The sequence below is a fragment of the Desmodus rotundus genome, chromosome 11 (genome assembly GCF_022682495.2).
Source record: "Desmodus rotundus isolate HL8 chromosome 11, HLdesRot8A.1, whole genome shotgun sequence".
Classification (NCBI taxonomy): Eukaryota; Metazoa; Chordata; class Mammalia; order Chiroptera; family Phyllostomidae; genus Desmodus; species Desmodus rotundus.
This window is the reverse complement of record NC_071397.1, coordinates 14,982,729-15,033,366: the sequence shown is the minus strand read 5'-3', so window position 1 is coordinate 15,033,366 and position 50,638 is coordinate 14,982,729. Positions and strand designations below refer to the sequence as shown.

At 36.9% G+C, this 50,638-nt stretch overlaps 2 protein-coding genes and 1 pseudogene across 4 annotated transcripts; all 3 read left to right on the top strand.

Annotated features, from left to right (window-relative positions):
* The first annotated feature begins 2,512 nt into the window (after positions 1-2,512).
* LOC112302061 (cysteine-rich secretory protein 3) lies at positions 2,513-25,232 on the top strand. 3 transcript variants are annotated; one of them, XM_024557595.4, is made up of 8 exons: positions 2,513-2,645; positions 12,556-12,626; positions 15,755-15,883; positions 17,386-17,473; positions 19,158-19,306; positions 19,723-19,817; positions 21,897-21,985; positions 23,992-25,232. In XM_024557595.4, exons 2-8 carry the CDS (start codon positions 12,558-12,560, stop codon positions 24,117-24,119), a joined length of 747 nt encoding a protein of 248 aa, XP_024413363.2. In that variant the 5' UTR covers positions 2,513-2,645; positions 12,556-12,557; the 3' UTR covers positions 24,120-25,232. The 3 variants fall into 3 exon arrangements, with proteins under 3 accessions (XP_024413363.2, XP_053769947.1, XP_071075812.1); XM_071219711.1 differs by having other exon boundaries at positions 2,517-2,608; XM_053913972.2 differs by lacking the exon at positions 15,755-15,883.
* Positions 25,233-30,619: 5,387 nt separating this feature from the next.
* CRISP2 (cysteine rich secretory protein 2) lies at positions 30,620-45,833 on the top strand. Its single transcript, XM_053913994.2, has 8 exons — positions 30,620-30,725; positions 34,999-35,076; positions 36,228-36,344; positions 37,338-37,425; positions 40,804-40,949; positions 41,373-41,470; positions 43,358-43,446; positions 45,503-45,833. Exons 2-8 carry the CDS (start codon positions 35,008-35,010, stop codon positions 45,628-45,630), a joined length of 735 nt encoding a protein of 244 aa, XP_053769969.1. The 5' UTR covers positions 30,620-30,725; positions 34,999-35,007; the 3' UTR covers positions 45,631-45,833.
* LOC112302260 (protein FAM177A1 pseudogene) lies at positions 31,236-31,940 on the top strand (annotated as a pseudogene).
* Positions 45,834-50,638: the final 4,805 nt, after the last annotated feature.

Here is a 50,638-nt window from a genome sequence, read left to right as displayed (position 1 = left end):
AGTTTTGGGAAAAGTCAGAAGTTGCAGGGTGCTGAATGTGCTCTATAGAGGGGCTGAGTCACCTGGGTGATTTGATGTTTTGACAAAAAAAACTCGGTGTGAGTCCTGATGCATGAGCAGTGCATGGGCGTGATGAAGCTGCCAGTCACCAGTTGCCCGTAGCTGCAGCCTTCTGAATCATTAAAATAGTTTCCACAGAGAAATGTTCAAGCTTAATGCAAAATTTTATGCAGATCCCTTGCTCTACTTATTCAGTCATTTTGAATGCGATGGCCACGCAGTACACATGCTCATTCAGTAGACAGTGTCTACTGCCCCCACTGATTAATACAGCGAAGTTGTCATTGTTCATGCATGTGCATTCCAGTCCACTCTCCTTGGCTGCCAGGTTATGTTGATGTCATGCAAACCATTCTCGTTACCTTAACAATAGCTGGACTTTTTCTGGAAAGGCCTCATATATACAGAAACAGACAAATTGATATCATGGGAGGTGAAGGAACAAAGCTGGTTTCAAACAACAATTTTTAAAGATTAAGGTCAATATGTCAATCCAATATGTGTGTGGTATTTTGTAATCCTCAAGGGCCACATATTTTTATATTGGTTTTTCTTAATGATAAGCATGCTAATATTTGACATGCAACATACCTGTATGGCATGGTATGTGTAATGATCATTTAGTCATAACTGTGGATATACAATTAGAGAAAATCTAGTAAGTGCTAATGATAAGTCAAAAATGTATTTCCCTTCTTTATACTTTTCTATCCATTTCTCTCATAGGACTACTTAATCATACCACCTCTCATAAAATTCAGTTGTGATGTCTTAGCTTACCAGGGTTAGAGACAGACTTGTCCAGGCACAAGAAAAGTGCCTACAATGGGAGAGAGTTAACCCTTACTACATACCTGGAAACTTACACATATGGCTCATTTTATCTCAATGAAGAAAAATAATATCACTCCCATTTGTAGATGTAAAAACTTATGGACAGAAAAATAATTTTCCAGTACACATTGGTACATAAATGTAATCTGCATTCATTAGACCATGAATCCCAAACTCTTAATATTTCCCGTTGTTAAGTAGAGAGTAGAATAGGCTCTGGGTGCTTCTGGACCTAGTGTAGCCCATGAAACACATCCTCCCTTAGAAAAATGGTTGCATAGGCAACAAGTCCAAGGTGATTTTATTCTAGTGGCTGATTCAATTATTACAAACTCCCACATCTAATATAATGGGGTAAAATGCATTTTAGGGATTAACTATATGGGAGCCAAATAGTTAAAGTTTTTTTAATTTTTATTTTGTGGTAAAATCTCCCTGGAGTTCTAAATAACATTTAAAGTAATAGTCAAGCTATAATTAAGTTGTGTTGCTGTCATATCATAGGCACTCACCTTCTTTACTGCATTTTGGCTATGTAACTCAATAGAGCCAGTGTAAACCCAAAATGAACAGAAGTTATTAAATTACACACTGCATTGTGCAATGTGTATGCTGACACGAGCACCCGGAAATGCCTGACAGTGCTGTGTGTGTGCTACTTGTGACTTATTAGTTTACACTCCATTTGTAAGAACACAGTATTTAAAATCATCACATTCTAGAAGCAGAGAGAACCTGAAATCATTAGTCCACCCCCTTCATTTTTGATATATGGCAACAAACCTGCAATGATTAGATAAAGCCTTTCATAGATTAACAGAATTAAATGATAATAATTTAGTATGTAATGTAGATCAATGGTATGTTAAATTCCATACAACCAGAGAACAACTTTTAATATCAAGAGAACTTAAAGCTTAGAAATATCAATAGTTATGAGATCTATTGTCAGTATGTTCTGAAGGGCACTGTGACCTTACATTTACAAAGATAAAATATTAAATTATTCTCCAAAACAATGAGGTCCAACAGAATCCTAGTGAATATTTAGATCTCTGTAAGGAAATGCTGTATTCTCCCATCATGAAAATCTGAGTTCATGCAAATGAGAAGCTTAGCTTTACTCATACAGAAGTAATCTTGGAAACTTCAATGGTATAATGAGAGTGATTAAGAATTATCAAAATATTGATTGGCAAAAATGTGGATAAATTATAATAGTATGCGAGCTCCAAGGAATAAAAGTTTGAAATACCCTATTTTTTGGACTGTAAGACGCACTGGACCATACGATGCACCTAGGTTTTAGAAGAGGAAAATAGGAAAAAAAAATTTGAAGCAAAAAATGTGGTCCTGCTCCTGCCTCCTCTGACCACGCTCTACCGCCGCTCCCCCCGCAGCCCCAGCAAGCTAGGTAAGCTACATTTGGACTATAAGATGCAACCCCCCCAGCCGTTTCTTTCCAAATTTGGGGGGGGAAAGTGCATCTTATTGTCTGAAAAATACGGTAAATGTTTGAGAATCACAAGATGCTGCCAAAACTTCAGTTAGACAACCAGCAATGACATTTGAGACTATTGCTGTGACAAATCCTGTTTCAGACCTGTTGACTTAGATTTACTTGCACACACAGTATTTGCTAAAGACAGGAAACAGGTGCAATATATTTGGATACCTCTCTAACCTTCTCTTTCCACTTTCCTTCCTCCTGCAGGTAAAGCCAATACGTTTCCTTGCTCTGAGAACCAACAGTAAGTGATATTTCTTTATTTTGAGGTGAATATTGTATTATGCCAATATATTTATGCCTTCCCATTGGTAAAATGATAGATAGTAAATTAATCTATGATTTTCAAAACTCTGTTGATAACTGTTTTTGAGAATAATGAATTTGTGATTATCTTCTTTTTCATCTAAGAAAGTAACATAAAGCTTTGATATCCCAAAAGCACCTAATCAAAGTTAACATCTAACTGAATTTTTTACGTTTAATTCTAAAAATAAGCAATATAACTCATTCCCATGTCTATGACTTTTAGAAACAATTATAGTAAAACTTCCTTTAATAGAAAAATTTAAAAATATGGTTAGATATGTGTGCATACTTCCAAATATTAATAACTTTACTAATATCCACATATATGAATTTGTGTTAATATAGACATTATTAAAATAAGGATGGGAAGCTATTGTTAATAGTTTTAAATCCATCAAAACCAAAGTATAGTATGACCTTGAGATAAAAAATACTCTATTAAAGATTATCAGTATGAGATACAATTTCCCTCATGAAATGTACTCAAACTAAAAAAAAAGAAAGAGACCTTTAGAAGTGTTCCAATAAAAGGTCAATCTACTTAGGCAGCTAAATTTGTATAAATAATTTAAAGATAGTATCTGTTTTATATATTTTGTATCAGGAAGCAATTTCCAGATAGAGCTTTTCCTAACAATAAGTGATTCTGGATAAACAGATGCTAAAAGACCACAGAACTACCTAAGGACAATCTGTAAGGAGTTATTTACTTCATAGAGAAAAGATTTTACTTTCAAAATATTTTATTAATGCTTGTTCCCTCTGTAGCTGAATGCTAGGCAGGGAGCTTAGGGATGACTTACTCTGTTGCCAGAGAAGTTCTGGAGTTGCCTCTTTCGCTGGTTAAAACCAAAACCAACGTCTGCCTGGATGAGAAACTCTCTGGAGGAGAATCAAAGGAAATTCACTTGGTGACATGTCTCAAGCCCAGAGTTACTTCTGATGATGTGTTGTGAGGTCAGTCGGGGCCCTTGAACTGAGCTCAGATTTGATGAAGTAAATCAGGAGGAAGAGTGTCAGAACTCTCAAGTAGTACATAAATCCCATGCTGCTAAGGATTCCAGTGATGTTTAGTAAGTTCAAGCAAAGGAGAGATAATTCATCCTTGAAAAGGAAAGTAGACACTGCTTCTCAGGAACTGTCAAGGTAGTTATCATCACTTAGAAATGTTTACAGATTTTCTACACAATAAAATCTAGAAATTTTGTTAACTGCGTATAGTTCTGGGCTGCTTTCTATTCAACAGAGAAATGGTGAAATGAAAGAAAGTGATCAGAATGAAGGTTAAATATTACCCCCAGAGTTTGAAAATGCTGCTTCAGATACTTTCCTGTACTGCGAGTTGTATACAAGCGTGTCTATACCCGCAATGCACACATCACACACACATACGTTAATGCTTTCAATGGCCTGCTACCTGGTCTGTGTTGTTTAAACCATTTCCATCCCCCTCTGCCAGCTAAGAGGGCTATGAGGTCAAACTGTCTGTGTTTATCCCCCAGTCCTTCTGCTTGCAAGTTTATGGCATTGAATTATTAAATCTCTGATCCAGGTACTGCCTATCTTAAACTGGGGTACTGAGTACAGCATCTAATGCCTAGATTGTTGAGTTTTAAATGAGCCCAAACAGAATGCCCTTGTTACCTGTGACTCCCTTAGGGCAAAGCAGCTGGCCCTGAAAGTTGTATGTAAACTTTTATCTATTTAGAAATGTAATCCCTCTACATTCACCTTTATAGGTGATGCTTAGGAAGGATCTGATTTTATTTTTCTCCATATAGTGCGCTGATTTTTCTAACACTATATGCAAGATAACCTGCTCTTCCTCTTAAATGAATTTTTATACCTTTTCGGTCTGTGTCTTCAATTTCTATTCACCTCCCTTAGTCCACTTGTCTGTTCCTACAATAATATCAAATTTTTGTCAATGTAAGTTTAAAGTCTATCTCAATAACTAAATATAAAAAGATACCCAATTAGTTCTGATTATAAATGTTTGCTTAATTATTCATATGCTGATCAGAGTTTTATTAGAATTTTAAGGAATGTCATATTAGTTTCATTCAAATTGACATCTTTGTTAACACATACAATTTAAGAGCATGGAAATATCTCAATTTATGAAAATATTTTTTTCATTTTTTAATTGTTTTCCTCACCCAAAGACATCTTTTCATTGCTTGTAGAGAGAGGGAAGGGAGAGAGAGAAACATCAATCCATCATCTCCCGTTTGCTCCTGGAACCAGGATCATACAGGACCTGGGATCGTACCCGCCCATCCCAGGGATTGAACTTGCAACCCAGGCATGCTCCCTGACTGGGTATCGTACCTGCAGCCCTTAGGGTATGGGACAGTGCTCCAACCAAGTGAGCTACACTGGCCAGGGGAGTTTGTGCAGACCTTTTAGTGCTTTTACTAGGGGTTTAAAGTTTTCTCCAGAAAGGATTTCTTTATTCTCAGTTATATCATAGATGCTTTACAGTTTTTGTTACTTCTTTTTCAAGAAATAAGATCTTTCTTGAAATCTTATTTTCTAGCTGAGTGTGGCTGGTATATGGTTACAGTATTTTTTGTAGGTTGATTGCATCTGGCAAACTCTCTGATTATGATGTATTCTCTAGATAGATGACCATATCACTTGAAAATAATAAAATATTATCTCTGCCCTTACAAGACCAATGAATATATTTTTTCTTTGTTATGGCTTTGATCAGAAACTCTCCCCTTTGATGTTGAACAATGGCAGTGACATCAAACATTTTTTCCTTGTTCCCAATATTAAAAGCAATGCACCCAGGTTCTCGAGTAACTACAACATTTGTTGTAGATATTTAATATAATGCCATTACCAAATTAATGACCTCCTCTATTTCCCTGTGTTCTTTTTTTAGCAATAACTAGGGATTGAATTTAGTAAAATATTTTTGCCACAGGATTTTTTAGTCAATTCCTGTGATTAGACCAATGAACTTTTTCATTTTGAAATAATCTCCTAGTCCTGATACAAACTTTAGTTGATCACAATATTTTAAATGTATTTTTGAAATTGGTGAGTTGATATTTTGTGAGGAATGTTGCATGTCCTTTGTGAAATGAGCCTATATATTATGTACCATTATCCTCATCTGTTTGGCGAACCAGTGTCAGAATCATTTCCATTCACCGCCACTCCTCAGGTTACTCTTTGAGGAAAAACAGGCATGGGAGGAAGTAGTCACACGATTTTATACTCACGTGACCCTAGGCGGTAGCAACGTAGGATAGTCCACACGTTATTATTTTCATTAGTTCTTGACACTTGCTGGAGGTTTTGTGCTTCCATGATGCTGTCCTGCAGAGAATTTCACAATCAGGGGGAAACAGTGACTGTTACAAGGTAACAGCAAGATCGTTACTGAAACTACATGGTCAGATCAGTCACTGTCCCAGGATGCAACACCTTCTCCCACTTCATACTCAAAACACACAAATATCTCCCCATACATGCATATTAGAGGTCCTGAGAGACTTAAGTCTCCCCTGCTTTTCTCGCTGTCTTTTTGATTCTTTCTTGGAAGCTAGGTTTCCCTTTTGTTTCTCTCATCCCTTCGGAGTTCATGTTGGGGTGATAACCAGAAGCCTGCCTGTGTTGACATCCTGACTGCAATTGAAGGCCAAAAGCTTACTTTTTAAATGGACCATTTTGTGAATTCTCTTCTTAAGAACTAAGCAAACTTTCCCTAGTTTCTCATTTCAATTTCCTTATACACACAAAATGGACTATTAAGGCAAGTTGTGCTGGCATAACATTTGTAAACACATAGTTTTTAATCAGTTAATAAGCAATGATAGGTCATTATTTTCTTTTTCATGTGAGTGTTTCAAATATTGTGGTGGTCCTATCATCAGTGTGACAAAGGAATAGTATATTACAGTTTAATTGTATCATTTATGTTTATGCTTCAAAAAGACACAGCTTGCATTGCATTCTGCTGTCTGTAATTGGGTAGTAATAAAGCATTGACACTTGGAACTCTACATCTTCAAAATCTTTGGATCTGGCTTCTCTCTAATCATAGTTAAGAGGAATTACAAATCTCTTTGAAAAAGGAAAATTCCAAATGGCAGAGTGGAAAACTATAGAAAAGGAGAGACTTGGTGACCAGCATGTGGCAAAATAAGTCTTTTAAGGGAAATGATTTTAAAAGAATCTAAAGTTGGTCCCTAAGTAATAAGCAGAGGAAATGTGTAACTACACACATTTGGAAATTGTCTACATGCAAGCAGATGACAGGAAGAAGCAGTTAGTAACCTAATGTTTTCTAATGCTTTCTGTGGGACTGGACTCAATGAAAGTAAAATAAACAGTATTCTATCAGTACCTTGTAGGAGACCGTTCTGCGTGGTGTGGGCCCTGCTCCCACTCAGAAAGGCCAGTGGAAAGTGAGGTCCAACACACAGGACTCAAGCCCATGGATGGGTTCTCCCAGGGGAGTCAGCCTGCATTGTACCTAGGCCTCTTTGAGACTTGCTTTTTGCTAAATCTCCCTCACCCTGAATTGACACAGCAAAGGTTTAGTGCATATCTTTAAAGTGACTTCCTAAAATCTATGCTAAACCTCCCAAGGACAAGTGTAACCAGTTCAACCACTTTTCCCATTACATCTGCAAATATCCTTCTTTTTTGATGTAATTAGCAACATCCTCTCCTTTGTTTTCTGTAAAAGGTAAGCACTTAAAGTGAACCTGTGCATAGTAAATAAGGACCATCCTCAATGTAATGTTCCCAGAAAAGCAATAAAAGCCTGTCAAGGCGAGGGTCAGGGCACTCTCCCCTTGAGAGTGGCCATGCCATCCCATTTCATCCACAGGACTCATCACCTCTGAGCCATAATGCTGCAGACGCTGCAGGCCAGTGTCCACATCAGTACTTGGCAAAAGAGGTTGTTGGAGCTAAATGCCTTGGTCTTCCAGCTGGTGCTAGATCTTAATAGTATTTACCTCACCTGTAATACTTCCTGAGACCTGTGTTATGTAGATCTTCCCCCATCCTTTTTCAAAAGCATCACTATTGATCAGAGCAAAAGAAAAAAAAAAAAAACCTTTAGCCTCCACTTTTGCACACATGGGAAAGGCCAACTACTTCCCACTCTAGGTAGTTGAATGATGGGCTCCCTTAATGGGGTGCTAAGGCTCTGAGGATGCACAGGAACCATATCTTGTTTAGTTGATCACGTTCAGCAGTATCTAGCACACTCTCCCAGACATAGTGTGTAAAATATGATGAATGTCTGTTACAGAAAGAACAATATCTGATGTCATTAACTTGAAAAAAAAAAAAGTAGAATCTGTTTTCCTCTGTTGCTCTCAAATTCCTCAGGAAGCCCGCTTGTGGCCATAGCCAGAGAGACGGGCATGCACAAGGACATCAGCCTAACAGAGTCCTCTGGAGACTTTGAAAGCTTCTGCAGCTCCCACCACTGAGCAAGCACTGTCTAGCTAAAAGGCATTTAAAAGAAAGTGATGATGGTATTCTGCCTTTTCTAAACACACAGTCTAGCTATGGGAAAACATCTAATGTACATGAAGGAGTTGAGAGAAATTAGATCCTCCACATAATCAGAAGAAGTTTACTGGCTGGGCTTTATTTTTTTTTTTTAAGAATTTAATTTATTTTTAGAGAGGGGGGAGGGAGGGGTAAAGAGAGGGAGAGAAACATGGATCAGTTGCTTCTCATAGCAGCAACCCAGGAATGTGCCCAGACAGGGAATTGAACCAGTGACTTTTCGCTTTGTGGGGTGACATCCAACCATCTGAGCCACACCAGTCAGGGCTGGGTGGGCTTTAAACGCTCCTATCCAGGGGTAACATCTGTGTGTTTGGAGTGAGCCTGTGAATTTCGCTGTAGAGAGAGACTTTGAAATGTTCCTGAAGGAAGTGGCTAGAATCCAGGTTTGAGGATTAGCATGATCAAAGGTATAAAGGGCATATGTTCAGAGGAAAGGATAATGGAAGTATATATAGGGAACCTATCCTGATTAAAGTAAGGGAGTGAAGATTACCTAATGAGTGATGTCACAGGTAGGGTTCCCCAGGTAATGTTCAGAAATATGAGACACAAGAAGTTTATTAAGGAATGTACTTGGGATTAATTCCCTAGGAGGGGAGTGGAAGGAAGCAAGATTGGACAAAGGTAAGAAATCAAGCTGTGTTGGAGTCTCATTGTAGGTTTCAGCCAATCAACTACTTCAGAGTGGTTCTTAAGCTGAGATGATGTTTCAGCATTGTCTGTGGTCGGAGTGAAGAGGTGAGGCCTTTACACCCCATATCTGACAGACAGAGGATGAGGGCACCCTGGGAAGAGAGCATGACATGTCTTCACCAGATGCAGTCCCTGAGTTTTATACTGACAACACTCCCAGCTAAAGGAGCAAGCATCCCAAATGATAATAAAAATAGTAATGTTAATGTTAGGGCTTGTATGTGCATGGTGATTTTTTAATGCTTTCAAAATTCTTTAATATTATCTGTATCTTTAAACCTCACAACAACCCTATGAGGTGACTCTATGTCTCTGTATTTTATTTGATGAATGAAAATTGTCAGCTTCATATGCTTAAAGATGAGCCAGGTAAAAGCGCCCCAATGACAAAATAACAACAACTCAGGCTTCCTAACACTTGCTTTCTTCTCTTGATCACGATACAGGTGCCAAAGTTCGGGTTTGCTTAATAGGGAGCCAGGCATCTCTGGGAAATAAAATGGCTCTTTTTGACATTCAATTTATGTTTGTTATACAGAAGTAAGTTCATTGTTCTTTCCATGTTTTCCTTCTTTTCTCTTCAAATTTTCATTTTTCTTCACCTCTTCCTCTGTTCCACCTAAAAGCTACAATATACATACAAATCAAACTTTTCCTATTGTCATGAATGAAATTTTAATTGTATAGAAGAGCTTAAATTTAAAAAATATTAGAGAAGCACCTATATAATATAAAAATATTATAGAAACACCTATATAGGAATATGTTATCAATTTTGTGATTTCTGTTTCAACACTTTCCCTTCCCTTTCTAGTTAATTCAATGGGCATAATCACTTTATTAACATGCCAACAAAGTCTTTCATTAGTTCAACAAAGTAACATGAATAAAAATTATCATAATGGGTTATGTTTTCAATTCAAAATAAACATCCTAAGAAAATATTATTTGAGCTCTCAAAGTCTTAGGAATTTTATCTTATAGTTGAAGGTCAAGATTTGACTTAATTGTTAGTATTTTGTTCAATTTTTTCTAATTTTCTCAAACGTGTTGAGCAATCTGCCAGCTATTTATCAGCTGCCAAAAGATTTGCAGTGATATATGACTATTTTTTTCAAGGCAAAATATTCATTATTTGAAACCTCATGCCCACCAAAAGTATACTACAGTTTAGTGGGAAATGAATATTGAGGTTAAAGAAATCTTGGGTTCTGTCTCGGCTACACACCAACTAGCAACGAGGCTGCCAGGAGGTCACTTAACACCTCTAGGGCTCTGCTTTTCTCTTGCTTGGGCATCATGATGCCCAACCTGTTAGCTACACCAGGCTGCCATGAAGTACCTGAGATCATCGGATTGACAAAGTCAGAGGCACTCTTCCAAAAGTTAACAATTGCTTTGGAATAAAGATCTTTCTCAACAGAAGAAAAAGGGAACAAAATATAACCAGAGTCACTGAAGTTAAGAACAATCTAACAATAGGCAGGGGGGAGTGGGGAGGGGACAGTGAGGAGAGGGGATTACAGGAACTACTATAAAGGACACATGGACAAAAGCAAGGGGGAGGGTGGAGGTAGGAAATGGAGGTGGGTTCAGCTGGGGTCGGGTGGAGGGATGGGGAGAAAAGGCAAACAAATGTAATTGAATAACAATAAAAATTTTTTAAAAATCTTTCCTTTTTGTAATTACTGTAATGTAGACATTATAGGAAATAAAAAAAAAGAATGTCTTATCACATGAACATAAACTCATTCTCTTGTATTTCTGTTTAATCTTGCTTGTTCTTTGCCTGGCCTTTTGTCTGAGCATTAGTTTTCTGGGAGAAGGGGATGAGGTCCTATTCTGTTACTGCCCTTCAGAAGAACTGTAAGGTACTTATTTCCAGATCTCCCTACTCATCTACATCATCAATACCCCTATGGAATATTTTTTTTCTGTTACCTTATCTTAAAATTGGCCCCAAATCCCTATGCCATAGAGGTTCTGTCATATCCCCATAAGGGGAGCACAGCTGCCTTGAGACATGGATGCTGGGTGGTAGTCAGAGGTAGCCTAAAATCTCTGTGCCTTGCTCACACAGGCACACTGGAATGAAGACCTGTTTCTCCAGAAGATTTCAAATTGCTCCATGTGATGGACCTTGTAACACTCTTGAAAAGGAACATAGCCCTCAGATGTTAAATATGAGAATGAATAAGAGTCTGCCTGGGCTGCCATGAGAAATTATTGCAGAATGGGTGACTTGAACAACAAATATTTATTTTCTCACAGGTCTAGAGGGTAGAAGTTTGAGACCAAGTAACCAGAATGGTGTTTCCACTGAGATTTCTCTTCTCTGTGTGTGGGGAGGGGGGAGGGAGAGAGGGAGAGAGAGAGAGACAGCACAGGTGAAAATGCACTCCCTGGTGTCTCAGGTCCTATCAGATCAGGGCTCATCTTTACATGCTCATTTAACCTTAAGTATCTTTTAAGGGCTAAAATACAAATAGCCTCACAGCACGTTAGAACTTCAACATATCGATTTTGGGAGGGCACGAACTTTTATTTATAACAAGAGACTAAGGATACTATTTGGTGGTTTGTTAGTTTGTTTTTACTTAATATTGAAGCATAAGCATTTCTTTCTTACAAAACCATCATAAACATAACTTTATGTCTAATATATGCTAATAAGAGGATGTACTCTAATTTATTTAGACATCTTATCTCCCTGTTAGTGAACATGTAATTAATTGTTTTACACTTATAAATATGAATGTACTAAAAAATTTATGGCTGAAGTTTTCCTAGTATATGCGATTTCCTCAGGATTCTAAAACGTTGACTAGGTGAAGCAAAAATTGTGAGCATATGAAGGATATTCATACAGATTGTGTTGGTAAACTCTTAAAAGTGGTTTTCTGGTTTTAGATCCAAAAGGAGAGTAGTATCATTTTTGGAATTTAAAGTAATGTAATTAAAAAAAATGTTTGCAGTGGAAATGAATGATGCACGGACAGAGCTATAGAGAGTGGTTGAAAGATTTTTGTTTTTTGTTTCCTTAAATCTCTTCTTCTTAGTGAATTTACCTAGGGTTCTGGGAGTGGCTAGTATATGAGGCAGAAGAAAAGGCCCACGCTAACTGGTAAGTTGAAGAGATGTTAATGAGGGGATATTTATAAAGATAAGCAGCATTAAGGAAGCCAGCAAGGACTAGTGTAGCAGTATCCCCGTAATCAAAACAGTTGAGAGCTATTTTTACTCCTAAACGCACAACGTGAAGAAACCATTTCTAGAATGTGAAAAAGTAGACATAAAATTTTGCGTAGACAAAACTGTGGAAATAAGGTGGAACTGGGTGGTGTACCTTCAATATGTACAGAGGACAACTTCAAGAGCTCAGTCAAGTACATCCGTTTGTTCTTTATCATCCCCATTACAAAAGCTTGCTTGTGGGGCTGAATCCACTAGAATCCCAGTGACACCCTGTGACAAATCCGCTCCTGTTATGTTACTAATGAATTTGGGACAACTGATGTTACGTGGTTCCTTTTTTTCCCTCATGTGTTCTTCAGAAGTTTAGTACTAAAATACCAATGCAGGTCTTTGTTCTGTTTTCCCAGCAATGGTGTTATTCCCCGAGTTGCTGGTTCTGGCTGCTGTGTTGCTTCCATTCTTCCCTGCAAATGGACGGGTATGATCGACATTGAAAATATTTTCAGAACAATTCAAGCAACCTTGAAGGACAGCAGGATACTAGATCAATTTTCAAAAGTAAAAAGAGCTAGAGTATCTAGTATATCACAAAGTATGGTAGTACCTAAGCACAGGAAGGTATTGAACACAGACATATGGATAGTCAGAATTGAGATATGCGTAAATATAATGCATAGCAGACTTTAAAGACTTAGTTTAAAAAGGGAGGTAAAATTTCTCATTAATAATTTTACTATGGATTGCATGATGGAAGCTATATTTAATATGCTTTTAAATATATTATATTTAAATCGAAAATATATATAAATTTAAATATGTAATATACTTATATATACATTTAAATATATTTATATAAATATATGATAAACATATTATACACTTAAATATATTATAAATATAAATATATTATAAATTTAAAATATAAATATAATTTAGTCTGTTTATTTTTTTATAAAGTGGTCACCCAAAAATAAAAATTACATGTGATGCTTTAATTATTTCTCTGATGACACCACTGGTCTCTGGGTTCAAAAGCTGACCAAACTCCGCCTATCCCAAGCTCTTGTCTAATTTTCTGTTATTTAACCCATTGGAATGTGGCCCCCACCGGAAATTGAGTCTGTTTATCTATCTCAAATTAAGACAGGTTCCTCACAGACGTCACCACATTTCATTTTTATACTGTGTGAGAATAGTTATACATGCTTTTTAATTAAAAAAGAGAAGGTTTACTAGGGATATTAAGCGTTTGGATATTTTCATAAGGTTTATAATTAATTTGTGGATAAGATGCTCTAATTATTTCCAGTACGCTGCTTCACTTTACCAATCCCAAGAGCAGCATCAGTTTTTCTTCTCACCTGGTGCGCAGGCTTTTCTGGTCAGAAAACCTCTGAATGGGCGGAGCTTTGGTCCTTGCTCTCTGTTCCCGCCCCTTCCTTGGCTTTGGGCAGGTAAGATTAGCCGAGACCCCTGAGACCAGAGAACTCTGACACTGGGTCAAACCTCATCTGGCATTCAGACACGAAGTCATCGTTAATCAAATTTTCTATCTGAAGACAATATATTCATCACTAAGGGCTTCATTTAAGTAGTTCTGTCTTCCCAGTTTCATTCCTAAAGAATTCCTTTCAAGGCCATTTCTGATCCCCTGTTATCTTTCTTGTCCATCTCCTGATTTTCACTCATAACGTTATTTAAAATGGAGATATAATTGGATCTTCCACATGACTAAGTGTTTGCTGGTGCTCTACATTCCCCGTGTCCAGTGTGGTTTTCTGGGTTCTCTCACTGTGCTCTCTTCTGTGCCCTAGAAAACACCACTCAGCTCTCCAACTCCCAGCCAGACCACTTTTTGGGAAGCCTTTCCCGAACCCAATGAAGAAAAATTGATCCCTTCTTTCTCTACATCTAGCAGACCCTGCCGATTATTTTATTTGTCATGTGGCATTAGACTCATTTATGCCATATTGTCTTTCCAGTACAAATTCTTTAAGTATAGCAGATACCATATTTTATTCACCCATTTTATTCTCAACACTTTTCGCATTCCCATCACCTGATAAAAGCTTTATTAATACTTATTTAAAAAGAAACAAAGACATGTCTTCAGTAGAATTTTTACCTGCAAAAGAAACTGGGGTAAGAAGCACAAAATAATTACTTCTTCTTTCTCAGGGGACAAGTTTGATATGCTTTGAAATGAAACTATTTTAAGGAGGATTTTGAGGCCAAATGGGACAAGAGATGTTATTTTGTTCTGTGATCAGTCACTGCTAATATTTCACTTGTGTACCCCTTCCAATTTAGCAATAAGTAGCTGAGAATGAGCCAGATCTGTGGACACACTGGTGTTCTTTCTCGGTCTCTGTCTTTAGGAACATACCAGCAGGTGGGAGAAACGGGCACATAAGTAGATAGTGGCAATAGAATATGGTCAGACCTATGTTCTCGGTATTTGGAAATGTTTGCAAAAACTGAGTATTGTGGGAGGAGAGGAGAACTTATTCCAGAGGCCCTGTTTAGACTTTTACCTTCAAATCTTGCTCATGCTCTTATAATGTCACATTCTTGTGTCAATTTAGGTCATCAAATCGTGTCAACCTTATGCAATAATCACACACCTTACTCCACCTCTAGGCTTAGACACCCCCAACCCCCCGCAAAGATACACCAGAAATATAAGCATGTGATTTAATATCTGAATTATATTTCTATTTCTAAAATTAACAGTCAGCAATAATCCATTAATTGGCTGCCTTTGCTCCCTCCACATTGCCTTGGAGATATGTTTAATATTATAAAACTGTCTTTTGAATAACTCCATAAAATCTGCTACATAATAGGTAGAATCATTTACTAGAATATTGAATGCACTTGGACTGGGCCTACACATTTTTTCTTTAAATACAGACACCATGTCGGATCAAAGTTCCCCTTAAAGTCTAGATGAGCCAGCTGTCTCTCCTCTTAGCACTCCTTTGCTGTAGCCTGATTGTGAAAGAGAATGCCTTTACAGTTCCCATCTTAAAATACTGTCATTACATCATCACTCATATGTCTAGAAAAATCACATTAAGACATCTTTTAACACTAGAAAGTGGTATTTGTGGCCTCAGAGGTGTTTTTAATTGTCATGACATGAACTACATACACACTCAAAATTTAACACTATTTCTTTCCTATTCAAAAGGTCATAGCTTTGGTTCAGATTCATTGGTAATGTATAACAATTAATATTGGTTTGAACGGAGCTCTTTTTCCTTATCTTCACCTGAGATCATGCCTTTTGATTTTAGAAAGAGGGGAAAGGAGGGAGAAAGAGAGGGAGGAGAGGGAGAGAAACACCAATGGGAGAGAGAAACATTGGTCCTTTGCCTCTCACACGTCCCTACCAGGAACAAACCAAAACCCATGCATGTGCCCTGTCCTGGAATTGAACCAGCGACTTTGCGCTTTGTGGGACAACTCCCAACCAACTAAGGCACACCAGCCAGGGCTAAATTGAATATCTTTTAATTAATCTTTGTTTTCTTGAATTAACTTATTCACAAGGTTGCAATTTTTTAAACTTTTAAAAATAACTCTAATTTGGTTTTCCTTTAGGACCTATATTTTGATGCTTTGTCAAACACCCCCCAAAAAGTCCGAAGTGAGATTCGAAAGGAGATTGTAGATAAACACAATGACCTAAGGAGAATAGTCAGTCCACCTGCCAGCAACATGCTGAAGATGGTAAGAGGCGGTAACAAAAGGAAAGTGGATTGTGGATCTGTGATAAGCACAGACTCCTAGTAAATAAGCTTGCATAAGATGTTTGTGACAGGAAGTTCTGTCTTCGTTATTTTAATAAAGCTTTGTTATTGACAATGCATAAATACCTTTTTTTCATTCCACATACTATTTTTGCTTATAAATTGTGTATCATCCTACCATTACATGTTCTGTTCACTAGAATAATACAATCTGGAAGAATTGATTCACTATCATGTCCATTTCAGAGTTGCCCATCTTTTCAGTGAAATATCTCTTCCCAGAAAAAAAATGCATATATGGAATGTACGGTATATAATATGTAACAATCTATTTCTGTATTAGTGTATATAATTTGCACACAATTTTAGGGTACTTACAGAGCCCTGCAGCTCATTCTGAAACCTTCCCCAATGTTAGTGTGTGCCTTCTGACCTTGATAAATTGACTTTTGGACACTTTTACCAGGCATTTTCTGTTCATTTTGATCCAAACCAATTTTCCAGTAAGTTCTCTGACTGCAGGCAGCTCTCTGTCCAGTCCCTCTCTGTATAGTGAGTCGACCTACATGTGATTATTGACATCATCCTTATCATTAGTGTCCACTCTACCCAGGTTTCACCTTACTCCGTCGACCTTTCCTCTAAGACACGTTTTTAGTCAGGGAAATTCAACTCTTGCTGATTTGAAATCTGAAGGAACCCTCTTTAAGGAAGAGTACACAACTATCTTACCACTGCAAATTTTATAAAAAATGACCATGCGTATTCTGTGGGCCCCTTGCATAGCCTTAGAAGAACCTATGCAAGGGAGAGATGCAAAGCTTAAGCTTAATTAGCTCCATGGGACCGAGAAGAAATTCTTAATTGTACTTCATAATGGTTAAATAACCTGTCCATTTTACAGCACTATTTAACTTTAGAGGCAGAATTAAAACCAAATCTGTTGACATCCAATAAGGGGCCATTATGCTTTTCTGATCACTATTGCTCTTGAGGTAGAATCAGGAAGGCCTTTCCCTTTAGGATCAATGTAATTCAGGGTAAATAACAGATGATTCTGGGTGCATTGCTAAAAGCCACATCTCCCAAATGCATTCCATGGTGGGGGCAATGGAAGGAACTAGGAATGAAGTAGGCCATTTTAGTATTATAGGAAAAATAATCTCAATAGATCTGCATGTTTACTAATATTTAGTTAAGAACCACAGCTAAGAGTCTGTAGGTGTTCCCACCATGCCATCATACATAGATTATTAACTATCTTAGGTTTTATAGTTCCTCAGGGTAGCCATACTATCTAATCTCTTTAAGAAACAGAAAGACACATCAGAAATATGTCTTTGATTATAAGGATAATAAGAATATGCATGTACAGAAAAATGTATAATGATATGAATCAACTACACTTCTCATTACAAAGCTTATGTTCCTCTGTGGTTTGAGTCATTAAGCGCCTATCTTTTTCTCCCTCTTTCTTTTTAGAAATGGTCCAAGAGGGCAGCAGCAAATGCCCAGAATTGGGCAAACATGTGCATTTACCGACACAGTGAACCACAGAGTCGAACAGTCGGTATGTAAACTGGTAAATTTTTATTGAGTAGATGAAAAAGTGAAATAATAAGGGAACACCTGTTTTGATGTAGCATTAAGAAACCTGGAGGATAAATGTTGCTTCGAATGCTAACTTTTCCAAGTATAACTATCTCTGTGAGAGAAAACTCTCGATGAAGTACCACCCTGTGCTTATGCTTTTATCTTTACAAAAACTGTCTCACACAGTATCACATTTGTACCTCTTAGCCATCTGTTAACAGGAAAGAAAATTATTTTCCCATTAACCACCATTAGCAGGGAAATAATTGCTAAGAAGTGTCATATCTGGGAAATTTAAAATTAGAATTTCATACATCTAACCCAGTGTCATTTTCATATTATAGAGTCTGTGTTTTAAAAAGTATTTATTTTTGGATTTATAAAATGTGTTGAATTTTGTCAAACTGTTTCTGAATTTTACTCAAAAATATTTAGCATTAGCATCTTTTTAATCTTCAGTGACAGGAAGGCAAATCTTTTGCACATTCTGGATGCCCCTTGCAATGCACGTGGTACTATGTTACACTCAAAGTAGCCTCAGAGACATGGTCTCCACACAAAGGGACCTAAAAGCAACTAGAGATCATCTGTACGAACAAGTAAGCAAAATATTTACTTAAATTCTTAAGTGACAGATGTAGACAAGCCCGATTTGAAAGTAGTAAATAATTCACCTGTTTTGAAGTAGAACTGCCATTGGTATTTGTATTTTCAATATAATGATTCAATGAAATTATGAAGAGGGATGACTATTTTCAGTAGAAGACTGAAACAAAAGGTTTTGAAGATTCCAGTCTACTGTTAGCATCTCAGCTTCTTTCTTTCCCTCTTACAAGAGCTATTTGAGAGTAGTTTACTTTTCACACTTTTCAGGAGTATGTAGATAGTACTTTCCGAGCCATTCAAACATAAGTATTAATTTCAAGGTTTGAAAAATACATTGAAGTGTTTCTGGGCTTCAAAGCACTTTTATCCTAATTCTTTGAGGAGAAGTTGGCCTGTCACATTCTGATTTGCTGATGAAGGGGAGACCCATAAACTTTGAAAATACTGTCCCTCCTAGTGTCACCTGTTTCATGCTGAGGGCTCTTAAAGACTAAGATTTTTTTTCAAAATTTACACAAAACAACCCTAAACATTTATTAAAGTTGCTATAGATGATAAGTTTCTGGTAAGTGTGGGTTAAGGTAGGAGAAATGTTATGAGTTGCTTTCTGCTTCCAGCAAGCTAACAGTGCGCCGCAGAGAGCATGAGACCAACATTCATGAAGAATTTACTCTGTGATGAATGTCTCTAGGGGAGTAGATGTTAAAGAAGGAGGACTTCCTCTATTCACAATCTCCACATTGAGACCAACCTCACTGTGGGGTACATATGGCTTCCATTCAGCTCATAGCTGATAAGGAACTCTATGCATTAATCAGCAGTTACCAACAACTACAGGCACTGTGTCTGAAGAGCAACAAATCTAGACAGCATATAGATACATACATACATAGATTCCCCTATCTATCTATCTATCTATCTATCTATCTATCTATCTATCCAGGCATATGTACACGCATGCATATATATATGTATGTATGTATGTATGTATATATAGGCATATATACCATTGCATGCTTTTTTGCTTTCCTCAGAAATGATCTGTTTCTTCTTAGGTGAAAAGAGTTGTGGCGAGAATATCTTTATGTCAAATAGACCTGTTCCATGGTCATATGCAATCCAACGTTGGTTCGATGAGAAAATAAATTTTACCTATGGTGAAGGGCCAAAATATGCCAATGCAATGATTGGACATTATACCCAGGTAAGGGAAACAAGTGAAAAAAGAGCTGTGGTAAATGCCCTAGAAAGAGAGCCTCTCCAAATTTGGACTGATTCCACTATTGAATCTGGGGGAAGATCTCAAGTAGGTAAAGGATAGTCTTTGCATTTTGTGGGTGTTTCAGCTGTGAGCTGTCAGTTGTCAAAAGCCTGCAGGCTCTTGGTAGGGAAACATACTCCACTTTTTTGAGAAGTCTAATTGGATAAAGTAGTGAACTTACATGAAAATGAACTGTTTTAAAAGATTTTTAAGTCCATTCAATAATTTAAATATTTCCATAAGGTATATGTAATCATAATACATCAGTAACATTTTTTCCTTTTTTTATTTCCTATTATTTGTTTTTTTGATATTTCCTTCTCTAATACACTCTTGTATCTTCACTTATGGGCATGTAGGTTGCTTGGTACTCATCTTTCCTTCTTGGATGTGGAAATGCCTATTGTCCCAATGAAAGGCTAGCATACAACTATGTCTGCCAATATTGTTCTGCGTAAGTATATGCTTTCAAATTTGCTGTCAATGATGCCATCAGCAACTTAATATTTAAAATTTACCATGTAAGAGACAACCCAGACTGAAAAAGCATACTTCCATGGGAGGGAGAGATTCATCTTTAGAAAGCTTTTCTAAATTTGAGACACAATCAACTTCTCAGACAGAAGACCAACTTTTCAGTTTCAAATATAATATCTGAAGCTTACTCCCTCATGATTAAAATTATTTGTCTTTCCTGAGGCTCAGGGTTACATGGATATATGTTATGTGTAGTTGTCTAGTTTCGGTACTGTCAGTTTTTATTAAATTCAGGTTCTAGAAAATGAAAGCTTGATGGTAAGTCCAAGGGTAAAGGTGAGGTAACAAACAGTACTCAAATATTCTTTGTACAGAAATGTTCATACTGTTGTTTATCTAAAATACCTATAGTATACCATTAAGGAATTATTACATGTTGGGCCTCAAAGGGTTTTTAGAAAATCCCTAATATGTTTCAAATTATCAAGAAAAGGTAATATCTTGAGTGTTTGTTTTTTAGAATTTAACACAAAATCTCAGAAGGAACCATCCAATAAAATCTTGATTTATAACAGGAAATATACTCCTTCCTCAAGCAATATATTTGACTTATCCACAAAAATTCTATGGATATAGTGATGATATATTTATGATATACAGGTTATTTTCAATGTTTGAAACTCCTTGCTACTGGAGGGAGAGTTTTCCCCCAAACCAAGCTGCCTACATGGTTTATTTTAAAACTGTAGATGAGCCAGGTGACGTTGGGTTCCAGTTTGAGAAGTATGACATTCACAGTCATTTTCCTGCAAGCACCAGTTGGGGTTTAATAGAAAGAATTGAAATGTCCTAGAAGAATACACCCAGGCCCACTATCTGGCTGTGAGAGGAGAGGCAACTAGAATAAGTTATCTGTGGTAAGAGTTGAAATGAATAACAAGAAAAGCAGGAGTGAAAGAACTTCTAAAATATTTTTATATATATTTCACGATTTTCCAAAAGCTCACACACCTTCATAGCTATATTATGTGCAAGGAGACTGAGATTCAGATACATTGCCTTGGGTCTTTGGACCACTAGGTCCAAATGAAACATTAACTCTATTGTATTTTCAGATAATAACAGCCAAAGAGATAATAATTATCAATGAAGCACAGGCTAGTCATTGTAAGACCACTTTACCCTGGAGATTAGTGTTAACGAAACCTTTCCTTCGAACATTCCCATTTTTAGTAAACACAAAAATCTCACATACAAAACCTCTAGGCATTCAAAATCCTTCCTACCGTATACACCTCCCACGAAGTACTTGAAAATATCACTGCCCTGCATTTAGAGGCCAAAACTTATCTTGGAGCATTACTTTCTCCAGTTCGTAGTATAGAACTTATGTACAATTAGAGTTTCCTTTTAAAATATAAAATTGCATTCAATATTAAGTATTTTCCATAATGCAACCTTCTGTCCCCCAGGAGATTCTACTAGCTCTCACAGGGGTATCCAATCTTTTGGTGTCACTGGGCCACACGGGAAGAAGAAGAGTTGTCTTGGGCCACACAATAAATACATTGTGGCACATAATCCCAAAAACATATATCCCATAATGTTTTAAGTAAATTTATGATTTTGTGTTGGGCTGCATTCATAGCCACCCTGGGCCACATGTGGCTTGCGGGCTGTGGTTTGCACATTCCTGCAGGGGATATGCTTCTCCTCTAGTCAGCACCTTGGTGTACCCTGCCTTAGCAATTTGACCAAGTCTATGGATAGATGAAGAGTGTTGCCACATTAAGATATACTCTCAAAACTTTAGACCCTGTTTATTCCATTCCAGTTGCTCAGATGTGAGATTATGGTCAAGGGAGTGTTGGTGTGAATTACTGTCTTACTTTGCACTGTTATCTGAGTACAGATATTGGGGATATTCATTTTTCAGGTGGCACGATTAAAACATTGAGTAAATATTCAGATATATAGTGATGGATACTAGCCTTGGAGCATAAACTGAACTAAAAATTTTTTTAAAGTGTTTGTTGTGTTGTATTTCAAATTTCAGGGGTAATATTGCTAGCAGAAAATATACTCCTTACCTATCAGGAACACCCTGTGCCAGCTGCCCTAGTCACTGTGACAATGGACTATGCAGTAAGTTTGAAGTCATCGATTTACTAGTATAATTCAATGACCTGGTATTTCTTTTTAAAAATTAGGAAATCTTCTGAATGGAGCCAACTTAAGCAATGCTTTCATGCACAAGACAACAATAAAACTACTCAACAGCATGTATTTAAGCAAAGATCTCAAATCATTCAGTACATATATGCAATATTTGCAATGAAAGCCTGTTGGCATATGTAACTTAAAGGAACATCTACCATCGAGGTGTATCTGTGACTATGTCAAACCCATTACATATTGGCATATATGAAAATGTTTCTGTGAACATAATTTATTATAATTAAAATGAATTTTCTTTTTATCAAAGTTAATGTTATTACAGAAAAGTTGCATTTAAAAAGACAATAGGTACAGATATAAAGGTATGGGGCCACAGAATCTGGCTCAGTCTGGACAGGCACACCAAATATAATCCCGTATATGCCAATGAGTTCATCACAGTGCATTCTTCAGTTTTCTCATAGTATAGTTAGAATCATCAAGTTTAATTGAATAAGCATTCACACTCTTGTTTGCTATAACTACTATGTACTTTTAAAATTTCTGTCAAATCTGCATATGGTATTATTAGCTACCAGAAGCTTCAAAGCTCTTTTAACAAAAAGGAGTAAAATTAATGTCATGTATCTGCTTTCCAGTGTTGTTATGAATTAGTGTACAAAGAGTTGGTACTTTTGTTTAGTTGAGATGTATTACTAGAATTATTATGAACAATACCATTGACCCATTAACTAAAATGTTTACTTCTCAAATGCATTCATCTGACTGAATTGTAGCATTCTTTCTAAGTGAAATATATAGCCATAATTCAGAATATTGATGATATAAAAACTATAGATTAACTAAAGAAGAAAATAGTTATGGACTCTGCTGAATACTATTTGTTAATTTTGGAATTTTTCCTATTAGTAATAAGTAGCCAGGTGAAAGATTTTAGACAGAAGAGTGGTAAGATCAGAACTATGTTTTATAAGAGCTCCTGGCAGTATGAAGAAAAAATTGGATAGAAACAAGCTGAGATACTATTGAGAAACATGGGTTCAAAAACAAATGGATGTTTTTACTGTATTAGGGTGAAATGAATGAAGATAAATGAACAGTTTATGAGAGACAGGGAAAAAGTAGAATAGCCAGTGTTTATTGCCTGTGCTTTTTAAGCATAGATAAAAGTCGAGGGGGGTGAGTTCAGGTTGATTCCTAGTTCCTGGTTTGAATTCTTTAGTAGTGCGGAATGCCATTCCTTTGAGATTGGGTGAGTTGGGCTGGGAGTTGGGGAGAGATACCAAAAAAATGCCAAGCTCGTAGGTAGGGTGATTAATTTAGTCTGAGATTTGTTGAGTTTTTGCCACTGAGTGACATCCAGGTGGAAATGTCCAATAACAATACTAAAACTTCTTTCTGTTTTACATTTTACATTCACTTCTTCTTCTAACTCCTTACTCCTGAAAGAGAGGCTGACATCATTGGAGTCTGGTGGCAAGAGCACCCAATGTAACTTTCTGCCAGGATGGAAATGTCCAATTTCTGCACTGTCTATAAAGCAGCCCCTAGACACGTTGGCTGTTGGACACTTGACATGGTACTAGTCCATACCACTGAGCACCTGAAATTTTATTGAATTCATTTAAGTTTACATTTAAGCGACCACATGGCTAGTGGCTGTACTTTTGGATGGGGCAGCTTTAGAGAGACTTATTTATGGTTAATTCATTCTACCCTTTTTTCTGACGGAGGAAAGTTGGTCAATTATTTTAGAAACATTTGGAAAAGCTCAAATTTAGAAAGAAATGATGCCTTAATCAGTAAATTTAAGTAAGGGGACTTATACATCCCTGAAGATATGAAATGGCCATCTGAGAGAAATGAATGATGCCAAATTGTTTGTTCTCTTCCCTCTTCCTGGATTTATTATTTGTGTTACTGCTGCGGAGGGTAATGATAATGAAGTTACTAATTTACTGTTTTTATTTCAGCTAATTCTTGCAAGTATGAAGATGTTTATAGTAACTGTAAAGACTTGAAGGACCAAGTGGGTTGTACACATCCAGTCACCAAGGACAAGTGCAAGGCTTCCTGCAAATGTTCAGACAAAATTTATTAAAAATAAACGCCCAATACAGATGGAACATGGCGAAGTGGAGGAGGGCTACATCTCCTTACATTTGACACTTATTAGCTAGGAAATCATAGATGTGTTAGCTACAAATTTGACTCCAAATAGTAATGTCTTTTTTTTTCCTGGATCTGTTCTTAACTTTACAGAAATCTCTTTTATCCAAAAAAGTGCTCACATACGGGGTCTTTAATTCCTCATCTGCCATTCATTCACCCTTCTTCTCACTCATCTAGCTTCCATCCTCATAACTAAATTAAAATGTTTCCTCCTAAGAACCCCCACCTTCATTTTGCCAAAAATCAACCTTCATTTTGCCAAAATTCTTCATATGCATAAATAGAACACCACACCTTCCTGTTTACACCTCTCCTCTCTTAGACAAATCTTCCTTAAAGAAGAATTTAATGTAATACACATAAATACTCTTTCCTCCAGGAGATAGAACTTAACCCCCTCCCATTTGATTCTGGGCTGAACTTAGTGACTCATTTTCAAAGAGTGAAGTATGGAAAGGGAACAATATAACTATACAGAGAAATCTGGCAAATGCCATCTTAACCAAGTGATTGAAGTTAACATCACCTCTAATAAGTCATGTGGACTCATGTCCCCATTTACATGAGTGACTAGAAAGGCATTTCACTGCTGGGGTAATCTTTCTAAAAACTTATAATCCAAGTCTTGTCATGAGATAAATATTAGGCAGACTTAAATTGAGGGACATTCTACAAAATACCTCTGACCCGGACTCCTCTAAACTGTTGAAATCATGAGCAACAAGGACATCTGGAGAAACCGTCACAGAGCAGAGGAGACTAAACGAGCATGAGGACCAAGTACAATGTATTATTTTGGATTGGATTCTGGAACAGAATAAAGGTCATGAATGGAAAAACTGCTGAAATCTGAATAGACTCTGTAGTGTTTTAAATAGTAATATTGATTTCTTAGTCTGTACAACTGTACGAGGGTATGTAAGAGGCTAACATTATGGGAAATGGATGCAGAGTATGTGGAAATCATCTGTACTAGCTTAGCAACATTTCTGTGAGTCAGAAAGACTCCAAAATAAAACGTGCATTAAAAACAGAAAATCTATTTTTCTTGGCTCCGTGGCACTTCATACTTGTTCTCTAGATTATCTGGTTATACATTTTCAGACTCCTCTGCCCCGCTCCCAAGTTTAAATTCTGCCACTTCATTGCTAAATGTTTGATTTTGCGTTTGAAGAACTCTCAGATCATACCAATGATTGAGATTTTCAAATCAAACTCACACATTTACCCAGTTTCAAGCTCACTAATCATTTCAAGGATACAAGTCACAAGGCAAAAGCAAAATGAGGACAGCTCCAAAGCTGCCAATGCAACCCCCAGATGCTGTTTTTCATTTTTTAACACATTTCTTAACCTCTAAAGTGATAGACTTCCTAATTAGTCTAATTTCAAGACCTTCCCATAGGCCTCTCAAGTACTGAGGATAATATTTGTACTCAAACTGATAGGCAAGAAGCTACATCTTCTTTTCTATACTTTCCTATCCAATCTCACTTCAGTCCACCCTCCCTTAATTCTTATGTTCTAAATTCAATGATCTTATTCTCTCAAGAGCTTCAAGATTATTCTCAGCTGAGGGCATTTGTGTTTGCTATTGGCTCTGTGTGGAAGAGTCATCCCTCTATTACTTGCTAGACTGGCTCCTTCACATTAAATGACATTTCTCCCAACATCCCCCTATTCCCTCTTACAGCTTCCTATACCTCCTTTCATAATAATCATCACAATGCATAATAATTTATTACTGCATTCAACAAATAATTATCTGAAACAATTATGGCTCAGGTATTTAATTAGGTATTTAATCCCTTTGAAAATAGTGATTAAAAAGACAGACCAAGTTCCAAACCTCATTGAGTTCAGATTCTAACAAGGCAGACAGAAAGAAAACTAAGTATTTGCAAATAAACCCTAATAAAATATAGAAAGTGGTAAGTGCCATAAACTAAAATGGGCAAGACAATAAAGAATGATGAGGACTGATGGAGAGGAAGGAGGGTTGATTTAAATAAGACAGGTAAGCGCTCTCTGAGGTGATGGCATTGGATTGCAGACAACATGGAAGTACGAAAACAACAACGACAAAAGGTACTTTTTATGCGAAGTACTCCGCATAAAAGTACTTTTATGCGAAGAGAACAGTGAGTGCAAAGTTGCTGAGGTAAGAACAAATCTGGTACATTTAAGGGAAGTCAAGAAGCCTAGAATGGCTCAGTGCAGAGAGCAAGGTAAAGATAACGTTAAAAAGGGGTCAGAGCACAAATTTAGTCACATGTTGCCTTTTAGGGCAGACTCAGAATTGTGATATTACTATAAGTAAGCAATGAGATATAAATCATAAGAGGACAACATAAAGCAAAAAATTAGTTAAGAGACTGTTGACTAAAGAGAGATAAAGCTAAATTTCACTAGATTATGAATGGGTTTTTATGTATATGTACATATACTCGTAGGTCTATCATGTATATTCTACAATTAATTTCAGGTTATTTTTGTTTATATCATGACAGGAAATGAGACAACTATTTCCAACTCAGGCTAGTATTACCTTGTACCAAAGCCAAAGGCAGCACAGGGAAAGGAAAGTATAGACTCTTATTTCTCATGAACATAGACGAAACACATAAAAGGATTACACACCATGACAAAGGAAGGTTGTCCCGGGATAAAGGGTTATTTCAACATTCAAAATCAATTAATGTGATATCCCATATTAATAAGATGAAGACACAATCATCACAAAAGATGCAAAAATGCACTCAACAAAATTCAGCACCTTTCATTAAAACAATTTTCAGAAAACTAGAAACAGAAGGTAACTTCCTCACCTTAATAAGGAACATCTAATAAAATCCTCTAGCTAACGTTATACTTAGTGATTGACTGAATGCTTTCTCTTTATATTACTTCATAGGTTAAGTGCATCATTGTAGTACTTTTCGGTCTGGAATCCACTCTAAGAAATAAAGCCAGGATGCCAATTTGTACCATGTGGTTCACATTCTAAGTTTATAGCTACTGCAATAAAATAAAGGAAAAGAAATTAAAGGTATATAGATCAGAAAGGCAGAAACTCTTTACTTGCAGGTTAAAATGACTTTCCTTGTAGAAAATCCAAATGAATCCATAAAAAAACAACTACTAGAACTAATAAGCAAGTTTAGCACCGTCACCAGATTACAAGGCAGAATGTGGAGCATCTTACAAATAAAGGAACAGGGCAAGAATTACGGTGGCCTTCTCATCAGAATCCACACAGGAACCCAGTTCTTCCAACTCCCAGGCATCACTCAGCCAACTTTGGATTTTGCATGAGTGTTTAGACACACCTGCACTGTTCCTGTCTATAACGAAGAGGGAGTTTCCATGTGGTTTCCAACATGCATAAGATCTAAACCTATAAGCTTTTTCTAAATCTAGATTTGCCCTCTATACCAAATTTATCAACACTGCTTTTTGTTTGTTTGTTTCTTCACATGCCACTATTTTTTGTCCTATTTCTACTACTCTAAAATTAATATGGGAAATTGTCACCACACTTTTATTTTTCCCATCACCGATGTCTTAGCTCCCCAAATCACCCTACACAGTGCTCTCAGGTAGCTTTCGTGAAGTAATTCTTGATCATGTAATTTCCCAACTCTCTACCCATCAGTGAAATTATTACTTTCCCGTGTTACACAAGGAAGCAAATCTCCTGAGACTTCTCTACAGAAGAGTTTCCCCAACAGTTTCTGGGGCCTATCATTCTGATAATATCAACTCACAAAACTCTCAATTGCTCTATGTATTTCCTGTTGTAACTACTTAGCACTAAGCTGCACTACCCAGCAATGTTCACGTGTATTTATCAATACCTTTCCCACAGGACTACACAGCTTAGAAAAGAGAGATGGCATGTCCTTTTCTCTGCATTCCCTAAAAATCCAAGCCAGGCCAATGTTTATTCACTGAGCTAATCTTTACAAACTGCCACCTATGTAACTAATATTGTGTCAAGCTTTGGAAACACAGCAATAATCAAGAGTCACTTTCTCAAATACAGGGGTGGGCAAAAATAGGTTTACAGTTGTGAGTAAATGAAACAGGGCTTATTTTTATATTATTACTTATGAGTTATCATGTTATTTTTCACACTAACACCTTGAAACCTACTTTTGCCCACCTCTGTACATGTGCACTAACATTATCTATCACTACGATACTCAAGTTGCTCTCATTCTGGCATTATCCATGGGAACAAATAATAATCTTGGAGGTAACATGCCTACAAGAATAAAAAGTAGGATATTCACAGTAAATTATAGAGTACTATAGGATAACAATGGATTGTTCTGCCCTAGAGAAAGAACAATGTACCAAACAATTCTTTCTCTAAAAGGTGAGCAGCAACTTCATGGCTATAAGTATTTGAAATGTTAATAATCTAAACAAAATATGGTGAAAACATAAATATAGCAGCAAGAGAGATCTGGGGATGGACTTTATAAGCATTTAGACATGACAACTGTCAGGAGTTAACTTTGATTTAATGTAACCATAACAGTAAAGCAATATAGGATGACTTCTAAATCCCAAGATATTTTAGTCGATTGTAATTGAACTGAACTAGGAGAGGAGAACTCAAATAATGTCTGTGCATCTGTCACTTGGAATTTTAACATTGCAAAGGGAAAACGGCACTCAGCACCACGAAACTGTGCAGTGACAGAATTGTACCTCCAGGAGTCAGTCTCAAAGGGTGGAAATGTCAAGCCTCTTGGCCTCGGGTACAGAGAGCTAACGTGTGATGGATGATAATCCTTGGTTTGATATCTCTTGACCCGACCCATCTTCTAAGTAATAGATTAACTCCTTTCTTTAAATCTTGAAAACAGCTAAGCACAGAAGACAATGCGTCTAATTCATCTGCCCTCTGGGAAGAGAGGCGACATGTCTTCAACCAACACCCTATATAAACCTGCTTAACTTGAAGCCAACAGCCATGGATTAGGAATTCTGGACATTTTCTTAAAATGTGTTCCTTTTACGCCCCTTGAATTTCCTGACCACAAAACAATTCTGGAAATGAAAAAGCAGGACCAAGACAGGAGGTACTTATGAGCAAACCTGCAAAACGCCAATTTTGTCCACGTAACCTTGAGTTCATTATTCATACTACCCAGCTATTGTGCTGAAAACTTAAGTGTCTATAGAATTTTCCAATCTACTCTTGAAATTCTGCGCCATGTTAACTCAGGAGATCTTGGCAGTCAAGGGACACCTCCCTTTCAGCCACGACTTGGGCATTTCACATCCCGATATATCTCCATCTTCGTACTGTTCAGGTATGTGAATAGACACATATCTTCCTCATTAACTAATGGTAATGAGAGAAAAAGCAGAACTCTGCTCTTTACAAGGGAGAGTGGGTGGGATATTCCCCGGTGCATCCCTTGAGGGAGCTGGGTAAGCTGCAGGAAGAACTCGGTTGGCGGCTGACGTCACGCTGAAGGCACAAAGCCTTGTGACGTTGTGCACACACGTGGCTGGCTGGGTATTTTAACCCGCTGTAGGAGGGGCCAGCTGCAGCCTGTTTGTGGCTCCGCCCGAGGCAAGAAGATCTGGGCGCGGGAGCCTAGGTAGGAAATACAGCAGACTGGGAAACTGGAAATGACCAGGGTTGGGAGGTTGAGTAAAGACAGAGGAGGGAAAGGTCTGTGAGGTTGGTGAGGGGTCTTCTGATCCTTCGTGCTTATTCTGGCTCCGTGGTGCACGTTGTTGTCTGAATTGGTGCAAGGGTAGAGTGTTTCCTTGTGTTGATTAGTGCCCATCCAGCAAAGACTTCCGGCGTTCCTCTTTATGTTTATCCTGTAGAAACTCTTTACCTATCTTAAAAGATAAATCACAGGAAAAGCTCTGAGTCATGGCAAAAGCCTGGAGTCATTTCTAAATCTGGCCTTTCACAGTGTCAAATTGAGAACTTTAGCTCCTTATGTTGTGAATGCTTTCAATTGTGACTTGAATCTTCCGAACTTTATGTCATCTACTCTCTTCCAGAAAAAGACATGAAGAGAAAGAAAGGCATGACCTCAAATCTGTGTTTTAAATGCTCACTATGTGAGTGACTACTTACCGAATTTACCTTCTAAAGAGTATGTGTGTTAGAGGCCTAGATAAGGAGTTGGGAATCTTGAAAATACGCTGTGGTATTCCAAGGAAGTCAACCAACACAATCCTTTTGTTAGTATTCAAATGAAATACCAGGACATCAAAACAATCTGATTTCAGAAGGCAATTATGGTCTTAATGGTGACATCAAATTAATACAGTAAAGTGTTAGAGAACAACACTAAACGGTTGTGTCAAGTTTGAAGTTTGCAACAGAGATTATTTGGTTATACCTATTCTTCACATCTTTATTTTAAACCTCCTCTTATTGCCTGTTGCAGGGTTGTGGAACCATACACCATGCTCCTCCTGTAGACCCCCTAGCAGAACCATCAGATCCTGGTTTTAAAACACCTACATCAAAGGGCACAGAACTTTTCTATTAGTAAGTAATGAGGGGGGAAAATGTCAGCCAACCTTTTCAATTGTCTATGAATATGGGTTTGAAGGGATAAAATATGATCCTGTTTTCCTGTAAGTACACTCTCACTGAAAATGTCATTGCTTTCATTGATGCAACAGAGATGATTATAGGTTGGGTGAGTTAGGTGTGGGGAGAGGGCCAGGAAGGGGTATGTGGCATTATGATCTATTGAATGATGGGAATCATGGGTCATCTAAGCAAACCTATTGAATGATTGAGCCTCATAATATCTTCAGGCTCGTGTATGTCTTTCCATGAGCTGATGAGGGTACAACAGCCAAGTGTTAGGTCGTTTTCCTAAAGTTAACAAGGACATCTCCATTAGAACTGGGTCTTACATGTTAGCATCTTTGATTAGAACATACTGATTTTTTTCTATGACACTTGGAATTATAAACACAAGTCTTGGTTATGGGTGAGTCCCACTTCCAAACTGTGTGCTCTGTCCATGGCTGGGCGGGGAGGTGGAGGATGGAAGTTGGCTTATCAGCTGTTACATTCTATTTAGCCAGTACCAGCAGCCCTGTGGTGGAGACAAAGATGGACCCAGAGCCGGTGAGCTCTTCGGAAGGAGGAGAAGGGGTCACAGTCTTGGAAGCTGCTGCCATGCAGGCATTCAGGGATGTGGCATGGCAAAAGAGTGAGGAAAGAGGCTTTGAAAATGGAGAGCTGGGAGTGACCGGGACAGAGAAAAAAGTCCCAAGGAGAGTCATCCACTTCGTCAGTGGTGAAACAATGGAAGAATATAGCACAGACGAAGACAACATTGATGGCCTGGAAAAGAAAGACGGTTTGCCTACTGTTGATCCGAAAAAGCTCCCCTGGGGCCCCTATTTGTGCTTTCACATGCACCGTGCTGCCACATCAACCGTCTCGGTGTGTGACTTTCGTGGAAAGAAGATTGCATCTGTTTTTGGCATGAGCAACCCAAGACACCAATATGCCATTGATGAGTGTTACCGGATGAAGAAGGAGGAGGAAAAGGAAGAAGACAGGATATCTGAAGAAGTAGAAAAACCATACCAACAGAATAAGCTCCAGGCTGATTCCATTGTTCAAACAGATCAACCAGAAACAGTGATATCCAGTTCATTTGTGAATCTCAATTTTGAAATGGAGGAAGATCATGAAGTAATTACAGAAAGCAAACCAAATACAGCCTCTGTCCCACCATAGAGCTCAGTGACTCTCAAACCGCAAACTCTAAGGGGGTTTTGTACAAGGAATGTTCACATTCTCTATTCAGTGGGACTTAATATGTTATCCCAAAAGGGGGAAATGTTTCTTTATTTTAGGCTCTATCCAACAAAAGTCAGATCTGAATTTTGGATGTTTGTGTTATGCTATTACTGTGTGTCAAATTAGTTCTTTGGTTTTAAAATGATCTTTGTAAAAATGTTAAGGATATTTTACAGCCCTAACTTCCAATTAAAAAGAGTTACATTATCAAGCTTGTCTGTTATTTGTGTTTGTAAGAAAAAAGGAGGGAAGTGGCTGATTAAGGCTAATTGAAGTTGATATTCCGAATCTCAGATGAAAATGAGGATTTTTCCCCTGTATGTTTTTATACTATGTCTTTATGTTTACATATCTAGCCATTAATTTTATAGGATGGTTCACTGAGTGTGCAATAAAAGGAGAAAGTTAAAAACACTTTGAATTTTCTTTCCTTGAAATAGCTTTATTATATGGAAAAGGTAATGGAGTTCACAACACCAACTTTTAAGATGGGATTCCTTTTTTTAATACAGGTTACTTAATCTTGTATTCTCTTCAGTAGTTATTCAAATTAAATAACTAACTTTGAACATAATGTTAAAAATACTAGTTATTGAATGAATGTATTAATGTATTTGTTTTCAAGTGATTATCCACATGGCATCCTGGTTATGGGCCAAGTAGTTGCAGGGCCGGGGATAGAGTAGGGGGACAGGTGATGACTTAATCCTTCAGAGGCTCACTGTTAATTAAATATTGTGCAAGGTGCAATGGTAGCATAATGAAGGTACTTGTCATTCACCATTTCAAAGTAAGAACAGTAAAGTAGACAGTTTACCTGACCCAGGTTGTCCTTCTCTCTACTCACTGTGTTATTAGCCAGGCTTACGAAAGTATAGTATGAAACTAATTTTGAAAACATTTCTAAATATGTGTTCAGAATCTTATGAGGTAGCTGTATGACTTTGATTCATAGCTAAATATGGGTGAGGAAGAACATGTGGCGTATTTCAGATAACGCTGCTCTTAAAAGCCCATTCACAAATGCAGGGAGTTTTTGGAAATGAATAGTTGTTAATAGCCATCTACACAGCATTAAACTTTCTATCTTAAATGTATCTATAAAATACAAGAAACTGACAACATAGATACCGTGGGCCTATTATGGAACTCTGCTACCAATTAACTGGACTTTGAAGGATTTACGAAAGATAATTCTTCATTAGGAATCCTTGGTTACATAGACTCATAGTAGGGTGATTCGTGACATGTGATGTAATCTTTTGGTTATGGGTGTAAACTCTCCATAATTTACTCCTTAAAGGATTTATCATCAGATTATGTCATTAATGTCACTGTAAGTTATGGTTTACAACAGCTCTACAACATGCAAACCTCAAGTCTTCCCTCGAATTTGTTTTTACCTTCATTTGAGATAGTACCTCCAACTCAGGTGTTAGTTATCTAGTGAAGGCTTGCAGGTCATCTGAATCTTCTCTCAGTACCTAGAGCTACTAAAAGAAAACTAGGGAATTTTCTGATTGTAGTAAAAAAAGATTTATGAAGACTTTACGTTTCTTTAATTTCATTTTATTTACTTGCCCAACAGTGGCCCATTTGTAATGTTTATGTAGTTATAAACTGGGCCTTAAACTTTTATATTTTAATTTATGCAAACTATAAAATTTCCCACAAATGCAAAAAATAAAATAAAATAATATAGACATAGGTCTTATAAACACTTCTAAAATAAATCGGTGTCTTAATCAAATAATGTGCATTTATGGAAGATCTTACCAGCTCAGAAAATGAGCACTCATTGTAAAGGATAATAATGAAAATATTGATAATTTCCATTTACTGAGTATTCTATGCCAGACATTGTATTAGGTGCTCTATGTATATTATGCCTTTTAGTTTTCAAAGCAAATCTATGTTAAGACAATCCATATTTTACAGAAGCGAAAATTGAATCTCCAAGAGGGTTTCTCCGCACTAATGTTTTTAAAAGCTATGTTCTTCACCAATTAAACATAGAAACTTGTTAACTAAGAAATAAATGTCACAGAAAGCTGTGCCACACGAGTTCAGCTGCAAGGTAGGATCCTGGTTACCTCTGCAGTGATTAACCTGTCTTGAACAGTTATTATAAAAGTACTAGACCAAAAGGCAGCTTCCAAATTTTAGTGTGCCTGAGAAGAGACGGCTAGTTAGGGAAGAAGGGAATACTTTACTTATTCAGATTAAAGCTACATGGAAACCAAATGATGTCAAAAAACAATGTCAGACAACTGGCAATGAAATTTGAAGCCATTAGTGTAAAAAATTCTGTTCCCAAACTTTTTGACTTAGATTTACTAGCACAACCAGAATGTGCTAAAATAAAGATAGGTATAATACATATTGTGTGTTAACCTTCTCTTCACCTTCTCTCTTCTGTCAGATAAAGAAGGTACTTCATCTTGCTTTGAGAACCAAGTATAAGTGATAACTTATTTATTTTAATGTGAACATTTTATTTGTCAATCATTTTTATTTTGCCATTGGTAAAATGGTATATTTAATCCATCCATGTTTTTCATAACTTTATGTTTACATTTTATTGAGAAATGATCTCAAGTAAATTTTACTCTCTTACTTAGTCTATCAAAATGAAACCTCAATGAATTCTTTACATTTCATTCTAAAAGAGATAATATAAATAATTCCCGTGTGTATGACTTTGAAACAATTTAACGAAAAGTATCTTTAATAGAGTAATATAGAAGGATGACAATCTGTATGATATATATTTCAAGAGCATCAGTCATATTCTTCAGTTTATATTTTATTGTCCCTATTGGAGACAAGGTTGGTTCCACTATGATTCTACAGGCGCCCTATGACAAACTTTTCTGGTTACATTATGGATTTGGAAATCACAGTTGCTTTGAGATGACCATGGTCATTATATTGATTTTCCCCTCTTAGTCCATGGATTAATGTTCAATGCAGACCTTTTTTCTCTTTGACTTAGTTCCCAGCAATGGCTTTATTCCCAGTTGTGGTGTTTCTGGCTGCTGTGCTGCTTCCGTCTTTACCTGCAGAAAAAAAGGTAACTTAGAGTGGGAAATCTTCCCAGAGCTATTCAAGCAACTTTGTGGGATGGCAAGGCGCTCGGAGAGTGGCAAAGGGCAAGAGGGTCTGGCCCATCACAGAGCACTCACTCACTGGCTGCTCAGAGCACTTAGCGTCATCGTCCAGATGAAAGTCTCAGGCTGAGCAGTGCAGTAGCTACTGTCCCATGTGGCTGTTGAACAGTTGAAACATGGCTTGTCCAAAATAAGGTGTACTGTGGGTGTAATACACACACCGAATTTCAGAGATTTAGTACCAAAAAAAAGAAGAGGAAAATATCACATTGTTTTTACATCGAGAACATGATGAAATAATATTTTAGATCATTGTAAATTTAGGCCATTCGACTGTGTAACCCTCGTGGAACAATGCCCATATTCTCTCTACCTTCAGACTCAGGCCCCCACGTGCCCCCACACAAAGACGAACCCCAAAATGGTGACACCTGATTTAATACTTTAATTACACTTGTGTTAATAAAATAAACAAGTCAGCAATAGTCCATTAATTGGGTGGCTTTGCTTCCTCCAGATGCCTTAGAGATTGTTTAATACTGCAAAGTTGTCTTTTGACTGACTTCATATAATCTGACCACAATAGGTAGAATGAATTTTCTAGAATTTTGAATGCACTTCCATGGAGCCTAAACATTCTTTCCCTAAAATATTCTACATACATTCTGTCTCTAAATACAGATACCGTGTCAGGTCACATTTCCCTCAAAGTTGGGATGAACCTTGAGCCCCACCCTTATTCCCCCTGCTGCAGCCTCATCAAATCTAAATGACTATGTCTTAATGTTCCTATTGTGCACCTTTGTGATTTAAAATATTATCACTCATATATCATATTGAGTTCCCTTGAAACTAGAAATGGGCATTTTTGGCCTTAAAGGATTTAAAAAATGTGTCATACCATGAATTACATTTTCATTTTGAAAGCTTCAAATTCCTCCTTTGCTGTTTGTTCTAGCTTTAGCTAAGATTCATTGGCAATGCTCTACAACTAATATGGTTCAAACTGAACACTTTTTAAAGTGATCCTTGCTTCCTTGAATTAATTATTCAGTATTATATGTTAAAAAAATTCAAAAAAAATTTGTTTAATTCTAATTTTATTTCCCTTTAGGATCCAGCCTTTTCTTCTTTGTTAACCTCTCAACTGCAAGTACAAAGAGAGATTGTAAATAAACACAATGAACTAAGGAAATCAGTCTCCCCACCTGCCAGCAACATGCTAAAGATGGTAAGAGGCAGTAATATCAGGAAAGCGGTAGGGACAAGTGGTGGTGAGAGCAGGAAGCTAGTAACTGGCATTTGTTACCAACTTTGTGGCTTACAACACTCTGCTTCTCTTTCACTATTTCATTTGAGCTGTGTTATTCGAAAGAAATTCTTAATTTTATTTTATAATAGTTAAATAACTAATCAAGGTTGGGCTATAAAGACTGGAAGGCAAATTAGAAGTCAAATCTTCGGAAATTAAATGTGAGGCTATTACTTTTTTTCTTTGCTGTTTTTCCTAGTTTAAAATAAATCCTGTTTCTTTCAAGATCAGTGTCATTTCGGGTAAATAGTCCGCTTTCTAAAGCATAGTCCCTGAAAGCTAAATATCTCCTGTATGAAACCAATGGACTACAAATGGTGTTGGGAATAATCTAGGCCATCTTATTACTACTATTGAAATATAATTGTAATTATATTTTACATGTTGGTCAGTACTGAGAATAGCACCATCAAGAAAAATCCTGAGTGTGGCTGCTGTGTGATATGATCACACAATCAGATATTATTGTGTGAGACTTTTGTCTGTTGCGTTACCTATAGACTGTTCTTGTGGGAGACTGGCAGTGTGGCAGATACAGACACACCAAACAAAGGGTATTTTAAGAGCAGTGACAAATAGATTATACATCTACAGAAGGTTTTTTTTTTGTTTTGTTTTATTTTGTTTTTAATCCTCCTGGGAGGACATGCTTACTGATTTTAGAGAGAGGGAAAGGGAGAGAAAGTGAAAGAGAAACATTGATTGGTTGCCTCTTCTACACACACACCCTGCCCAGGGAGCAAACCCACAACCTCTCTGCTTATGGTGCGATGCTCCAACCAACCGAGCCACACTGGCCACGGCTCTGCAGAACCATTGAGGTAGTACAAGTTAATCTAGCAATCAGATTATAATGCATATGCTTTATTGAACTTGAATACTTAAGTGTATTCTTTTTCTTATGACGCTTAGGAATGGAGCACAGAAGCAACAGCAAATGCCCAAAAATGGGCAAACAAGTGCACTTTAGAACACAGTAATGCGGAGGACCGAAAAACCAGTATGTACATTAGTAGCCATATGTTAAATAAATGAAGAAATAAAATAACAGTGGACAAATAAAATAGAATAGACCATACCAGGGTCTTGCATTAAGACTGTGAATAAATGTTGCTTCTATTTGTCTTTTTGAAGTCAAAGTATCTGTATATAGAGAAATATGATAAGTACCATTTTGTGCTTATAGATGGTTCATGTTATGCCAATGATTTCTCAGTCATTTGTTCCTTTCAACCAACTCATGAATAAATAGGTCATGTATCACCATTTTTCAAATTTTAAAGATTAGAAAACTAGGACTGGACAGGAATGACTTACCTAAGAACACAGCCTGAAGTAGTGACATATATTGGAAACTTCACCAGGCTCTCGGGTTTCTAATCCACTGCCCTTTTATGATATTGTGTAGCCATTTGGTGCTCTGAAATCTATTGATTTTGTATTCACAAAATATACTGAACTATGTGGAATTCTTCCTGATTTTTTTCTTTAAAAATACTAAGCTTTTTAAAATTAGTATAAGTATTTTGGATATGTTGAATAATTTAATATTTTAAATTAATTTTAATATTTTTTGATAGCAGAAAGTCAAGTATTTTATATGACTTTGTGCCTATAATCCATACTGTAATATATTAGATTCAAAAAACACATAAGACGTATCTTATAAAGGATAAAAATACTGAAAGGAAAAACACTTGTATGCATAAACCTTACATGCAATATTTATTTACATTATCAAGCATTATCAAGCATGATATCATTACGTATAGGCAAGCCCAGTTTGAAAGTAGTGAATAATTTACTTGTAATTTCAATAGAACTGTTATTGTTTAATTTTTGTTGCTGACACTATAATGAAATTATGAGGGGAGATAACTGTATTCAGTAGAAGATTGAAAACCAAATGGTCTTAAAGGTCCAAGTCTACGTTTAGAGTCTTAATTTCTCTCCTCCACTAGTGAGGAAGACATCCAAGAATACTTTATATTTAAGCAGCATGTAGAGATTAAATTTCTAGCCACCAAACTATAAACATTAAACGAGGACTTGAAAAGATAGGGAAAAGTTTCTGCAAGAAACTTCTTTATTTTTCTAACTAATTTTATTATGTGAGAACAATTAACCTGAGATCTACCCTTTAAGCAATTTTAAGTGTACAACACACAATTGTTGGCTGTAGGTACAATGCTGTACAGCGGACCTGTAGAGCACATTCATCATTCATAGCTCGAGCTTCATGCCCGTGGATTAGTAACTCCCCACTTCCCCCTCCTACCAGCCCCACAACCACCATTCCACTCTTTGACTCTGTCAGTTTGAGTATTTTAGCCATTTCATATAAGTGAAGTAATTTAGTAGTCATCTTTCTGTGGCTCATTTCACTTGTCCTCACGTTCATCCGTGTTGTCGCATATTGCAGAATGTTCTCCTTTTTAAAGGATGAGTAGTGTCCCATTTTATACACACACACACGCACACACGTGTGTACTACATTTTCTCTATGCATTTATCCGTCAGTGGACACTTGGTTGTTTCCACACCTTGGCTATGGTGAAGAGTGCTGCAATGAACATCACTTTGACCGTCACCGTCACTTGTCTTTAAAAACAATAGACATTCTGGTAGGAGTAAGGTAATATCTCATTGTGGATTTGATTTGCATTTCTCTGATGATTAGTGGTGTTGAGCACACTTTCATGCACCTGTTTGGCCACTTTTGCATCGCCTTTGAAGAAATCTATTCTAGTCCATTGTGGTCAGTCTGAGAAAAGATCCTTAGTTTCTCAGGCAGCTCCCAGAAATGATAGGTCCTTGGACATTCCATTTGATTCTGTCCCTCCCCAGGGAGAGGCTAGGAGCTGAGATTTTTTGCCTGTTCATTTTGTGCTGGACCAGAAAGGGAAACTGTGGCTACTGCCAGCCAAACCCCTGCCTTTGTTTTCAATAGCCCTGGGCAGCTAGATTCTGCCAGGTCTTGTTAGCATTTCCAAGGCAGTCCTTTGGGCAGGCTCTGAAAATTGGAGACATTGGATGTCCAGACCAACCCTTTTTTGCCTCTGGGGAGAAGGAAGCAGCTGTGGTTTTTGTCTGCTTGCCATGTGCTGAACTAGGAAGAGGATCTATGGCATCTACCAAACCAAATCACCTTCTCTCTTCTTCCCCAGAGGGAAAGACTGTGCCAACCCCATCAAACATCAAGGATGGCAAGACAGATGCCAGTTGTTTGGGTAGCCTTGGCCAAATTGGAACATTAAATGCACTGATCAACACTTTGCCTCGCACAGGGGAAGCTGAGAGTGAAGATTTTTTATTTTCTTGCTCTGTGCTGAGCCAAAGAGACAATTATGGTGTCTCCCAGCCCAAACCACCATAGTTATTATCCTTCATGACTAGCCTGTGCCTGACACTCAGGGCTCCAAGACCACCAAAACAGAAGCCAGCCCTGTGGGGAGTCCGCTTGGAAAAGCTGGGATGTGGGACACATAAACCAAATCATTGCCTCCCCTGGGAGAAGCTGGAAGCTGGGAGAGTCTCTTCCTGTGCTGAGAGTAGAGCTTCTAGCAAGTGTTCCATTCCAATCTCCCTACAGGCTTCAGTGAGTCTGGCTTCATATTCTGCTATGTATAGGAGCCTTTCAATTAGCTTTGGCATTCTCACAAGGGCAATTTGTTCATTAACTGTTGTTGGATCGGTGTGTTGAAGGCAAGAAAGTCCAGGCTTCCTACTTCACCAGTCTTGCTGATGTCATCCTGTGCAAGGTCCTTCTTGCCTTACTCTCTGAGGGGGACTTGACCTTGTGACATTCTTATTTATTGATAAGAGAAGATCCAAAGTTTTGAAAACTGCCAATCCTCCCACTGTCAGTTGCTTTTTGTTTTGGGGTCTTAAGACTGCCTATAGAGCTTTTTCCTCCAAAGCTGATGCAAAATCATAATCATAAATATTTATTTAAGGTTCTGTATATATGTGAAAAATGTCTGGAAAGGGTGGTCACAAGGAGGAAAGAAAGATTAAAGTTGGTTGTTGCCTTTTGCAAGCTGATAATACAATGCTAATATTACATGAGGCACTACACACGTGAAGAATTTAGCATGAAAAAGAATGCATCTTTGACAATCCAGAGCAAGGAAAGAAGAATAAGGTCCTCTCAACCTATTCAAGTTTTGTATGTTGAGGCCAGCCTCATTGTGATATGCAGACCTGTGTTCTACGCAGCATTCTTGCTGATAAGGAATTGAACCATCTTTTTTCTGTATTCATTTTTGTCAACATTAGCAAGTATGGGCACCTAGAAGGCAACACCCTGGTGTTCATATAGTGGATCTCTTTTGCCACTGCAGCTAAAGCACTCTCTTCATGATTTGTTCCTTCACAGGTACAAAATGTGGTGAGAATCTCTATATGTCAAGTGACCCTACTGCCTGGTCCACTGCGATCCAAAACTGGTATGATGAGAGCCAGAAATTTGTCTATGGTGTAGGACCAAAGAGTCCCAGTGCAGTTGTTGGACATTATACCCAGGTAAAGGGAGCAAATGAAAATACTTCTGCCACAAATGCTCTAATGTAGAAAGCTTCTCTAATGTATGACTATCCCCAGTGTTTATTTTGGGGGAACGAGCCTAAATAGGTACAATATAGTCCCAGCACTGGGCTGGCACTTCATCTAGAGCTATCATTTTTTTCCCCATGACCTGCACAACTCTTGGTCGGGAAGTGCACTCTATATTTCTCCAACATGAGATACGAATAAAGCAGTGAATTTACATAAAAAATTAATATTTTAAAAGTTTGTGATTTTGTTACAATAATTTAAATATTTCTATAAAATACATGGTTATAAACTATAGCAGTAATATTTTTCAAACTTTTATTTGGTATTTGTTCTTTAATATTTTCTCTTTTTTACTGCATTTTTTATATACTCCTTTATGGTTTTTTGCAGTTGGTTTGGTACTCATCTTACCGTGTTGGATGTGGAGTTGCCTATTGTCCCAATCAGGACAGTCTAAAATACTACTATGTCTGCCAATATTGTCCTGCGTGAGTATACACTTTAGAGTTGAAGTCAATAATTCCATCTGCAATTTAATATTTTTAAATTCTTGTACATTAAATAAACCTGAATGCAAATATATTCCAGTGAATGGTAGGAATAAATCTTTGGAAATGGTTTTTTAAGGTGAGATACATTCAACTTATCAAAGAAGAGACCAAGTTCTCAGGTCCAAGTATAAAATCTGAAGCTCTCTTTCCTCAATTATAAAATGATGTCTTTTCTCTCAACTGCCTTTCCATAGGCCTCAAGGTTATTCCATTAGTATGTGGAATGTGCATTTCTCTATATTTGGTACCATCAGTTCTTATTAATTTCACATTCTAAGAGGGTAGAAACTCAATGATTAAGCAAGGGGTGATAGGGCAGGGATCACAAATTGTGATTTCTGCCTTCTCTGCTAAAATGTTTCCACTTGTGTTTATCGAAAAACCACTCACATTTTTACCATTAAAGATGATTTATTGTTTTGAGTTGCAAAGGTTTTCTAAGAAATCTTTAATGTATTTCAGAGTCCAGAAAAAGTTACCATTGTAAGTCTGTTTCTCAGCAGGTTTCACACACACACACAAAACATGTTCACAACAAACCATCCCACACTGTCTTGATTTATAGCAGGAAACTCACTGTTTCATCAAGCAATATGTTTGAGGTCATCTGCAAAAATTCCTATGGATACTTTGAAGACCTAATTTCCACATATCTGTTAGCCCTGATTTCTTTTAATGTTTGCAATTCCTTATGACTAGAGGCAGCAGGAGCCCCAAAACCAAATTTCCCATAAGATTTATTTTGAGATTGTAGACAACCTGGGGATGTGGACCTCCTGCTGGAGAAGTGTGGCCTCCAGGGCCATTTGCCCACAAGCACCTATTAAGTCTTACAAAATAGAAATGAAAAGTCCCAGGATAATGCATTCAAACTCACTGCCTGACTGTGAGAGGGAAGGTATCTGGAGCCAGGCATCTGAAGTGAGGGGTGGAGTGAATAACAAAGGAAAGCAGAGGTGAGAGAACTTCCAGAACACTTTTATGTCTCTTTTACAACTTTCCAAGGGCTCCCACACACGTAGTTCTACTCTGTGCAGGGAGACTGAGATTCAAGTGCATTGCCTTGGGCCCTTGGCCCATTTGACACTATGGAGATTAGGACCTGGCCAATGGGATAATGATCATCAGGGAGTTACAAGTTAGTCTCTGTAAGGTGACTACACCTTGAATATTGATGTTTATAAAAACTTTTAAAAACGAGTGTTACTTTTGTGGTAAACATAAAAATCTCTCACACACAGCCTTTAGAAACTCACACATTTCCCCAACTCTCCCCTCCTCACAAACACAAACACCACTACTTAAATACCATCTCCCCTGTGCAGAAGTCAAAAAATGCATATACTTGAGCTTTACTGTCCCTAATTCACGTGAGAAAAATGATGGATTTATATCACATGAATGGTATTGCGGCAGTGAGCATTCTTTTTCATACTGCAACCCCCCCCCAGGAGTTTCTCCTGACCATCTAGGAGAGATGTTCTTCCCCCACCAGCACAGCGGCTGCACTGCCTCACCCATTTGATCAAGTCTGCAGGGAGATGAAGAGAGTATTAAACTATACTCTGAAAAGTTCAGATTGTAAGTCATCCCAATTTGGTTGTCCATCCTGCAGACTAATGGTCAAGGAGATGGGTCAGCATGTGAAGCATTTTCTTAAATTGGAGTTTATCTGAATTACACACTGGGAATTATATTTTTTCACTTTTGTTAACATATCTAAATCTATTTAATAATTGTGTATTTTATGACTGATGCTACCCTTGGAGTATAAACTAAATAGCAAAGTGAAAAATATTTGACATTATGTATTTTAAATTTCAGTGGTAATAACATAAGTAAAAAGAACACCCCTTACCAACAAGGAACGCCCTGTGCCAGTTGCCCTGGTAACTGTGACAATGGACTATGCAGTAAGTTTAAAGTCATTAACCTGCTATTATAATAAAAAGTTCATATTTTATTTTCTTTGTATGGATTAAGAAATCTTACAAAGTTACCAATTTATATAATGTCTTTATGCAAAAGACAGAAAGATTCCTCAACAGGATGTACAAGTAAACATTTTATACACTTTACTAACCTACATATTTTTGTAATGGAAAGAATATTACCATATCTAACATAATGAAACATCTGTCATCAATGACTTTTGTGGCTATGCAGAGCTCATTAACTGTACATGTTTCCAGTAACTAGCTCAATTTATTGAAGTATCATTACACTAAAGGTGGTATTTTGAAAGAATGAAAATGTATAAATCTATGGATGTGAGATGATGTTATGGCTCAGTCTAGACAGGGACACCAAATATTAAGTTTCTTTTTTTTTTAAGAGATTTTATTTATTTATTTGTAGAGAGAGGGGAAGGGAGGGAGAAAGAGAGGGAGAGAAACATCAATGTGTGGTTGCCTCTCACCTGCCCCCTACTGGGGACCTGGCCGCCCACAGCCCACACATGTTCCTGGCCGGGGAATTGAACCGTGACCTTTAGGGTTACAGGCTGGTACGCAACCCACCAGCCAGGGCAAATATTGTTTCTTCTGTGGTAATGTGTTCATCATGCTGATTACCGCATTTTTCTAGTATAATAGGAATCATAGTGTTTGACTTAATAAATGGTCACTGGCCCTAAATTAGTTTTGTGCACTTCTTAATGACAAAATCCAGTCCACATACAATATTGGTTCATAGAACCCACAAACACATTGTTGCAAAAGGAGAGAATAAAATGTCACATATCATTTCTGAAGTTGTCATAAATAGAAGTAAAAAGAGTGTTGGCCTTTTATAGTGGGGATACTTTCATTAAAATTATAAACAATAGATTTAACTTATTCATTGACAATTTTACCTTTCAAATGCATTCACTTTTAGTTAGCATTCTTTCTGACTGAATTATATAGATATAATTCAGAATATTGATGATATCAAAGATATAAATCAAATAAAGAAAAAAAAGTTGAATCTTTATATCTTGACTTAATGCTATTTGCTTTAGAGTTTGGAATTATCCTATTAGCAATAAGTACTTAACTGAAAGATTTTATCCAAAGAGTGACAAGGTCAGAATCACATTTCATAAAAAACTTGCTAGCAATATTATGTAGAAACAATTGGATGGAAAACAGCTAGAAAACTGTTGAAAAACATGGGTTTAAAAAAGTTGATGTCTTTACTCTGTTAATGGCAAAACAAATGAAGAAGAATGGACAGGGCTGAGAGACCAGAAGAATAGCCAGTGTTTGTTACCTGTACTGGTTGAATGTCCGTCAGAAGTGGAAAAGGAGCTCAGATGGATTCAGTTCCTGGCCTAAATTATTGAGTAGTCAGAGAGCCATTTCCCTGAGATTGTGGGAGGAATGTAGGAAGACAAAAGCCAAGAAACATCAGCCTTGTGGGTAGTAGGATGAGTTTAGTTTGGGATTTGTTGAGTTTGCGGTCCCACAGGAACATTCAAGAAGAAATACCACAAGGAAAGGGGGCATATTATCACTGTTTTACATCTTAATCTTCCTACAAAAATCACTTTCTCCAGAAAGAAAAGCATTGGAGTCTAGAGCAGTGCTGTCCAATAGTATAAAAGGATGGAACTGATTAAGGAAATAATTTTTTTAATTTTATTTATAATAACTTAGTTGAAATAGCTACCTATGGCTAGTAGCTCCCATATTAGGCTCTGCAGGTATACAGAGAATTATTTATATTCATTTTATTTTCTTTGAAAAGAGAGAAAAGTAGGTCACTTAATTTTAGAAACATGTTGCCAAGTTCAAAATTTTAAATGATGGATTAAACAGTGAGCTCATCTAAAGCACCTTATTATGACCCTCAAGAAGTTAAAAGCCCACATAGTGTGAGAGACGCTGACTTATTTGTCCAACCCTGCTCCCTATGCTTTTTGAATGTATAACTTGTTTTGCTGCCACTAAGGAAAATGATAATGTAACTAATCTGTTTTTCCTACAGCCAATAGTTGCCAGTATGAAGATCTCCTTAGTAACTGTGATTCCTTGAAGAAAACAGCTGGCTGTGAACATGAATTGCTCAAGGAAAAGTGCAAGGCCACTTGCCAGTGTGAGAACAAGATTTACTGAAATACTCACTGTACAATGTGCAAGACGAAATGGAGAAGGACGGCATCATGTAATGTACACATCCCGGAGGGGAAACTGCAGGCACGTTAGTTACAAATTTGTTTCCAAACGGTAATGCATCTTTTTTTTCTTGGATCTTCACAGAAAGCTCTTTCATACATTGATTTACAAAAGCAGCATAATCTATAACGGCAACTTTGGACTTTGAGATAAACTTGGGACTTTAAACTTAATGAATTAAATCAGGTTGAAGATTTTTAAAGTTTTATAACCACAGGATTTAGGTCACTGGAGCTTTGGGCTAAAATAAAGAATCACGTTTCCTGAAACAACTTAAAAAAAAGACCTGTAACATCATTGTCATTCCTACTACATGATTTTTAATGTATTGTATAAAGAATGAATTCAAAGAGTAACATCTACCTTTGTTGTATGGCCTCCTTTTTAAACAAAAATAATTGGTTTTTAGAATAAAGAACATATCTAAGCAAACACATAGATGTGATCTTTTTTTTAGATATGATTCTTGTGTAATATTTTATAAAATTCATAATTGTTCCAGCTAGACTTAGCCAAGATCAATGATTATATAGAATAAAATTTCCAAAATATTTGCCTATAAAGTTAAACTTTAAAAACAAAAAAAGAATCAGTCTATTATTACTTTTTTTTTTTTTACTTTTTGACATTCTAACATCCTCTCTATTGGTTTAGTTGATAAATTTTAAAAAGAGAGTATTGCCCTGTTTGGAGTGGCTCAGTTGGTTGAAGTGTGGGTTTGTGCACCAAAATGTTGGGGGTTCGATTCCCAGTCAGGGCAAATACCTAGGCTGCAGTCAAGGTACGAATGGGAGGTAACCAATTGATGTTTCTCTCTCACACTGATGTTTCTCTTTCTCTTCCTCTCTCTAAAATCAGTAATCATGTTTAAATTTTAAAAAGGGCATTATTATCTGACAACATGTACAAAAAATACCTGACCAAAAAATAGTAATAAATATTTTAGAGATTTATTATTTATAAGTCTTTGCCTCACTTAATTTATAATTAATAAAACAACAAAGTAGACCCATTTCATGAATAAAAAAACACTTTGAAAATCTAAACTAAGTGAAATAGGTATGGATAGTAGTCAGAAAAATGTCTGTCAGGTCTGGCCAGACAAATGGTGAACTAGCATGAGATATTGATGCCTCCAAGATGAAATAGATCATATAAATTATCTTACTTTCATTAAAAAAATTGAACTTATAATTCTAATGTTTCTATAAGAGAACATTTCAGGCCCAGATCATTTCATGAAGAGTTATACCAACTATTTAAAAAAGAATTAATACAAATTATGCACAATATCTTTCAGAAAATTGAATGAAGGAATACTCTCAATTCAGTCTTTGAGACTAGTATTATCCTACTACTAAACCCAAAGACATTAAATAGGATACAAAAAAAAATTATAGAATTATAGCTGTCATGAACATGGATAGAAAAGTTCCAAACAAAAATTAAGCAAATTAATCCAGGATTATAAGATAAAGATAATATACCCTAGTAGCATTGGATTACCTCTACAGGTGCAAGGTTGAGTTAATATTCAAATCTAACTTGTTGCCACCATATAAACAGACTAAATCAAAAAACCATGTCTTCATCTTAATAGATGAAAAGCAGATATTTGACAAAATCTGATATCTAGTCAGATAAAACTCTCAGCAAACCAAGAAGGGAGGTTTCTCAAGTTCTCAAAGGAAACCTATAAGCAAATATATTCTTCTATAAACACATATACAATACTTAATGTTAAAAGAGTGAAAGTTTTCCCCCTAAAAATAGGGGGGAAAATCAAAGATATACATTCTCATCTGTATTAAGCATTGTAGTAGCCCTGTCCACTAAATTAGATAAGACAAACAAAAAGCATCTAATTGTAAAAGGAGTGGTAAAACTATTCTTATGCTCAGAAGAAATGATAGACATAGTTATCAACCTGAAAACAGATGCACATGTATATGGACAGCTGATTTGACAATGGTGGAGAAGCAACTCAATGGAGAAAGAAGAGTCTTGTCAGAAAATGGTGCTGGAAAAAATGATATATATTTAAAACATGAACTTTGATTTAGATTTTGCACTGAACACAAAAAATAACCCCAAACCTATCATAGACCAAAAAAAAAAATTAGAAAAAATTTAGAAGAAATCATAAAAGAAAAATCTCTGTGAATTCTGGTTAAGTAAAGATTTCTTATATACAATCTTAGAATGATATAAAAGAACAAATTGATAAATTGGGCTTAATCAAAATGAAAAAAGTTCTGTTCTTTTAAAACACCACTAAGAGAACAAAAGGGCAAGTCATAGACTGTGAGAAATTATTTACACAGCATCTATCCAAAAAAAAAAAAAGACTGGTATCAGGAATATATGATGACTCTCGAAGCTCAATAATGATTTTTTAAAAACAACCCAGTAAAAATGGGTGAGAGACTCGAACAGGGACTTCACCACAGAATGTGTACAGACGGCAAATAAGAATAGGAAAAGATGTTCGTAGTAGTCATTGTAGAAATGCAAATTAAAACTGCTGTGGAAATACACTACCTAGGTATTAGAATAACTACAGTGAAAAAAGGCTGACTCTACAACATGCTGGTAAAGTTGTGGAAGAACCGGATCCATCATACACTGCTCTTGGGAATATAAAATATTGTTATATAAAGATAACATGTCTACAGGTTCTTAGTAAGTTATATACCTATCATACGATCCAGCCTTTCCATTTCTATATACCCAAAGGAAAATATATGTCCATTCAAGGGCTTGTACATAAGCATCCATGGAAGGTTTATTTGTAATAGCCAAAACCTAGAAACAATTCAAATGCTCATTCACATGTGACTGTATTAGCAAGTTACAGTATATGCATGTAATGGACGACTACTTGGCAAATAAAAGGAATGAACTATTGATACTCCTAACAACTGATATATCTCAAAGTACTTAGTAAAAGAAGATAAAAGTGTGTATATACATGATTCCACTTACATAAAACTAAAAGCAAACTATAGTGACAGGAGGTCTTTAACTTTCTTATTTATAAAATGAGTATAATCATTATATCCATTGCATAAGGAATTTGGTAAAATTTAATGATAAGCTTAAAATAGTGTTGCAGGGTAATGTCAGCAAAATGGCAGTATAGGAATTTCTAGCACCCCAAAACATAATTTCGAACAATAATCTATATACCAAAATACCTTCACAGGAGCCAAAGATTTCAGGTGAGAGATTATAGCACCTGGGTGAAGCATAGGAATAAGAAAAGACACATTGAAGAGTGTAGCAAGGATAGATTCACTCTACACACATTTCTGTCCCCAGATCCTGGGCAGCCTAGTCCCTTATGTGGAGACATAGAGTGAAGTAGGCACCCGACTTCACCACAGACTCCAGAACCAGCCTACTAAGTGCTAGGCCAACTCCTGGGTTCTCGGGGGTCCCTAGGGGCTCCTGCAAACCAAGGCCCCTAGTTCACCCAGGGCTCATGGTTTCCAGAGATCCTAGGCATTTGATCTGGCTCCAGGTTCCTGGCAGGCTCCTGTTATCCCAAGCTCTGACCCTCCCTGGTACCAGCCAGCTCCCGTAGCACCAGGCTTCCAGTGATCTCCTGTGAACCTGTATCCCAGCTCACCCCAACATCAGCTGGCTTCTGAGGCACTGAGAAGCTCCTGTAGCACCAGACTCCCAATCAGCCTGGCAGATCTAGGCTTTTTTCAAGGAGTTCACATTATCCTTATCCAGAAAGTTCATATTCTAGTGCAATCTTCACTCACTTGTTCACATCACAGCTGTATTTCCAGTGCCCAGCAGAGAGTTTTGCTCATAAGAGGGTCTCAATAAATAATTGTGGAATAAGTTAATACCAATGAATGGGCCGACAAATAAGATATTGTATATATAAGTGCCAAAGAAAATAAGCAGGAGCATATAACAGAAAGAAGAGAGTAAGTGGGCCATTTATTTTTCATTATTATTATTTTAAATCCTCACCCAAGGATATGTCCATTGATTTTAGAGAGAAAGGAAAATGGGTGGGGGGAGAGACATAGATGTGAGAGAGATCCATCAATCAGTTACCTCCCATATGCACCCCAACCAGGGATTGAACTTGCAACCTAAGTATGGGTCCTGACTGGGGATTGAACCTGCAACCTTTTGGCATATGGGACAATGCTCCAACCAACTGAGCCACCAGGCCAGGGCTAGGTTTGTTGCTTAAACAATCATCTTCTGTTTGGAGGTATAAGAAGCAGTTCTGGGCAATGTAACTTCACCTGAGGATGCACATACTATATGCAAGCTCAAGGCACCTCACATCATTGGGTACCACATACTAAAACTGAGGTCATCTAGAATTAAGGAGGGAAGGTGAAGGTTAAATTTTGTTATACGTATGAATTTTGTAGAAATTAATAGAATATGTAGGCATACAGTGAGAACATAACAAGTACAAAATTAGATCAAATGTGCAAAACAGCAAAATATATCAGTGTGTAAAATATTTTTTCCTGATTTAGTAAAATTATTAAAGTAAAAATTTCCGAAAGGCATAAAATTAAGTTCAATAAGTTATTTAAAAATTTTTTAAGGGATAGAATATTTATTTATTAAATTAATTATTTATATGATAAACTAGAAACACATGACTATATAAATCGTGGACAATATAATAAACATTTAGAATGGCAAAAATTTTTTTGTCTGTTGCCCTGGCTGATGTGGCTCAGTGGATTGAGTGCCAGTCTGCAAAGCAAAGGGTCACTGATTTGATTCCCAGTCAGGTCACAGGTCCCCAGTTGGGGGCATGTGAGTGGCAACTACACATTGATGTTTCTCTCCTTCTCTTTCTCCCTCCTTTCTCCTATCTCTATAAATAAACAAAATATTTTAAATAAATAAATAAATAAACACAAAATTTTTTTGTCTGTAAGAGCAAACTACATTTTTT

Coding starts and splice junctions, on each gene's coding strand:
- LOC112302061 (XM_024557595.4), top strand. CDS start 12,558: ATGGTGTTATTCCCCGAGTTGCTGGTTCTGGCTGCTGTGTTGCTTCCA. Junction 12,627..15,754: donor TCTTCCCTGCAAATGGACGG/GTATGATCGACA, acceptor GTTTTCCTTTAG/GACCTATATTTTGATGCTTT. Junction 21,986..23,991: donor CTGTGACAATGGACTATGCA/GTAAGTTTGAAG, acceptor TTTTTATTTCAG/CTAATTCTTGCAAGTATGAA.
- CRISP2 (XM_053913994.2), top strand. CDS start 35,008: ATGGCTTTATTCCCAGTTGTGGTGTTTCTGGCTGCTGTGCTGCTTCCG. Junction 37,426..40,803: donor TGCGGAGGACCGAAAAACCA/GTATGTACATTA, acceptor GTTCCTTCACAG/GTACAAAATGTGGTGAGAAT. Junction 41,471..43,357: donor GTCTGCCAATATTGTCCTGC/GTGAGTATACAC, acceptor TTTAAATTTCAG/TGGTAATAACATAAGTAAAA.